This window comes from Pan paniscus, chromosome 17, assembly GCF_029289425.2.
Source record: "Pan paniscus chromosome 17, NHGRI_mPanPan1-v2.0_pri, whole genome shotgun sequence".
Taxonomy (NCBI): domain Eukaryota; kingdom Metazoa; phylum Chordata; class Mammalia; order Primates; family Hominidae; genus Pan; species Pan paniscus.
This window is the reverse complement of record NC_073266.2, coordinates 7,112,437-7,184,525: the sequence shown is the minus strand read 5'-3', so window position 1 is coordinate 7,184,525 and position 72,089 is coordinate 7,112,437.

Genomic DNA, 72,089 nt, shown 5'->3' with positions numbered 1-72,089 from the left:
ATATATTTACTGTACTTTTTGATATTTTATGTACTGTATATAATATCTATTTGGTGTACTTTTGATATTTTATGTAAATTATATAATATATATTTGGCGTAGTTTTTGATACTTTACATAGAGTGTGCAATATATATTTACTGTAATTTTAGATATTTTTTTTACAGTATATAGTATACATTTCGTGTAATTTTTGATATTTTATTTACAGTATATTAAATATAATTAGTGTATTTTTTATTGTTTATTTACAGTATATATAACACATGTTTGGTGTACTTTTTGGTATTTTATGTACATTATGTAATATATATTTACTGTGCTTTTGGACATTTTATTTACATTATATAAAATGTATTTGGTGTACTTTCAGTTAATATTATATGTACAATATATGAAATAGATTTACTGTGCATTTTGATATTTAATGTACAGTATATAATATATATTTGGTGTACTTTTGTTATTTTATGTAAATTATAAAATATATTTTTGGTGTAGTTTTTATATTTTAAATAGAATGTGTAATATATATTTACTGTAAGTTTTGATATTTTATTAACAGTATATAATATAAATTTTGAGTAATTTTTGATATTTTATGTACAGTATATTAAATATAATTACTGTAGTTTTTATAGTTTATTTACAGTATATATAACACATATTTGGTGTACTTTTTCACATTTTATGTACAGTATGTAATATATATTTACTGTACTATTGGATATTTTATTTACAGTATATAAAATATATTTGGTGTACTTTTAGTTAATATTATATGTACAATATATGAAATATATTTACTGTACTTTTTGATATTTCATGTACTGTATATAATATCTATTTGGTGTACTTTTGATATTTTATGTATATTATATAATATATATTTGGCGTAGTTTTTGATATTTTACATAGAGTGTGTAATATATATTTACTGTAATTTTAGATTTTTTTTTACGGTATGTAGTATACATTTAATGTAATTTTTGATATTTTATGTACAGTATATTAAATATAATTACTGTAGTTTTTGATTGTTTATTTACAGTATATATAACACACATTTGGTGTACTTTTTGATATTTTATGTACAGTATGTAATATATATTTACTGTATTATTGGATAATTTATTTACAGTATATAAAATGTATTTGGTGTACTTTTAGTTAATATTATATGTACAATATATGAAATATATATACTGTACTTTTTGATATTTTATGTACTGTATATAATATCTATTTGGTGTACTTTTGATATTTTATGTAAATTATATAATATATATTTGGCGTAGTTTTTGATATTTTACATAGAGTGTGCAATATATATTTACTGTAATTTTAGATATTTTTTTTACGGTATATAGTATACATGTCGTGTAATTTATGATATTTTATGTACAGTATATTAAATATAATTAGTGTATTTTTTGATTGTTTATTTACAGTATATATAACACATGTTTGGTGTACTTTTTGGTATTTTATGTACAGTATGTAATATATAATTACTGTGCTTTTGGACATTTTATTTACATTATATAAAATGTATTTGGTGTACTTTCAGTTAATATTATATGTACAATATATGAAATAGATTTACTGTGCATTTTGATATTTAATGTACAGTATATAATATATATTTGGTGTACTTTTGGTATATTATGTAAATTATAAAATATATTTTTGGTGTAGTTTTTGTATTTTAAATAGAATGTGTAATATATATTTACTGTAATTTTTGATATTTTATTAACAGTATATAATATACATTTTGAGTAATTTTTGATATTTTATGTACAGTATATTAAATATAATTACTGTAGTTTTTATAGTTTATTTACAGTATATATAACACATATTTGGTGTGCTTTTTGACATTTTATGTACAGTATGTAATATATATTTACTGTACTATTGGATACTTTATTTACAGTATATAAAATGTATTTGGTGTACTTTTAGTTAATATTATATGTACAATATATGAAATATATTTACTGTACTTTTTGATATTTTATGTACTGTATATAATATCTATTTGGTGTACTTTTGATATTTTATGTAAATTATATAATATATATTTGGCATAGTTTTTGATATTTTACATAGAGTGTGCAATATATATTTACTGTAATTTTAGATATTTTTTTTACTGTATATAGTATACATTTCGTGTAATTTTCGATATTTTATGTACAGTATATTAAATATAATTAGTGTATTTTTTGATTGTTTATTTACAGTATATATAACACATATTTGGTGTACTTTTTGTTATTTTATGTACAGTATGTAATATATATTTACTGTGCTTTTGGATATTTTATTTACATTATATAAAATGTATTTGGTATACTTTCAGTTAATATTATATGTACAATATATGAAATAGATTTACTGTGCATTTTGATATTTAATGTACAGTATATAATATATATTTGGTGTACTTTTGATATTTTATGTAAATTATAAAATATATTTTTGGTGTAGTTTTGATATTTTAAATAGAATGTGTAATATATATTTACTGTAATTTTTGATATTTTATTAACTGTATATAATATACATTTTGAGTAATTTTTGATATTTTATGTACAGTATATTAAATATAATTACTGTAGTTTTTATAGTTTATTTACAGTATATATAACACATATTTGGTGTACTTTTTCACATTTTATGTACAGTATGTAATATATATTTACTGTACTATTGGATATTTTATTTACAGTATATAAAATATATTTGGTGTACTTTTAGTTAATATTATATGTACAATATATGAAATATATTTACTGTACTTTTTGATATTTCATGTACTGTATATAATATCTATTTGGTGTACTTTTGATATTTTATGTAAATTATATAATATATATTTGGCGTAGTTTTTGATATTTTACATAGAGTGTGTAATATATATTTACTGTAATTTTAGATATTTTTTTACCGTATATAGTATACATTTCGTGTAATTTTTGATATTTTATGTACAGTATATTAAATATAATTACTGTAGTTTTTATAGTTTATTTACAGTATATATAACACATATTTGGTGTACTTTTTGATATTTTATGTACTGTATGTAATATATATTTACTGTACTATTGGATACTTTATTTACAGTATATAAAATGTATTTGGTGTACTTTTAGTTAATATTATATGTACAATATATGAAATATATTTACTGTACTTTTTGATATTTTATGTACTGTATATAATATCTATTTGGTGTACTTTTGATATTTTATGTAAATTATATAATATATATTTGGCGTAGTTTTTGATATTTTACATAGAGTGTGCAATATATATTTACTGAAATTTTAGATATATTTTTTATGGTATATAGTATACATTTCGTGTAATTTTTGATATTTTATGTACAGTATATAAAATATAATTACTGTAGTTTTTGATTGTTTATTTACAGTATATATAACACATATTTGGTGTACTTTTTGGTATTTTATGTACAGTATGTAATATATATTTACTGTGCTTTTGGACATTTTATTTACATTATATAAAATGTATTTGGTGTACTTTCAGTTAATATTATATGTACAATATATGAAATAGATTTACTGTGCATTTTGATATTTAATGTACAGTATATAATATATATTTGGTGTACTTTTGATATTTTATGTAAATTATATAACATATATTTGGTGTAGTTTTTGATATTTTACATAGAGTGTGTAATAAATATTTACTGTACTATTTGATATTTTATTTACTGTATATAATATTGATTTAGTGTAATTTTTGATATTTTATGTACAGTATATTAAATATAATTACTGTAGATTTTGATAGCTTATTTACAGTATATATAACACATATTTGGTGTACTTTTTGATATTTTATATACAGTATGTAATATATATTTACTGTACTTTTGGACATTTTATTTACAGTATATAAAATGCATTTGGTGTACTTTATTTAATATTATATGTACACTATATGAAATATATTTACTGTACATTTTCATATTTTATGTACAGTATAAAAAATATATTAAGTGTACTTTTGATATTTTATGTAAATTATAAAATATATTTTTGGTGTAGTTTTTGATATTTTAAATAGAATGTGCAATATATATTTACAGTAATTTTTGAGATTTTATTTACGGTATATAATATACATTTTGTGTAATATTTGGTATTTTATGTACAGTATATTAAATATAATTACTGTAGTTTTTATAGTTTATTTACAGTATATATAACACGTATTTGGTGTACTTTTTGATATTTTATGTACAGTATGTAATATATATTTACTGTACTTTTGGATATTTTACTTACAGTATATAAAATGTATTTGGTGTACTTTTAGTTAATATTATATGTACAATATTTGCAATATATTTGTTGTACTTTTTGACATTTAATGTACAGTATATAATATATATTTGGTGTACTTTTGATATTTTATGTAAATTACATAATATATATGGCGTAGTTTTTGATATTTTACATAGAGTGTTTAATATATATTTACTGTAATTTTAGATTTTTATTACAGTATATAGTATACATTTCGTGTAATTTTTGATATTTTATGTACAGTAAATAATATATATTTGGTGTACTTTTGATAGATTATGTAAATTATATAACATATATTTGGTGTAGTTTTTGATATTTAACATAGAGTGTGTAATAAATATTTACTGTACTATTTGATATTTTATTTACAGTATATAATATGCATTTAGTGTAATTTTTAATATTTTATGTACAGTATATTAAATATAATTACTGTAGTTTTTATAGTTTATTTACAGTATATATAACACATATTTGGTGTACTTTTTGATATTTTATGTACAGTATGTCATATATATTTACTGTACTATTGGATATTTTATTTACAGTATATAAAATGTATTTGGTGTACTTTTAGTTAATATTATATGTAGAATCTATGAAACATATTTACTGTACTTTTTGATATTTTATGTACAGTATATAATATCTATTTGGTGTACATTTGATATTTTATGTAAATTATATAATATATTTGGCGTAGTTTTTGATATTTTACATAGATTGTCTAATATATATTTACTGTAATTTCAGATTTTTTTTACGGTATATAGTATACATTTCGTGTAATTCTTGATATTTTTTGTACAGTATATGAAATATAATTACTGTAATTTTTGATTGTTTATTTACAGAATATATAACACATATTTGGTGTAGTTTTTGATATTTTACATAGAGTGTGTAATAAATATTTACTGTACTATTTGATATTTTATTTACAGTATATAATTTGCATTTAGTGTAATTTTTCATATATTATGTACAGTATATTAAATATAATTACAGTAGTTTTTATAGTTTATATACAGTATATATAACACATATTTGGTGTACTTTTTGATATTTTATGTACAGTATGTAATATATATTTAATGTACTATTGCATATTTTATTTACAGTATATAAAATGTATTTGGTGAAGTTTTAGTTAATATTACAGGTTCATTATATGAAATATATTTACTGTAGTTTTGATATTTTATGTACTGTATATAATATCTATTTGGTGTACTTTTGATATTTTATGTAAATTATATAATATATATTTTGCGTAGATTTGATATTTTACATAGAGTGTGCAATATATATTTTCCGTAATTTTAGATTTTTTTTTACGGTATATAGTATATATTTCGTGTAATTTTTGATATTTTATGTACAGTATATTAAATATAATTAGTGTATTTTTTGATTGTTTATTTACAGTATATATAACACATATTTGGTGTACTTTTTGGTATTTTATGTACAGTATGTAATATATATTTACTGTGCTTTTGGACATTTTATTTACATTATATAAAATGTATTTGGTGTACTTTCAGTTAATATTATATGTACAATATATGAAATAGATTTACTGTGCATTTTGATATTTAATGTAGAGTATATAATATATATTTGGTGTACTTTTGATATTTTATGTAAATTATAAAATATATTTTTGGTGTAGTTTTGATATTTTAAATAGAATGTGTAATATATATTTACTGTAATTTTTAATATTTTATTAACAGTATATAATATACATTTGGTGTAATTTTTGATATTTTATGTACAGTATATTAAATATAATTACTGTACTTTTTATAGTTTATTTAGAGTATATATATCACATATTTGGTGTACTATTTGACATTTTATGTACAGTATGTAATATATATTTACTGTACTTTTGGATATTTTATTTACAGTATATAAAATGTATTTGGTGTACTTTTAGTTAATATGATATGTACAATATATGAGATATATTTACTGTACTTGTTGATATTTTATGTACTGTATATAATATCTATTTGGTGTACTTTTGATATTTTATGTAAATTATATAATATATATTTGGCGTAGTTTTTGATATTTTACATAGAGTGTGCAATATATATTTACTGTAATTTTAGATATTTTTTTTACTGTATATAGTATACATTTCGTGTAATTTTCGATATTTTATGTACAGTATATTAAATATAATTAGTGTATTTTTTGATTGTTTATTTACAGTATATATAACACATATTTGGTGTACTTTTTGTTATTTTATGTACAGTATGTAATATATATTTACTGTGCTTTTGGATATTTTATTTACATTATATAAAATGTATTTGGTATACTTTCAGTTAATATTATATGTACAATATATGAAATAGATTTACTGTGCATTTTGATATTTAATGTACAGTATATAATATATATTTGGTGTACATTTGATATTTTATGTAAATTATAAAATATATTTTTGGTGTAGTTTTGATATTTTAAATAGAATGTGTAATATATATTTACTGTCATTTTTAATATTTTATTAACAGTATATAATATACATTTTGAGTAATTTTTGATATTTTATGTACAGTATATTAAATATAATTACTGTAGTTTTTATAGTTTATTTACAGTATATATAACACATATTTGGTGTACTTTTTCACATTTTATGTACAGTATGTAATATATATTTACTGTACTATTGGATATTTTATTTACAGTATATAAAATATATTTGGTGTACTTTTAGTTAATATTATATGTACAATATATGAAATATATTTACTGTACTTTTTGATATTTCATGTACTGTATATAATATCTATTTGGTGTACTTTTGATATTTTATGTAAATTATATAATATATATTTGGCGTAGTTTTTGATATTTTACATAGAGTGTGTAATATATATTTACTGTAATTTTAGATATTTTTTTTACCGTATATAGTATACATTTCGTGTAATTTTTGATATTTTATGTACAGTATATTAAATATAATTACTGTAGTTTTTATAGTTTATTTACAGTATATATAACACATATTTGGTGTACTTTTTGATATTTTATGTACTGTATGTAATATATATTTACTGTACTATTGGATACTTTATTTACAGTATATAAAATGTATTTGGTGTACTTTTAGTTAATATTATATGTACAATATATGAAATATATTTACTGTACTTTTTGATATTTTATGTACTGTATATAATATCTATTTGGTGTACTTTTGATATTTTATGTAAATTATATAATATATATTTGGCGTAGTTTTTGATATTTTACATAGAGTGTGCAATATATCTTTACTTAAATTTTAAATATATTTTTTATGGTATATAGTATACATTTCGTGTAATTTTTGATATTTTATGTACAGTATATAAAATATAATTACTGTAGTTTTTGATTGTTTATTTACAGTATATATAACACATATTTGGTGTACTTTTTGGTATTTTATGTACAGTATGTAATATATATTTACTGTGCTTTTGGACATTTTATTTACATTATATAAAATGTATTTGGTGTACTTTCAGTTAATATTATATGTAGCATATATGAAATAGATTTACTGTGCATTTTGATATTTAATGTACAGTATATAATATATATTTGGTGTACTTTTGATATTTTATGTAAATTAGAAAATATATTTTTGGTGTAGTTTTGATATTTTAAATAGAATGTGTAATATATATTTACTGTAATTTTTGATATTTTATTAACAGTATATAACATACATTTTGAGTAATTTTTGATATTTCATGTACAGTATATTAAATATAATTACTGTAGTTTTTATAGTTTATTTACAGTATATATAACACATATTTGGTGTACTTTTTGACATTTTATGTACAGTATGTAATATATATTTACTGTACTATTGGATATTTAATTTACAGTATATAAAATATATTTGGTGTACTTTTAGTTAATATTATATGTACAATATATGAAATATATTTACTGTACATTTTGATATTTCATGTACTGTATATAATATCTATTTGGTGTACTTTTGATATTTTATGTAAATTATATAATATTTATTTGGCGTAGATTTTGATATTATACATAGAGTGTGTAATATATATTTACTGTAATTTTAGATATTTTTTTACGGTATATAGTATACATTTCGTGTAATTTTTGATATTTTATGTACAGTATATTAAATATAATTACTGTAGTATTTGATTGTTTATTTACAGTATATATAACACACATTTGGTGTACTTTTTGGTATTTCATGTACAGTATGTAATATGTATTTACTGTACTTTTGGATATTTTATTTACAGTATATAAAATGTATTTGGTGTACTTTTAGTTAATATGATATGTACAATATATGAGATATATTTACTGTATTTTTTGATATTTTATATACTGTATATAATATCTATTTGGTGTACTTTGATATGTTATGTAAATTATATAATATATATTTGGTGTAGTTTTTGATATTTTAGAGTGTGCAATATATATTTACTGTAATTTTAGATTTTTTTTACGGTATATAGTATACATTTCGTGTAATTTTTGATATTTTATGTACAGTATATTAAATATAATTAGTGTATTTTTTGATTGTTTATTTACAGTATATATAACACATATTTGGTGTACTTTTTGGTATTTTATGTACAGTATGTATTATATATTTACTGTGCTTTTGGACATTTTATTTACATTATATAAAATGTATTTGGTGTACTTTCAGTTAATATTATATGTACAATATATGAAATAGATTTACTGTGCATTTTGATATTTAATGTACAGTATATAATATATATTTGGTGTACTTTTGATATTTTATGTAAATTATAAAATATATTTTTGGTGTAGTTTTGATATTTTAAATAGAATGTGTAATATATATTTACTGTAATTTTTGATATTTTATTAACAGTATATAATATACATTTTGAGTAATTTTTGATATTTTATGTACAGTATATTAAATATAATTACTGTACTTTTTACAGTTTATTTACAGTATATATAACACATATTTGGTGTACTTTTTGACATTTTATGTACAGTATGTAATATATATTTACTGTACAATTGGATATTTTATTTGCAGTATATAAAATGTATTTGGTGTACTTTTAGTTAATATTATATGTACAATATGTGAAATATATTTACTGTACTCTTTGATATTTTATGTTATGTATATAATATCTATTTGGTGTACTTTTGATACTTTATGTAAATTATGTAATATATATTTTGCGTAGATTTGATATTTTACATAGAGTGTGCAATATATATTTACTGTAATTTTAGATATTTTTTTACGGTATATAGTATACATTTCGTGTAATTTTTGATATTTTATGTACAGTATATTAAATATAATTAGTGTATTTTTTGATTGTTTATTTACACTATATATAACACATATTTGGTGTACTTTTTGGTATTTTATGTACAGTATGTAATATATATTTACTGTGCTTTTGGACATTTTATTTACATTATATAAAATGCATTTGGTGTACTTTCAGTTAATATTATATGTACAATAGATGAAATAGATTTACTGTGCATTTTGATATTTAATGTACAGTATATAATATATATTTGGTGTACTTTTGATATTTTATGTAAATTATAAAATATATTTTTGGTGTAGTTTTGATATTTTAAATAGAATGTGTAATATATATTTACTGTAATTTTTGATATTTAATTAACAGTATATAATATACATTTTGAGTAATTTTTGATATTTTATGTACAGTATATTAAATATAATTACTGTAGTTTTTATAGTTTATTTAGTGTATATATAACGCATATTTGGTGTACTTTTTCATATTTTATGTACAGTATGTAATATATATTTACTGTACTATTGGATATTTTATTTACAGTATATAAAATATATTTGGTGTACTTTTAGTTAATATTATATGTACAATATATGAAATATATTTACTGTACTTTTTGATATTTCATGTACTGTATATAATATCTATTTGGTGTACTTTTGATATTTTATGTAAATTATATAATATATATTTGGCATAGTTTTTGATATTTTACATAGAGTGTGTAATATATATTTACTGTAATTTTAGATTTTTTTTACGGTATATAGAATACATTTCGTGTAATTTTTGATCTTTTATGTACAGTATATTAAATATAATTACTGTAGTTTTTGATTGTTTATTTACAGTATATATAACACACATTTGGTGTACTTTTTGATATTTTATGTACAGTATGTAATATATATTTACTGTAATTTTGGATACCTTATTTACAGTATATAAAATGTATTTGGTGTACTTTTAGTTAATATTATACGTACAATATATGAAATATATTTACTGTACTTTATTATATTTTATGTACTGTATATAATATCTATTTGGTGTACTTTTGATATTTTATGAAAATTATATAATATATATTTGGCGTAGTTTTTGATATTTTACATAGAGTGTGCAATATATATTTACTGTAATTTTAGATATTTTTTTAGGGTATATAGTATACATTTCGTGTAATTTTTGATATTTTATGTACAGTATATTAAATATAATTAGTGTATTTTTTGATTGTTTATTTACAGTATATATAACACATATTTGGTGTACTTTTTGGTATTTTATGTACAGTACGTAATATATATTTACTGTGCTTTTGGACATTTTATTTACATTATATAAAATGTATTTGGTGTACTTTCAGTTAATATTATATGTACAATATATGAAATAGGTTTACTGTGCATTTTGATAGTTAATGTACAGTATATAATATATATTTGGTGTACTTTTGATATTTTATGTAAATTATAAAATATATTTTTGGTGTAGTTTTGGTATTTTAAATAGAATGTGTAATATATATTTACTGTAATTTTTGATATTTTATTAACTGTATATAATATACATTTTGAGTAATATTTGATATTTTATGTACAGTATATTAAATATAATTACTGTAGTTTTTATAGTTTATTTACAGTATATATAACACATATTTGGTGTACTTTTTGACATTTTATGTACAGTATGTAATATATATTTACTGTACTATTGGATATTTTATTTACAGTATATAAAATATATTTGGTGTACTGTTAGTTAATATTATATGTAAAATATATGAAATATATTTACTGTACTTTTTGATATTTCATGTACTGTATATAATATCTATTTGGTGTACTTTTGATATTTTATGTAAATTATATAATATATATTTGGCATAGTTTTTGATATTTTACATAGAGTGTGTAATATATATTTACTGTAATTTTAGATTTTTTTTACGGTATATAGAATACATTTCGTGTAATTTTTGATCTTTTATGTACAGTATATTAAATATAATTACTGTAGTTTTTGATTGTTTATTTACAGTATATATAACACACATTTGGTGTACTTTTTGATATTTTATGTACAGTATGTAATATATATTTACTGTAATTTTGGATACCTTATTTACAGTATATAAAATGTATTTGGTGTACTTTTAGTTAATATTATATGTACAATATATGAAATATATTTACTGTACTTTTTGATATTTTATGTACTGTATATAATATCTATTTGGTGTACTTTTGATATTTTATGTAAATTATATAATATATATTTGTTGTAGTTTTTGATATTTTACATAGAGTGTGCAATATATATTTACTGTAATTTTAGATTTTTTTTACGGTATATAGTATACATTTCGTGTAATTTTTGATATTTTATGTAAAGTATATTAAATATAATTAGTGTATTTTTTGATTGTTTATTTACAGTATATGTAACACATATTTGGTGTACTTTTTGGTATTTTATGTACAGTATGTAATATATATTTACTGTGCTTTTGGACATTTTATTTACATTATATAAAATGTATTTGGTGTACTTTCAGTTAATATTATATGTACAATATATGAAATAGATTTACTGTGCATTTTGATATTTAATGTACAGTATATAATATATATTTGGTGTACTTTTGATATTTTATGTAAATTATAAAATATATTTTTGGTGTAGTATTGATATTTTAAATAGAATGTGTAATATATATTTACTGTAATTTTTGATATTTTATTAACAGTATATAATATACATTTTGAGTAATTTTTGATATTTTATGTACAGTATATTAAATATAATTACTGTACTTTTTATAGTTTATTTAGAGTATATATATCACATATTTGGTGTACTTTTTGACATTTTATGTACAGTATGTAATATATATTTACTGTACTATTGGATATTTTATTTACAGTATATGAAATGTATTTGGTGTACTTTTAGTTAATATGATATGTACAATATATGAGATATATTTACTGTACTTGTTGATATTTTATGTACTGTATATAATATCTATTTGGTGTACTTTTGATATTTTATGTAAATTATATAATATATATTTGGTGTAGTTTTTGATATTTTACATAGAGTGTGCAATATATATTTACTGTAATTTTAGATAATTTTTTTACGGTATATAGTATATATTTCGTGTAATTTTTGATATTTTATGTACAGTATATTAAATATAATTAGTGTATTTTTTGATTGTTTATTTACAGTATATATAACACATATTTGGTGTACTTTTTGGTATTTTATGTACAGTATGTAATATATATTTACTGTGCTTTTGGACATTTTATTTACATTATATAAAATGTATTTGGTGTACTTTCAGTTAATATTATATGTACCATATATGAAATAGATTTACTGTGCATTTTGATATTTAATGTACAGTATATAATATATATTTGGTGTACTTTTGATATTTTATGTAAATTAGAAAATATATTTTTGGTGTAGTTTTGATATTTTAAATAGAATGTGTAATATATATTTACTGTAATTTTTGATATTTTATTAACAGTATATAACATACATTTTGAGTAATTTTTGATATTTCATGTACAGTATATTAAATATAATTACTGTACTTTTTATAGTTTATTTACAGTATATATAACACATATTTGGTGTACTTTTTGACATTTTATGTACAGTATGTAATATATATTTACTGTACTATTGGATATTTAATTTACAGTATATAAAATATATTTGGTGTACTTTTAGTTAATATTATATGTACAATATATGAAATATATTTACTGTACTTTTTGATATTTCATGTACTGTATATAATATCTATTTGGTGTACTTTTGATATTTTATGTAAATTATATAATATTTATTTGGCGTAGATTTTGATATTATACATAGAGTGTGTAATATATATTTACTGTAATTTTAGATATTTTTTTACGGTATATAGTATACATTTCGTGTAATTTTTGATATTTTATGTACAGTATATTAAATATAATTACTGTAGTATTTGATTGTTTATTTACAGTATATATAACACACATTTGGTGTACTTTTTGGTATTTCATGTACAGTATGTAATATGTATTTACTGTACTTTTGGATATTTTATTTACAGTATATAAAATGTATTTGGTGTACTTTTAGTTAATATGATATGTACAATATATGAGATATATTTACTGTATTTTTTGATATTTTATATACTGTATATAATATCTATTTGGTGTACTTTTGATATGTTATGTAAATTATATAATATATATTTGGTGTAGTTTTTGATATTTTAGAGTGTGCAATATATATTTACTGTAATTTTAGATTTTTTTTACGGTATATAGTATACATTTCGTGTAATTTTTGATATTTTATGTACAGTATATTAAATATAATTAGTGTATTTTTTGATTGTTTATTTACAGTATATATAACACATATTTGGTGTACTTTTTGGTATTTTATGTACAGTATGTATTATATATTTACTGTGCTTTTGGACATTTTATTTACATTATATAAAATGTATTTGGTGTACTTTCAGTTAATATTATATGTACAATATATGAAATAGATTTACTGTGCATTTTGATATTCAATGTACAGTATATAATATATATTTGGTGTACTTTTGATATTTTATGTAAATTATAAAATATATTTTTGGTGTAGTTTTGATATTTTAAATAGAATGTGTAATATATATTTACTGTAATTTTTGATATTTTATTAACAGTATATAATATACATTTTGAGTAATTTTTGATATTTTATGTACAGTATATTAAATATAATTACTGTACTTTTTATAGTTTATTTACAGTATATATAACACATATTTGGTGTACTTTTTGACATTTTATGTACAGTATGTAATATATATTTACTGTACTATTGGATATTTTATTTACAGTATATAAAATGTATTTGGTGTACTTTTAGTTAATATTATATGTACAATATATGAAATATATTTACTGTACTCTTTGATATTTTATGTTATGTATATAATATCTATTTGGTGTACTTTTGATACTTTATGTAAATTATATAATATATATTTTGCGTAGATTTGATATTTTACATAGAGTGTACAATATATATTTACTGTAATTTTAGATATTTTTTTACGGTATATAGTATACATTTCGTGTAATTTTTGATATTTTATGTACAGTATATTAAATATAATTAGTGTATTTTTTGATTGTTTATTTACACTATATATAACACATATTTGGTGTACTTTTTGGTATTTTATGTACAGTATGTAATATATATTTACTGTGCTTTTGGACATTTTATTTACATTATATAAAATGCATTTGGTGTACTTTCAGTTAATATTATATGTACAATAGATGAAATAGATTTACTGTGCATTTTGATATTTAATGTACAGTATATAATATATATTTGGTGTACTTTTGATATTTTATGTAAATTATAAAATATATTTTTGGTGTAGTTTTGATATTTTAAATAGAATGTGTAATATATATTTACTGTAATTTTTGATATTTAATTAACAGTATATAATATACATTTTGAGTAATTTTTGATATTTTATGTACAGTATATTAAATATAATTACTGTAGTTTTTATAGTTTATTTAGTGTATATATAACGCATATTTGGTGTACTTTTTCACATTTTATGTACAGTATGTAATATATATTTACTGTACTATTGGATATTTTATTTACAGTATATAAAATATATTTGGTGTACTTTTAGTTAATATTATATGTACAATATATGAAATATATTTACTGTACTTTTTGATATTTCATGTACTGTATATAATATCTATTTGGTGTACTTTTGATATTTTATGTAAATTATATAATATATATTTGGCGTAGTTTTTTATATTTTACATAGAGTGTGTAATATATATTTACTGTAATTTTAGATATTTTTTTTACGGTATATAGTATACATTTCGTGTAATTTTTGATATTTTATGTACAGTATATTAAATATAATTACTGTGGTTTCTGATTATTTACAGTATATATAACACACATTTGGTGTACTATTTGATATTTTATGTACAGTATGTAATATATATTTACTGTACTATTGGATACTTTATTTACAGTATATAAAATGTATTTGGTGTACTTTTAGTTAATATTATACGTACAATATATGAAATATATTTACTGTACTTTATTATATTTTATGTACTGTATATAATATCTATTTGGTGTACTTTTGATATTTTATGTAAATTATATAATATATATTTGGCGTAGTTTTTGATATTTTACATAGAGTGTGCAATATATATTTACTGTAATTTTAGATTTTTTTTACGGTATATAGTATACATTTCGTGTAATTTTTGATATTTTATGTACAGTATATTAAATATAATTAGTGTATTTTTTGATTGTTTATTTACAGTATATATAACACATATTTGGTGTACTTTTTGGTATTTTATGTACAGTATGTATTATATATTTACTGTGCTTTTGGACATTTTATTTACATTATATAAAATGTATTTGGTGTACTTTCAGTTAATATTATATGTACAATATATGAAATAGATTTACTGTGCATTTTGATATTCAATGTACAGTATATAATATATATTTGGTGTACTTTTGATATTTTATGTAAATTATAAAATATATTTTTGGTGTAGTTTTGATATTTTAAATAGAATGTGTAATATATATTTACTGTAATTTTTGATATTTTATTAACAGTATATAATATACATTTTGAGTAATTTTTGATATTTTATGTACAGTATATTAAATATAATTACTGTACTTTTTATAGTTTATTTACAGTATATATAACACATATTTGGTGTACTTTTTGACATTTTATGTACAGTATGTAATATATATTTACTGTACTATTGGATATTTTATTTACAGTATATAAAATGTATTTGGTGTACTTTTAGTTAATATTATATGTACAATATATGAAATATATTTACTGTACTCTTTGATATTTTATGTTATGTATATAATATCTATTTGGTGTACTTTTGATACTTTATGTAAATTATATAATATATATTTTGCGTAGATTTGATATTTTACATAGAGTGTACAATATATATTTACTGTAATTTTAGATATTTTTTTACGGTATATAGTATACATTTCGTGTAATTTTTGATATTTTATGTACAGTATATTAAATATAATTAGTGTATTTTTTGATTGTTTATTTACACTATATATAACACATATTTGGTGTACTTTTTGGTATTTTATGTACAGTATGTAATATATATTTACTGTGCTTTTGGACATTTTATTTACATTATATAAAATGCATTTGGTGTACTTTCAGTTAATATTATATGTACAATAGATGAAATAGATTTACTGTGCATTTTGATATTTAATGTACAGTATATAATATATATTTGGTGTACTTTTGATATTTTATGTAAATTATAAAATATATTTTTGGTGTAGTTTTGATATTTTAAATAGAATGTGTAATATATATTTACTGTAATTTTTGATATTTAATTAACAGTATATAATATACATTTTGAGTAATTTTTGATATTTTATGTACAGTATATTAAATATAATTACTGTAGTTTTTATAGTTTATTTAGTGTATATATAACGCATATTTGGTGTACTTTTTCACATTTTATGTACAGTATGTAATATATATTTACTGTACTATTGGATATTTTATTTACAGTATATAAAATATATTTGGTGTACTTTTAGTTAATATTATATGTACAATATATGAAATATATTTACTGTACTTTTTGATATTTCATGTACTGTATATAATATCTATTTGGTGTACTTTTGATATTTTATGTAAATTATATAATATATATTTGGCGTAGTTTTTTATATTTTACATAGAGTGTGTAATATATATTTACTGTAATTTTAGATATTTTTTTTACGGTATATAGTATACATTTCGTGTAATTTTTGATATTTTATGTACAGTATATTAAATATAATTACTGTGGTTTCTGATTATTTACAGTATATATAACACACATTTGGTGTACTATTTGATATTTTATGTACAGTATGTAATATATATTTACTGTACTATTGGATACTTTATTTACAGTATATAAAATGTATTTGGTGTACTTTTAGTTAATATTATACGTACAATATATGAAATATATTTACTGTACTTTATTATATTTTATGTACTGTATATAATATCTATTTGGTGTACTTTTGATATTTTATGTAAATTATATAATATATATTTGGCGTAGTTTTTGATATTTTACATAGAGTGTGCAATATATATTTACTGTAATTTTAGATATTTTTTTAGGGTATATAGTATACATTTCGTGTAATTTTTGATATTTTATGTACAGTATATTAAATATAATTAGTGTATTTTTTGATTGTTTATTTACAGTATATATAACACATATTTGGTGTACTTTTTGGTATTTTATGTACAGTACGTAATATATATTTACTGTGCTTTTGGACATTTTATTTACATTATATAAAATGTATTTGGTGTACTTTCAGTTAATATTATATGTACAATATATGAAATAGATTTACTGTGCATTTTGATAGTTAATGTACAGTATATAATATATATTTGGTGTACTTTTGATATTTTATGTAAATTATAAAATATATTTTTGGTGTAGTTTTGGTATTTTAAATAGAATGTGTAATATATATTTACTGTAATTTTTGATATTTTATTAACTGTATATAATATACATTTTGAGTAATATTTGATATTTTATGTACAGTATATTAAATATAATTACTGTAGTTTTTATAGTTTATTTACAGTATATATAACACATATTTGGTGTACTTTTTGACATTTTATGTACAGTATGTAATATATATTTACTGTACTATTGGATATTTTATTTACAGTATATAAAATATATTTGGTGTACTGTTAGTTAATATTATATGTAAAATATATGAAATATATTTACTGTACTTTTTGATATTTCATGTACTGTATATAATATCTATTTGGTGTACTTTTGATATTTTATGTAAATTATATAATATATATTTGGCATAGTTTTTGATATTTTACATAGAGTGTGTAATATATATTTACTGTAATTTTAGATTTTTTTTACGGTATATAGAATACATTTCGTGTAATTTTTGATCTTTTATGTACAGTATATTAAATATAATTACTGTAGTTTTTGATTGTTTATTTACAGTATATATAACACACATTTGGTGTACTTTTTGATATTTTATGTACAGTATGTAATATATATTTACTATAATTTTGGATACTTTATTTACAGTATATAAAATGTATTTGGTGTACTTTTAGTTAATATTATATGTACAATATATGAAATATATTTACTGTACTTTTTGATATTTTATGTACTGTATATAATATCTATTTGGTGTACTTTTGATATTTTATGTAAATTATATAATATATATTTGTTGTAGTTTTTGATATTTTACATAGAGTGTGCAATATATATTTACTGTAATTTTAGATATTTTTTTACGGTATATAGTATACATTTCGTGTAATTTTTGATATTTTATGTAAAGTATATTAAATATAATTAGTGTATTTTTTGATTGTTTATTTACAGTATATGTAACACATATTTGGTGTACTTTTTGGTATTTTATGTACAGTATGTAATATATATTTACTGTGCTTTTGGACATTTTATTTACATTATATAAAATGTATTTGGTGTACTTTCAGTTAATATTATATGTACAATATATGAAATAGATTTACTGTGCATTTTGATATTTAATGTACAGTATATAATATATATTTGGTGTACTTTTGATATTTTATGTAAATTATAAAATATATTTTTGGTGTAGTATTGATATTTTAAATAGAATGTGTAATATATATTTACTGTAATTTTTGATATTTTATTAACAGTATATAATATACATTTTGAGTAATTTTTGATATTTTATGTACAGTATATTAAATATAATTACTGTAGTTTTTAAAGTTTATTTAGTGTATATATAACACATATTTGGTGTACTTTTTGATATTTTATGTACAGTATGTAATATATATTTACTGTACTATTGCATATTTTATTTACAGTATATAAAATGTATTTGGTGTACTTTTAGTTAATATTATAGGTACATTATATGAGATATATTTACTGTAGTTTTGATATTTTATGTGCAGTATATAATATCTATTTGGTGTACTTTTGATATTTTATGTAAATTATATAATATATATTTGGCGTAGTTTTTGATATTATACATACAGTGTGTAATATATATTTAATGTAATTTTAGATACTTTTTGTACAGTATGTAGTATACATTTCGTGTAATATTTGATATTCTATGTACAGTATATTAAATATAATTACTGTAGTTTTTGATTGTTTATTTACAGTATATATGACCCATATTTGGTGTACTTTTTGATATTTAATGTACAGTATGTAATATATATTTACTGGGCTTTTGGATATTTTATTTACTGTATATAAAATGTATTTGGTGTACTTTTAGGAAATATAATATATACAATATTTGCAATATATTTACTGTACTTTTTAATACTTTATGTACAGTATATAATATATATTTGCTGTACTTTTGATATTTTATGTAAATTATAAAATATATATTTGGCGTAGTTTTTCATATTTTACATAGAGGGTGTAATATATATTTACTGTAATTTTAGATTTTTTTTACACTCTAGAGTATACATTTCGTGTAATTCTTGATATTTTATGTAAAGTATATTAAATATAATTAATGTATTTTTTCATTGTTTATTTACAGTATATATAACACATATTTGGTGTACTTTTTGATATTTTATGTACAGTATGTAATATATATTTACTGTGCTTTTGGATATTTTATTTACAGTATATAAATGTATTTGGTGTACTTTCAGTTAATATTATATGTACAATATATGAAATAGATTTACTGTGCATTTTGATATTAAATGTACAGTATATAATATATATTTGGTGTACTTTTGATATTTTATGTAAATTATATAACATATATTTGGTGTAGTTTTTGAGATTTTACATAGAGTGTGTAATAAATATTTTCTGTACTATTTGATATTTTATTTACAGTGTATAATATGCATTCAGTGTAATTTTAGATATTTTATGTACAGTATATTAAATATAATTACTGTAGGTTTTGATAGCTTATTTACAGAATATATAACACATATTTGGTGTACTTTTTGATATGTTATGTACAGTATGTAATATATATTTACTGTACTTTTGGATATTTTATTTACAGTATATAAAATGCATTTGGTGTACTTTATTTAATATTATATGTACACTATATGAAATATATTTACTGTACATTTTCATATTTTATGTACAGTATATAATATATTAAGTGTAATTTTGATATTTTATGTAAATTATAAAATATGTTTTTGGTGTAGTTTTTGATATTTTAAATAGAATGTGCAATATATATTTACAGTAATTTTTGAGATTTTATTTACAGTATATAATATACATTTTGTGTAATATTTGGTATTTTATGTACAGTATATTAAATATAATTACTGTAGTTTTTATAGTTTATTTACAGTATATATAACACGTATTTGGTGTACTTTTTGATATTTTATGTACAGTATGTAATATATATTTACTGTACTTTTGGATATTTTACTTACAGTATATAAAATGTATTTGGTGTACTTTTAGTTAATATTATATGTACAATATTTGCAATATATTTGTTGTACATTTTGACATTTAATGTACAGTATATAATATATATTTGGTGTACTTTTGATATTTTATGTAAATTACATAATATATATGGCGTAGTTTTTGATATTTTACATAGAGTGTGTAATATATATTTACTGTAATTTTAGATTTTTTTTACAGTATATAGTATACATTTCGTGTAATTTTTGATATTTTATGTACAGTAAATAATATATATTTGGTGTACTTTTGATAGCTTATGTAAATTATATAACATATATTTGGTGTAGTTTTTGATATTTAACATAGAGTGTGTAATAAATATTTACTGTACTATTTGATATTTTATTTACAGTATATAATATGCATTTAGTGTAATTTTTAATATTTTATGTACAGTATATTAAATATAATTACTTTAGTTTTTATAGTTTATTTACAGTATATATAACACATATTTGGTGTACTTTTTGATATTTTATGTACAGTATGTAATATATATTTACTGTACTATTGGATATTTTATTTACAGTATATAAAATGTATTTGGTGTACTTTTAGTTAATATTATATGTAGAATCTATGAAACATATTTACTGTACTTTTTGATATTTTATGTACAGTATATAATATCTATTTGGTGTACATTTGATATTTTATGTAAATTATATAATATATTTGGCATAGTTTTTGATATATTACATAGATTGTCTAATATATATTTACTGTAATTTCAGATTTTTTTTACGGTATATAGTATACATTTCGTGTAATTTTTGATATTTTTTGAACAGTATATGAAATATAATTACAGTAATTTTTGATTGTTTATTTACAGAATATATAACATATATTTGGTGTAGTTTTTGATATTTTACATAGAGTGTGTAATAAATATTTACTGTACTATTTGATAATTTATTTACAGTATATAATTTGCATTTAGTGTAATTTTTCATATATTATGTACAGTATATTAAATATAATTACAGTAGTTTTTATAGTTTATATACAGTATATATAACACATATTTGGTGTACTTTTTGATATTTTATGTACACTATGTAATATATATTTAATGTACTATTGCATATTTTATTTACAGTATATAAAATGTATTTGGTGTAATTTTAGTTAATATTATAGGTACATTATATAAAATATATTTACTGTACTTTTTGATATTTTATGTACTGTATATAATATCTATTTGGTGTACTTTTGATATTTTATGTAAATTTTATAATTTATATTTTACGTAGATTTGATATTTTACATAGAGTGTGCAATATATATTTTCCGTAATTTTAGATTTTTTTTTACGGTATATAGTATACATTTCGTGTAATTTTTGATATTTTATGTACAGTGTATTAAATATAATTAGTGTATTTTTTGATTGTTTATTTACAGTATATATAACACCTATTTGGTGTACTTTTTGGTATTTTATGTACAGTATGTAATATATATTTACTGTGCTTTTGGACATTTTATTTACATTATATAAAATGTATTTGGTGTACTTTCAGTTAATATTATATGTACAATATATGAAATAGATTTACTGTGCATTTTGATACTTAATGTAGAGTATATAATATATATTTGGTGTACTTTAGATATTTTATGTAAATTATAAAATATATTTTTGGTGTAGTTTTGATATTTTAAATAGAATGTGTAATATATATTTACTGTAATTTTTGATATTTTATTAACAGTATATAATATACATTTTGAGTAATTTTTGATATTTTATGTACAGTATATTAAATATAATTACTGTACTTTTTATAGTTTATTTAGAGTATATATATCACATATTTGGTGTAATTTTTGACATTTTATGTACAGTATGTAATATATATTTACTGTACTATTGGATATTTTATTTACAGTATATAAAATATATTTGGTGTACTTTTAGTTAATATTATATGTACAATATATGAAATATATTTACTGTACTTTTTGATATTTCATGTACTGTATATAATATCTATTTGGTGTACTTTTGATATTTTATGTAAATTATATAATATATATTTGGCATAGTTTTTGATATTTTACATAGAGTGTGTAATATATATTTACTGTAATTTTAGATTTTTTTTTACGGTATATAGTATACATTTCGTGTAATTTTTGATATTTTATGTACAGTATATTAAATATAATTACTGTAGTTTTTGATTGTTTATTTACAGTATATATAACACACATTTGGTGTACTTTTTGATATTTTATGTACAGTATGTAATATATATTTACTGTACTATTGGATATTTTATTTACAGTATATAAAATGTATTTGGTGTACTTTTAGTTAATATGATATGTACAATATATGAGATATATTTACTGTACTTGTTGATATTTTATGTACTGTATATAATATCTTTTTGGTGTACTTTTGATATTTTATGTAAATTATATAATATATATTTGGCGTAGTTTTTGATATTTTACATAGAGTGTGCAATATATATTTAGTGTAATTTTAGATAATTTTTTTACGGTATATAGTATACATTTCGTGTAATTTTTGATATTTTATGTACAGTATATTAAATATAATTAGTGTATTTTTTGATTGTTTATTTACAGTATATATAACACATATTTGGTGTACTTTTTGGTATTTTATGTACAGTATGTAATATATATTTACTGTGCTTTTGGACATTTTATTTACATTATATAAAATGTATTTGGTGTACTTTCAGTTAATATTATATGTACCATATATGAAATAGATTTACTGTGCATTTTGATATTTAATGTACAGTATATAATATATATTTGGTGTACTTTTGATATTTTATGTAAATTAGAAAATATATTTTTGGTGTAGTTTTGATATTTTAAATAGAATGTGTAATATATATTTACTGTAATTTTTGATATTTTATTAACAGTATATAACATACATTTTGAGTAATTTTTGATATTTCATGTACAGTATATTAAATATAATTACTGTAGTTTTTATAGTTTATTTACAGTATATATAACACATATTTGGTGTACTTTTTGACATTTTATGTACAGTATGTAATATATATTTACTGTACTATTGGATATTTAATTTACAGTATATAAAATATATTTGGTGTACTTTTAGTTAATATTATATGTACAATATATGAAATATATTTACTGTACTTTTTGATATTTCATGTACTGTATATAATATCTATTTGGTGTACTTTTGATATTTTATGTAAATTAGATAATATATATTTGGCATAGATTTTGATATTTTACATAGAGTGTGTAATATATATTTACTGTAATTTTAGATATTTTTTTACGGTATATAGTATACATTTCCTGTAATTTTTGATATTTTATGTACAGTATATTAAATATAATTACTATAGTTTTTGATTGTTTATTTACAGTATATATAACACACATTTGGTGTACTTTTTGGTATTTCATGTACGGTATGTAATATGTATTTACTGTACTATTGGATATTTTATTTACAGTATATAAAATGTATTTGGTGTACTTTTAGTTAATATGATATGTACAATATATGAGATATATTTTCTGTATTTCTTGATATTTTATGTACTGTATATAATATCTATTTGGTGTACTTTTGATATTTTATGTAAATTATATAATATATATTTGGCGTAGTTTTTGATATTTTAGAGTGTGCAATATATATTTACTGTAATTTTAGATTTTTTTTACGGTATATAGTATACATTTCGTGTAATTTTTGATATTTTATGTACAGTATATTAAATATAATTAGTGTATTTTTTGATTGTTTATTTACAGTATATATAACACATATTTGGTGTACTTTTTCGTATTTTATGTACAGTATGTATTATATATTTACTGTGCTTTTGGACATTTTATTTACATTATATAACATGTATTTGGTGTACTTTCAGTTAATATTATATGTACAATATATGAAATAGATTTACTGTGCATTTTGATATTTAATGTACAGTATATAATATATATTTGGTGTACTTTTGATATTTTATGTAAATTATAAAATATATTTTTGGTGTAGTTTTGATATTTTAAATAGAATGTGTAATACATATTTACTGTAATTTTTGATATTTTATTAACAGTATATAATATACATTTTGAGTAATTTTTGATATTTTATGTACAGTATATTAAATATAATTACTGTACTTTTTATAGTTTATTTACAGTATATATAACACATATTTGGTGTACTTTTTGACATTTTATGTACAGTATGTAATATATATTTACTGTACTATTGGATATTTTATTTACAGTATATAAAATGTATTTGGTGTACTTTTAGTTAATATTATATGTACAATATATGAAATATATTTACTGTACTTTTTGATATTTTATGTTCTGTATATAATATCTATTTGGTGTACTTTTGATATTTTATGTAAATTATATAATATATATTTTGCGTAGATTTCATATTTTACATAGAGTGTGCAATATATATTTACTGTAATTTTAGATATTTTTTTACGGTATATAGTATACATTTCGTGTAATTTTTGATATTTTATGTACAGTATATTAAATATAATTAGTGTATTTTTTGATTGTTTATTTACACTATATATAACACATATTTGGTGTACTTTTTGGTATTTTATGTACAGTATGTAATATATATTTTCTGTGCTTTTGGACATTTTATTTACATTATATAAAATGCATTTGGTGTACTTTCAGTTAATATTATATATACAATATATGAAATAGATTTACTGTGCATTTTGATATTTAATGTACAGTATATAATATATATTTGGTGTACTTTTGATATTTTAGGTAAATTATAAAATATATTTTTGGTGTAGTTTTGATATTTTAAATAGAATGTGTAATATATATTTACTGTAATTTTTGATACTTTATTAACAGTATATAATATACATTTTGAGTAATTTTTGATATTTTATGTACAGTATATTAAATATAATTACTGTAGTTTTTATAGTTTATTTACTATATATAACACATATTTGGTGTACTTTTTGACATTTTATGTACAGTATGTAATATATATTTACTGTACTCTTGGATATTTTATTTACAGTATATAAAATATATCTGGTGTACTTTTAGTTAATATTATATGTACAATATATGAAATATATTTACTGTACTTTTTGATATTTCATGTACTGTATATAATATCTATTTGGTGTACTTTTGATATTTTATGTAAATTATATAATATATATTTGGCGTAGTTTTTGATATTTTACATAGAGTGTGTAATATATATTTACTGTAATTTTGGATATTTTTTTTACGGTATATAGTATACATTTCGTGTAATTTTTGATATTTTATGTACAGTATATTAAATATAATTACTGTAGTTTTTGATTGTTTATTTACAGTATATATAACACATATTTGGTGTACTTTTTGATATTTTATGTACAGTATGTAATATATATTTACTGTAGTATTGGATATTTTACTTACAGTATATAAAATGTATTTGGTGTACTTTTAGTTAATATTATATGTACAATATATGAAATATATTTACTGTACTATTTGATATTTCATGTACTGTATATAATATCTATTTGGTGTACTTTTGATATTTTATGTAAATTATATAATATATATTGGCGTAGTTTTTGATATTTTACATAGAGTGTGTAATATATATTTACTGTAATTTTAGATATTTTTTTTACGGTATATAGTATACATTTCATGTAATTTTTGATATTTTATGTACAGTATATTAAATATAATTACTGTAGTTTTTGATTGTTAATTTACAGTATATATAACACATATTTGGTGTACTTTTTGATATTTTATATACAGTATGTAATATATATTTACTGTACTACTGGATATTTTATTTACAGTATATAAAATGTATTTGGTGTACTTTTAGTTAATATTATATGTACAATATATGAAATATATTTACTGTACTTTTTGATATTTTATGTACTCTATATAATATCTATTTGGTGTACTTTTGATATTTTATGTAAATTATATAATATGTATTTGGCGTAGTTTTTGATATTTTACATAGAGTGTGCAATATATATTTACTGTAATTTTAGATTTTTTTTATGGTATATAGTATACATTTCGTGTAATTTTTGATATTTTTTTACAGTATATTAAATATAATTAGTGTATTTTTTGATTGTTTATTTACAGTATATATAACACATATTTGGTGTACTTTTTGGTATTTTATGTACAGTATGTAATATATATTTACTGTGCCTTTGGACATTTTATTTACATTATACAAAATGTATTTGGTGTATTTTCAGTTAATATTATATGTACAATATATGAAATAGATTTACTGTGCATTTTGATATTTAATGTACAGTATATAATATATATTTGGTGTACTTTTGATATTTTATGTAAATTATAATATATATTTTTGGTGTAGTTTTGATATTTTAAATAGAATGTGTAATATATATTTACTGTAATTTTTGATATTTTATTAACAGTATATAGTATACATTTTGAGTAATTTTTGATATTTTATGTACAGTATAATAAATATAATTACTGTAGTTTTTATAGTTTATTTAAAGTATATATAACACATATTTGGTGTACTTTTTGACATTTTATGTACAGTATGTAATATATATTTACTGTACTATTGGATATTTTATTTACAGTATATAAAATATATTTGGTGTACTTTTAGTTAATATTATATGTACAATATATGAAATATATTTACTGTACTTTTTGATATTTCATGTACTGTATATAATATCTATTTGGTGTACTTTTGATATTTTATGTAAATTATATAATATATATTTGGCGTAGTTTTTGATATTTTACATAGAGTGTGTAATATATACTTACTGTAATTTGAGATTTTTTTTTACGGTATATAGTATACATTTCGTGTAATTTTTGATATTTTATGTACAGCATATTAAATATAATTACTGTAGTTTTTGATTGTTTATTTACAGTATATATAACGCATATTTGGTGTACTTTTTGGTATTTCATGTACGGTATGTAATATGTATTTACTGTACTATTGGATATTTTATTTACAGTATATAAAATGTATTTGGTGTACTTTTAGTTAATATGATATGTACAATATATGAGATATATTTTCTGTATTTCTTGATATTTTATGTACTGTATATAATATCTATTTGGTGTACTTTTGATATTTTATTTAAATTATATAATATATATTTGGCGTAGTTTTTGATATTTTAGAGTGTGCAATATATATTTACTGTAATTTTAGATTTTTTTTACGGTATATAGTATACATTTCGTGTAATTTTTGATATTTTATGTACAGTATATTAAATATAATTAGTGTATTTTTTGATTGTTTATTTACAGTATATATAACACATATTTGGTGTACTTTTTGGTATTTTATGTACAGTATGTAATATATATTTACTGTGCTTTTGGACATTTTATTTACATTATATAAAATGTATTTGGTGTACTTTCAGTTAATATTATATGTACCATATATGAAATAGATTTACTGTGCATTTTGATAATTAATGTACAGTATATAATATATATTTGGTGTGCTTTTGATATTTTATGTAAATTAGAAAATATATTTTTGGTGTAGTTTTGGTATTTTAAATAGAATGTGTAATATATATTTACTGTAATTTTTGATATTTTATTAACTGTATATAATATACATTTTGAGTAATATTTGATATTTTATGTACAGTATATTAAATATAATTACTGTAGTTTTTATAGTTTATTTACAGTATACATAACACATGTTTGGTGTACTTTTTGACATTTTATGTACAGTATGTAATATATATTTACTGTACTATTGGATATTTTATTTACAGTATATAAAATATATTTGGTGTACTGTTAGTTAATATTATATGTAAAATATATGAAATATATTTACTGTACTTTTTGATATTTCGTGTACTGTATATAATATCTATTTGGTGTACTTTTGATATTTTATGTAAATTATATAATATATATTTGGCATAGTTTTTGATATTTTACATAGAGTGTGTAATATATATTTACTGTAATTTTAGATTTTTTTTACGGTATATAGAATACATTTCGTGTAATTTTTGATCTTTTATGTACAGTATATTAAATATAATTACTGTAGTTTTTGATTGTTTATTTACAGTATATATAACACACATTTGGTGTACTTTTTGATATTTTATGTACAGTATGTAATATATATTTACTGTATTTTGGATACTTTATTTACAGTATATAAAATGTATTTGGTGTACATTTAGTTAATATTATATGTACAATATATGAAATGTATTTACTGTACTTTTTGATATTTTATGTACTGTATATAATATCTATTTGGTGTACTTTTGATATTTTATGTAAATTATATAATATATATTTGTCGTAGTTTTTGATATTTTACATAGAGTGTGCAATATATATTTACTGTAATTTTAGATATTTTTTTACGGTATATAGTATACATTTCGTGTAATTTTTGATATTTTATGTACAGTATATTAAATATAATTAGTGTATTTTTTGATTGTTTATTTACAGTATATGTAACACATATTTGGTGTACTTTTTGGTATTTTATGTACAGTATGTAATATATATTTACTGTGCTTTTGGACATTTTATTTACATTATATAAAATGTATTTGGTGTACTTTCAGTTAATATTATATGTACAATATATGAAATAGATTTACTGTGCATTTTGATATTTAATGTACAGTATATAATATATATTTGGTGTACTTTTGATATTTTATGTAAATTATAAAATATATTTTTGGTGTAGTATTGATATTTTAAATAGAATGTGTAATATATATTTACTGTAATTTTTGATATTTTATTAACAGTATATAATATACATTTTGAGTAATTTTTGATATTTTATGTACAGTATATTAAATATAATTACTGTAGTTTTTAAAGTTTATTTAGTGTATATATAACACATATTTGGTGTACTTTTTGATATTTTATGTACAGTATGTAATATATATTTACTGTACTATTGCATATTTTATTTGCAGTATATAAAATGTATTTGGTGTACTTTTAGTTAATATTATAGGTACATTATATGAAATATATTTACTGTAGTTTTGATATTTTATGTGCATTATATAATATCTATTTGGTGTACTTTTGATATTTTATGTAAATTATATAATATATATTTGGCGTAGTTTTTGATATTATACATACAGTGTGTAATATATATTTAATGTAATTTTAGATACTTTTTGTACAGTATGTAGTATACATTTCGTGTAATATTTGATATTCTATGTACAGTATATTAAATATACTTACTGTAGTTTTTGATTGTTTATTTACAGTATATATGACCCATATTTGGTGTACTTTTTGATATTTAATGTACAGTATGTAATATATATTTACTGGGCTTTTGGATATTTTATTTACTGTATATAAAATGTATTTGGTTATAATTAATGTATTTTTTGATTGTTTATTTACAGTATATATAACACATATTTGGTGTACTTTTTGATATTTTATGTACAGTATGTAATATATATTTACTGTGCTTTTGGATATTTTATTTACAGTATATAAATGTATTTGGTGTACTTTCAGTTAATATTATATGTACAATATATGAAATAGATTTACTATGCATTTTGATATTAAATGTACAGTATATAATATATATTTGGTGTACTTTTGATATTTTATGTAAATTATATAACATATATTTGGTGTAGTTTTTGAGATTTTACATAGAGTGTGTAATGAATATTTTCTGTACTATTTGATATTTTATTTACAGTGTATAATATGCATTTAGTGTAATTTTAGATATTTTATGTACAGTATATTAAATATAATTACTGTAGGTTTTGATAGCTTATTTACAGAATATATAACACATATTTGGTGTACTTTTTGATATTTTATGTACAGTATGTAATATATATTTACTGTACTTTTGGATATTTTATTTACAGTATATAAAATGCATTTGGTGTACTTTATTTAATATTATATGTACACTATATGAAATATATTTACTGTACATTTTCATATTTTATGTACAGTATATAATATATTAAGTGTACCTTTGATATTTTATGTAAATTATAAAATATATTTTTGGTGTAGTTTTTGATATTTTAAATAGAATGTGCAATATATATTTACAGTAATTTTTGAGATTTTATTTACAGTATATAATATACATTTTGTGTAATATTTGGTATTTTATGTACAGTATATTAAATATAATTACTGTAGTTTTTATAGTTTATTTACAGTATATATAACACGTATTTGGTGTACTTTTTGATATTTTATGTACAGTATGTAATATATATTTACTGTACTTTTGGATATGTTACTTACAGTATATAAAATGTATTTGGTGTACTTTTAGTTAATATTATATGTACAATATTTGCAATATATTTGTTGTACATTTTGACATTTAATGTACAGTATATAATATATATTTGGTGTACTTTTGATATTTTATGTAAATTACATAATATATATGGCGTAGTTTTTGATATTTTACATAGAGTGTGTAATATATATTTACTGTAATTTTAGATTTTTTTTACAGTATATAGTATACATTTCGTGTAATTTTTGATATTTTATGTACAGTAAATAATATATATTTGGTGTACTTTTGATAGCTTATGTAAATTATATAACATATATTTGGTGTAGTTTTTGATATTTAACATAGAGTGTGTAATAAATATTTACTGTACTATTTGATATTTTATTTACAGTATATAATATGCATTTAGTGTAATTTTTAATATTTTATATACAGTATATTAAATATAATTACTTTAGTTTTTATAGTTTATTTACAGTATATATAACACATATTTGGTGTACTTTTTGATATTTTATGTACAGTATGTAATATATATTTACTGTACTATTGGATATTTTATTTACAGTATATAAAATGTATTTGGTGTACTTTTAGTTAATATTATATGTAGAATCTATGAAACATATTTACTGTACTTTTTGATATATTATGTACAGTATATAATATCTATTTGGTGTACATTTGATATTTTCTGTAAATTATATAATATATTTGGCGTAGTTTTTGATATATTACATAGATTGTCTAATATATATTTACTGTAATTTCAGATTTTTTTTACGGTATATAGTATACATTTCGTGTAATTTTTGATATTTTTTGAACAGTATATGAAATATAATTACAGTAATATTTGATTGTTTATTTACAGAATATATAACACATATTTGGTGTAGTTTTTGATATTTTACATAGAGTGTGTAATAAATATTTACTGTACTATTTGATATTTTATTTACAGTATATAATTTGCATTTAGTGTAATTTTTCATATATTATGTACAGTATATTAAATATAATTACAGTAGTTTTTATAGTTTATATACAGTATATATAACACATATTTGGTGTACTTTTTGATATTTTATGTACACTATGTAATATATATTTAATGTACTATTGCATATTTTATTTACAGTATATAAAATGTATTTGGTGTAATTTTAGTTAATATTATAGGTACATTATATGAAATATATTTACTGTAGTTTTGATATTTTATGTACTGTATATAATATCTATTTGGTGTACTTTTGATATTTTATGTAAATTTTATAATTTATATTTTGCGTAGATTTGATATTTTACATAGAGTGTGCAATATATATTTTCCGTAATTTTAGATTTTTTTTTACGGTATATAGTATACATTTCGTGTAATTTTTGATATTTTATGTACAGTATATTACATATAATTAGTGTATTTTTTGATTGTTTATTTACAGTATATATAACACATATTTGGTGTACTTTTTGGTATTTTATGTACAGTATGTAATATATATTTACTGTGCTTTTGGACATTTTATTTACATTATATAAAATGTATTTGGTGTACTTTCAGTTAATATTATATGTACAATATATGAAATAGATTTACTGTGCATTTTGATATTTAATGTAGAGTATATAATATATATTTGGTGTACTTTTGATATTTTATGTAAATTATAAAATATATTTTTGGTATAGTTTTGATATTTTAAATAGCATGTGTAATATATATTTACTGTAATTTTTGATATTTTATTAACAGTATATAATATACATTTTGAGTAATTTTTGATATTTTATGTACAGTATATTAAATATAATTACTGTACTTTTTATAGTTTATTTAGAGTATATATATCACATATTTGGTGTACTTTTTGACATTTTATGTACAGTATGTAATATATATTTACTGTACTATTGGATATTTAATTTACAGTATATAAAATATATTTGGTGTACTTTTAGTTAATATTATATGTACAATATATGAAATATATTTACTGTACTTTTTGATATTTCATGTACTGTATATAATATCTATTTGGTGTACTTTTGATATTTTATGTAAATTAGATAATATATATTTGGCATAGATTTTGATATTTTACATAGAGTGTGTAATATATATTTACTGTAATTTTAGATATTTTTTTACGGTATATAGTATACATTTCCTGTAATTTTTGATATTTTATGTACAGTATATTAAATATAATTACTGTAGTTTTTGATTGTTTATTTACAGTATATATAACACACATTTGCTGTACTTTTTGATATTTTATGTACAGTATGTAATATATATTTACTGTACTATTGGATATTTTATTTACAGTATATAAAATGTATTTGGTGTACTTTTAGTTAATATGATATGTACAATATATGAGATATATTTACTGTACTTGTTGATATTTTATGTACTGTATATAATATCTTTTTGGTGTACTTTTGATATTTTATGTAAATTATATAATATATATTTGGCGTAGTTTTTGATATTTTACATAGAGTGTGCAATATATATTTAGTGTAATTTTAGATAATTTTTTTACGGTATATAGTATACATTTCGTGTAATTTTTGATATTTTATGTACAGTATATTAAATATAATTAGTGTATTTTTTGATTGTTTATTTACAGTATATATAACACATATTTGGTGTACTTTTTGGTATTTTATGTACAGTATGTAATATATATTTACTGTGCTTTTGGACATTTTATTTACATTATATAAAATGTATTTGGTGTACTTTCAGTTAATATTATCTTTACAATATATGAAATAGATTTACTGTGCATTTTGATATTTAATGTACAGTATATAATATATATTTGGTGTACTTTTGATATTTTATGTAAATTAGAAAATATATTTTTGGTGTAGTTTTGATATTTTAAATAGAATGTGTAATATATATTTACTGTAATTTTTGATATTTTATTAACAGTATATAACATACATTTTGAGTAATTTTTGATATTTCATGTACAGTATATTAAATATAATTACTGTAGTTTTTATAGTTTTTTTACAGTATATATAACACATATTTGGTGTACTTTTTGACATTTTATGTACAGTATGTAATATATATTTACTGTACTATTGGATATTTAATTTACAGTATATAAAATATATTTGGTGTACTTTTAGTTAATATTATATGTACAATATATGAAATATATTTACTGTACTTTTTGATATTTCATGTACTGTATATAATATCTATTTGGTGTACTTTTGATATTTTATGTAAATTAGATAATATATATTTGGCATAGATTTTGATATTTTACATAGAGTGTGTAATATATATTTACTGTAATTTTAGATATTTTTTTACGGTATATAGTATACATTTCCTGTAATTTTTGATATTTTATGTACAGTATATTAAATATAATTACTATAGTTTTTGATTGTTTATTTACAGTATATATAACACACATTTGGTGTACTTTTTGGTATTTCATGTACGGTATGTAATATGTATTTACTGTACTATTGGATATTTTATTTACAGTATATAAAATGTATTTGGTGTACTTTTAGTTAATATGATATGTATAATATATGAGATATATTTTCTGTATTTCTTGATATTTTATGTACTGTATATAATATCTATTTGGTGTACTTTTGATATTTTATGTAAATTATATAATATATATTTGGCGTAGTTTTTGATATTTTAGAGTGTGCAATATATATTTACTGTAATTTTAGATTTTTTTTACGGTATATAGTATACATTTCGTGTAATTTTTGATATTTTATGTACAGTATATTAAATATAATTAGTGTATTTTTTGATTGTTTATTTACAGTATATATAACACATATTTGGTGTACTTTTTCGTATTTTATGTACAGTATGTATTATATATTTACTGTGCTTTTGGACATTTTATTTACATTATATAACATGTATTTGGTGTACTTTCAGTTAATATTATATGTACAATATATGAAATAGATTTACTGTGCATTTTGATATTTAATGTACAGTATATAATATATATTTGGTGTACTTTTGATATTTTATGTGAATTATAAAATATATTTTTGGTGTAGTTTTGATATTTTAAATAGAATGTGTAATACATATTTACTGTAATTTTTGATATTTTATTAACAGTATATAATATACATTTTGAGTAATTTTTGATGTTTTATGTACAGTATATTAAATATAATTACTGTTGTTTTTATAGTTTATTTACAGTATATATAACACATATTTGGTGTACTTTTTGACATTTTATGTACAGTATGGTATATATATTTACTGTACTATTGGATATTTTATTTACAGTATATAAAATGTATTTGGTGTACTTTTAGTTAATATTATATGTACAATATATGAAATATATTTACTGTACTTTTTGATATTTTATGTTCTGTATATAATATCTATTTGGTGTACTTTTGATATTTTATGTAAATTATATAATATATATTTTGCGTAGATTTCATATTTTACATAGAGTGTGCAATATATATTTACTGTAATTTTAGATATTTTTTTACGGTATATAGTATACATTTCGTGTAATTTTTGATATTTTATGTACAGTATATTAAATATAATTAGTGTATTTTTTGATTGTTTATTTACACTATATATAACACATATTTGGTGTACTTTTTGGTATTTTATGTACAGTATGTAATATATATTTACTGTGCTTTTGGACATTTTATTTACATTATATAAAATGCATTTGGTGTACTTTCAGTTAATATTATATGTACGATATATGAAATAGATTTACTGTGCATTTTGATATTTAATTTACAGTATATAATATATATTTGGTGTACTTTTGATATTTTATGTAAATTATAAAATATATTTTTGGTGTAGTTTTGATATTTTAAATAGAATGTGTAATATATATTTACTGTAATTTTTGATATTTAATTAACAGTATATAATATACATTTTGAGTAATTTTTGATATTTTATGTACAGTATATTAAATATAATTACTGTAGTTTTTATAGTTTATTTACAGTATATATAACACATATTTGGTGTAATTTTTGACATTTTATGTACAGTATGTAATATATATTTACTGTACTATTGGATATTTTATTTACAGTATATAAAATATATTTGGTGTACTTTTAGTTAATATTATATGTACAATATATGAAATATATTTACTGTACTTTTTGATATTTCATGTACTGTATATAATATCTATTTGGTGTACTTTTGATATTTTATGTAAATTACATAATATATATTTGGCGTAGTTTTTGATATTTTACATAGAGTGTGTAATATATATTTACTGTAATTTTAGATATTTTTTTACTGTATATAGTATACATTTCGTGTAATTTTTGATATTTTATGTACAGTATATTAAATGTAATTACTCCCGTTTTTGATTGTTTATTTGCAGTATATATAACACATATTTGGTGTACTTTTTGATATTTTATGTACAGTATGTAATATATATTTACTGTACTATTGGATATTTTATTTACAGTATATAAAATGTATTTGGTGTACTTTTAGTTAATATTATATGTAGAATATATGAAATATATTTACTGTACTTTTTCATATTTTATGAACTGTATATAATATCTATTTGGTGTACTTTTGATATTTTATGTAAATTATATAATATATATTTGGCATAGTTTTTGATATTTTTCATAGAGTGTGCAATATATATTTACTGTAATTTTAGATTTTTTTTTACGGTATATAGTATACATTTCGTGTAATTTTTGATATTTTATGTACAGTATATTAAATATAATTAGTGTATTTTTTGATTGTTTATTTACAGTATATATAACACATATTTGGTGTACTTTTTGGTATTTTATGTACAGTATGTATTATATATTTACTGTGCTTTTGGACATTTTATTTACATTATATAAAATGTATTTGGTGTACTTTCAGTTAATATTATCTTTACAATATATGAAATAGATTTACTGTGCATTTTGATATTTAATGTACAGTATATAATATATATTTGGTGTACTTTTAATATTTTATGTAAATTATAAAATATATTTTTGGTGTAGTTTTGATATTTTAAATAGAATGTGTAATATATATTTACTGTAATTTTTGATATTTTATTAACAGTATATAATATATATTTTGAGTAATTTTTGATATTTTATGTACAGTATATTAAATATAATTACTGTTGTTTTTATAGTTTATTTACAGTATATATAACACATATTTGGTATACTTTTTGACATTTTATGTACAGTATGTAATATATATTTTCTGTTCTATTGGATATTTTATTTACAATATATAAAATGTATTTGGTGTACTTTTAGTTAATATTATATGTATAACATATGAAATATATTTACTGTACTTTTTGATATTTTATGTACTGTATATAATATCTATTTGGTGTACTTTTGATATTTTATGTAAATTATATAATATATATTTGGCGTAGATTTGATATTTTACCTAGAGTGTGCAATATATATTTACCGTAATTTTAGATATTTTTTTTACGGTATATAGTATACATTTCGTGTAATTTTTGATACTTTATGTACAGTATATTAAATATACTTAGTGTATTTTTTGATTGTTTATTTACAGTATATATAACCCATATTTGGTGTACTTTTTGGTATTTTACGTACAGTATGTAATATATATTTACTGTGCTTTTGGACATTTTATTGACATTATATAAAATGTATTTGGTGTACTTTCAGTTAATATTATATATACAATATATGAAATAGATTTACTGTGCATTTTGATATTTAATGTACAGTATATAATATATATTTGGTGTACTTTTGATATTTTATGTAAATTATAAAATATATTTTTGGTGTAGTTTTGATATTTTAAATAGAATGTGTAATATATATTTACTGTAATTTTTGATACTTTATTAACAGTATATAATATACATTTTGAGTAATTTTTGATATTTTATGTACAGTATATTAAATATAATTACTGTAGTTTTTATAGTTTATTTACAGTATATATAACACATATTTGGTGTACTTTTTGACATTTTATGTACAGTATGTAATATATATTTACTGTACTATTGGATATTTTATTTACAGTATATAAAATATATCTGGTGTACTTTTAGTTAATATTATATGTACAATATATGAAATATATTTACTGTACTTTTTGATATTTCATGTACTGTATATAATATCTATTTGGTGTACTTTTGATATTTTATGTAAATTATATAATATATATTTGGCGTAGTTTTTGATATTTTACATAGAGTGTGTAATATATATTTACTGTAATTTTGGATATTTTTTTTACGGTATATAGTATACATTTCGTGTAATTTTTGATATTTTATGTACAGTATATTAAATATAATTACTGTAGTTTTTGATTGTTTATTTACAGTATATATAACACATATTTGGTGTACTTTTTGATATTTTATGTACAGTATGTAATATATATTTACTGTACTATTGGATATTTTACTTACAGTATATAAAATGTATTTGGTGTACTTTTAGTTAATATTATATGTACAATATATGAAATATATTTACTGTACTTTTTGATATTTCATGTACTGTATATAATATCTATTTGGTGTACTTTTGATATTTTATGTAAATTATATAATATATATTTGGCGTAGTTTTTGATATTTTACATAGGGTGTGTAATATATATTTACTGTAATTTTGGATTTTTTTTTACGGTATATAGTATACATTTCGTGTAATTTTTGATATTTTATGTACAGTATATTAAATATAATTACTGTAGTTTTTGATTGTTTATTTACAGTATATATAACACATATTTGGTGTACTTTTTGATATTTTATGTACAGTATGTAATATATATTTATTGTACTATTGGATATTTTATTTACAGTATATAAAATGTATTTGGTGTACTTTTAGTTAATATTATATGTACAATATATGAAATATATTTACTGTACTTTTTGATATTTCATGTACTGTATATAATATCTATTTGGTGTACTTTTGATATTTTATGTAAATTATATAATGTATATTTGGCGTAGTTTTTGATATTTTACATAGAGTGTGTAATATATATTTACTGTAATTTTAGATATTGTTTTTACGGTATATAGTATACATTTCATGTAATTTTTGATATTTTATGTACAGTATATTAAATATAACTACTGTAGTTTTTGATTGTTTATTTACAGTATATATAACACATATTTGGTGTATTTTTTGATATTTTATGTACATTATGTAATATATATTTACTGTACTATTGGATATTTTATTTACAGTATATAAAATGTATTTGGTGTACTTTTAGTTAATATTATATGTACAATATATGAAATATATTTACTGTACTTTTTGATAATTTATGTACTCTATATAATATCTATTTGGTGTACTTTTGATATTTTATGTAAATTATATAATATATATTTGGCGTAGTTTTTGATATTTTACATAGAGTGTGCAATATATATTTACTGTAATTTTAGATATTTTTTATGGTATATAGTATACATTTCGTGTAATTTTTGATATTTTTTGTACAGTATATTAAATATAATTAGTGTATTTTTTGATTGTTTATTTACAGTATATATAACACATATTTGGTGTACTTTTTGGTATTTTATGTACAGTATTTTATATATATTTACTATGCTTTTGGACATTTTATTTACATTATACAAAATGTATTTGGTGTACTTTCAGTTAATATTATATGTACAATATATGAAATAGATTTACTGTGCAGTTTGATATTTAATGTACAGTATAAAATATATATTTGGTGTACTTTTGATATTTTATGTAAATTATAAAATATATTTTTGGTGTAGTTTTGATATTTTAAATAGAATGTGTAATATATATTTACTGTAATTTTTGATATTTTATTAACAGTATATAATATATATTTTGAGTAATTTTTGATATTTTATGTACAGTATATTAAATATAATTACTGTTGTTTTTATAGTTTATTTACAGTATATATAACACATATTTGGTATACTTTTTGACATTTTATGTACAGTATGTAATATATATTTTCTGTTCTATTGGATATTTTATTTACAATATATAAAATGTATTTGGTGTACTTTTAGTTAATATTATATGTATAACATATGAAATATATTTACTGTACTTTTTGATATTTTATGTACTGTATATAATATCTATTTGGTGTACTTTTGATATTTTATGTAAATTATATAATATATATTTGGCGTAGATTTGATATTTTACCTAGAGTGTGCAATATATATTTACCGTAATTTTAGATATTTTTTTTACGGTATATAGTATACATTTCGTGTAATTTTTGATACTTTATGTACAGTATATTAAATATACTTAGTGTATTTTTTGATTGTTTATTTACAGTATATATAACCCATATTTGGTGTACTTTTTGGTATTTTACGTACAGTATGTAATATATATTTACTGTGCTTTTGGACATTTTATTGACATTATATAAAATGTATTTGGTGTACTTTCAGTTAATATTATATATACAATATATGAAATAGATTTACTGTGCATTTTGATATTTAATGTACAGTATATAATATATATTTGGTGTACTTTTGATATTTTATGTAAATTATAAAATATATTTTTGGTGTAGTTTTGATATTTTAAATAGAATGTGTAATATATATTTACTGTAATTTTTGATACTTTATTAACAGTATATAATATACATTTTGAGAAATTTTTGATATTTTATGTACAGTATATTAAATATAATTACTGTAGTTTTTATAGTTTATTTACAGTATATATAACACATATTTGGTGTACTTTTTCACATTTTATGTACAGTATGTAATATATATTTACTGTACTATTGGATATTTTATTTACAGTATATAAAATATATCTGGTGTACTTTTAGTTAATATTATATGTACAATATATGAAATATATTTACTGTACTTTTTGATATTTCATGTACTGTATATAATATCTATTTGGTGTACTTTTGATATTTTATGTAAATTATATAATATATATTTGGCGTAGTTTTTGATATTTTACATAGAGTGTGTAATATATATTTACTGTAATTTTAGATTTTTTTTACGCTATATAGTATACATTTCGTGTAATTTTTGATATTTTATGTACAGTATATTAAATATAATTAGTGTATTTTTTGATTGTTTATTTACAGTATATATAACACATATTTGGTGTACTTTTTGACATTTTATGTACAGTATGTAATATATATTTACTGTACTATTGGATATTTTATTTACAGTATATAAAATGTATTTGGTGTACTTTTAGTTAATATTATATGTACAATATATGAAATATATTTACTGTACTTTTTGATAATTTATGTACTGTATATAATATCTATTTGGTGTACTTTTGATATTTTATGTAAATTATATAATATATATTTGGCGTAGTTTTAGATATTTTACATAGAGTGTGCAATATATATTTACTGTAATTTTAGATATTTTTTTACGGTATATAGTATACATTTCGTGTAATTTTTGATATTCTATGTACAGTATATTAAATATAATTACTGTAGTTTTTGATTGTTTATTTACAGTATATATAACACATATTTGGTGTACTTTTTGATATTTCATGTACAGTATGTAATATATATTTACTGTACTATTCGATATTTTATTTACAGTATATAAAATGTATTTGGTGTACTTTTAGTTAATATTATATGTACAATATATGAAATAGATTTAATGTGCATTTTGATATTTAATGTACAGTATATAATATCTATTTGGTGTACTTTTGATATTTTATGTAAATTATAAAATATATTTTTGGTGTAGTTTTGATATTTTAAATAGAATGTGTAATATATATTTACTGTAATTTTTGATATTTTATTAACAGTATACAATATACATTTTGAGTAATTTTTGATATTTTATGTACAGTATATTAAATATAATTACTGTAGGTTTTATAGTTTATTTACAGTATATATAACACATATTTGGTGTACTTTTTGACATTTTATGTACAGTATGTAATATATATTTTCTGTACTATTGGATTTTTTTTTACACTATATTAAATATATTTGGTGTACTTTTAGTTAATATTATATGTACAACATATGAAATATATTTACTGTACTTTTTGATATTTCATGTACTGTATATAATGTCTATTTTGTGTACTTTTGATATTTTATGTAAATTATATAATATACATTTGGCGTAGTTTTTGATATTTTACATAGAGTGTGTAATATATATTTACTGTAATTTTAGATATTTTTTTACGGTATATAGTAAACATTTCGTGTAATTTTTGATATTTTATGTACAGTATATTAAATATAATTACTGTAGTTTTTGATTGTTTATTTACAGTATATATAACACATATTTGGTGTACTTTTTGATATTTAATGTACAGTATGTAATATATATTTACTGTAATGTTGGATATTTTATTTACAGTATATAAAATGTATTTGGTGTACTTTTAGTTAATATTATATGTACAATATATGAAATATATTTACTGTACTTTTTGATATTTTATGTACTGTATATAATATCTATTTGGTGTACTTTTGATATTTTATGTAAATTATATAATATATATTTGGGGTAGTTTTTGATATTTTACATTGAGTGTGCAATATATATTTACTGTAATTTTAGATTTTTTTTTACGTTATATAGTATACATTTCGTGTAATTTTTGATATTTTATGTACAGTATATTAAATATAATTAGTGTATTTTTTGATTGTTTATTTACAGTATATATAACACATATTTGGTGTACTTTTTGACATTTTATGTACAGTATGTACTATATATTTACTGTACTAATGGATACTTTATTTACAGTATATAAAATGTTTTTGGTGTACTTTTAGTTAATATTATATGTACAATATATGAAATATATTTACTGTACATTTTGATATTTTATGTACTGTATATAATATCTATTTGGTGTACTTTTGATATTTTATGTAAATTATACTATATATATTTGGCGTAATTTTTGATATTTTACATAGAGTGTGCAATATATATTTACTGTAATTTTAGAGATTTTTTTTACGGTATATAGTATACATTTCGTGTAATTTTTGATATTTTATGTACAGTATATTAAATATAATTAGTGTATTTTTTGATTGTTTATTTAGAGTATATATAACACATATTTGGTGTACTTTTTGACATTTTATGTACAGTATGTAATATATATTTACTGTACCATTGGATATTTTATTTACAGTATATAAAATGTATTTGGTGTACTTTTAGATAATATTATATGTACAATATATGAAATATATTTACTGTACTTTTTGATATTTTATGTACTGTATATAATATGTATTTGGTGTACTTTTGATATTTTATGTAAATTATATAATATATATTTGGCGTAGTTTTTATATTTTACATAGAGTGTGCAATACATATTTACTGTAATTTTAGATATTTTTTTACGGTATATAGTATACATTTCGTGTAATTTTTGATATTTTATGTACAGTATATTAAATATAATTAGTGTATTTTTTGATTGTTTATTTACAGTATATATAACACATATTTGGTGTACTTTTTGATATTTTATGTACAGTATGTAATATATATTTACTGTACTATTGGATATTTTATTTACAGTATATAAAATGTATTTGGTGTACTTTTAGTTAATATTATATGTACAATATATGAAATATATTTACTGTAGTTTTTGATATTTTATGTACTGTATATAATATCTATTTGGTGTACTTTTGATATTTTATGTAAATTATATAATATATATTTGGCGTAGTTTTTGATATTTTACATAGAGTGTGCAATATATATTTACTGTAATTTTAGATTTTTTTACGGTATATAGTATACATTTCGTGTAATTTTTGATATTTTATGTACAGTATGTAATATACATTTACTGTACTATTGGATATTTTATTTACAGTATGTAAAATGTATTTGGTGTACTTTTAGTTAATATTATATGTACAATATATGAAATAGATTTACTGTGCATTTTGATATTTAATGTACACTATATAATATCTATTTGGTGTACTTTTGATATTTTATGTAAATTATAAAATATATTTTTGGTGTAGTTTTGATATTTTAAACAGAATATGTAATATATATTTACTGTAATTTTTGATATTTTATTAACAGTATATAATATACATTTTGAGTAATTTTTGATATTTTATGTACAGTATATTAAATATAATTACTGTAGTTTTTATAGTTTATTTACAGTATATATAACACATATTTGGTGTACTATTTGACATTTTATATACAGTATGTAATATATATTTTCTGTACTATTGGATTTTTTTTACAGTATATAAAATATATTTGGTGTACTTTTAGTTAATATATGTACAACATATGAAATATATTTACTGTACTTTTTGATATTTCATGTACTGTATATAATATCTATTTGGTGTACTTTTGATATTTTATGTAAATTATATAATATACATTTGGCGTAGTTTTTGATATTTTACATAGAGTGTCTAATATATATTTAGTGTAATTTTAGATTTGTTTTATGGTATATAGTATACATTTCCTGTAATTTTTGATATTTTATGTACAGTATATTAAATATAATTACTGTAGTTTTTGATTGTTTATTTACAGTATATATAACACATATTTGGTGTACTTTTTGACATTTTATGTACAGTATGTAATATATATTTACTGTACTATTGGATATTTTATTTACAGTATATAAAATGTATTTGGTGTATTTTAGTTAATATTATATGTACAATATATGAAATATATTTACTGTACTTTTTGATATTTTATGTACTGTATATAATATCTATTTGGTGTACTTTTGATATTTTATGTAAATTATATAATATATATTTGGCGTAGTTTTTGATATTTTACATAGAGTGTGCAATATATATTTACTGTAATTTTAGATATTTTTTTTACGGTATATAGTATACATTTCGTGTAATTTTTGATATTTTATGTACAGTATATTAAATATAATTAGTGTATTTTTTGATTGTTTATTTACAGTATATATAACACATATTTGGTGTACTTTTTGACATTTTATGTACAGTATGTAATATATATTTACTGTACTATTGGATATTTTATTTACAGTATATAAAATGTATTTGGTGTACTTTTAGTTAATATTATATGTACAATATATGAAATATATTTACTGTACTTTTTGGTATTTTATGAACTGTATATAATATCTATTTGGTGTACTTTTGATATTTTATGTAAATTATATAATATATATTTGGTGTAGTTTTTGATATTTTACATAGAGTGTGCAATATATATTTACTGTAAATTTAAATTTTTTTTACGGTATATAGTATACATTTCGTGTAATTTTTGATATTTTATGTACAGTATATTAAATATAATTACTGTAGTTTTGATTGTTTATTTACAGTATATATAACACATATTTGGTGTACTTTTTGATATTTTATGTACAGTATGTAATATATATTTACTGTACTATTGGATATATTATTTACAGTATATAAAATGTATTTGGTGTACTTTTAGTTAATATTATATGTACAATATATGAAATAGATTTACTGTGCATTTTGATATTTAATGTACAGCATATAATATCTATTTGGTGTACTTTTGATATTTTATGTAAATTGTAAAATATATTTTTGGTGTAATTTTGATATTTTAAATAGAATGTGTAATATATATTTAGTGTAATTTTTGATATTTTATTAACAGTATATAATATACATTTTGAGTAATTTTTGATATTTTATGTACAGTATATTAAATATAATTACTGTAGTTTTTATAGTTTATTTACAGTATATATAAAACATATTTGGTGTACTTTTTGACATTTTATGTACAGTATGTAATATATATTTTCTGTACTATTGGATATATTTTTTACAGTATATAAAATATATTTGGTGTACTTTTAGTTAATATTATATGTACAACATATGAAATATATTTACTGTACTTTTTGATATTTCATAAACTGTATATAATATCTATTTGGTGTTCTTTTGATATTTTATGAAAATTATATAATATACATTTGGCGTAGTTTTTGATATTTTACATAGAGTGTGTAATATATATTTACTGTAATTTTAGATATTTTTTTACGCTATATAGTATACATTTCGTGTGATTTTTGATATTTTATGTACAGTATATTAAATATAATTACTGTAGTTTTTGATTGTTTATTTACAGTATATATAACACATATTTGGTGTACTTTTTGACATTTTATGTACAGTATGTAATATATATTTACTGTACTATTGGATATTTTATTTACAGTATATAAAATGTATTTGGTGTACTTTTAGATAATATTATATGTACAATATATGAAATATATTTACTGTACTTTTTGATATTTTATGTACTGTATATAATATCTATTTGGTGTACTTTTGATATTTTATGTAAATTATATAATATATATTTGGCGGAAGTTTTTATATTTTACATAGAGTGTGCAATACATATTTACTGTAATTTTAGATATTTTTTTACGGTATATAGTATACATTTCGTGTAATTTTTGATATTTTATGTACAGTATATTAAATATAATTAGTGTATTTTTTGATTGTTTATTTACAGTATATATAACACATATTTGGTGTACTTTTTGATATTTTATGTACAGTATGTAATATATATTTACTGTACTATTGGATATTTTAATTACAGTATATAAAATGTATTTGGTGTACTTTTAGTTAATATTATATGTACAATATATGAAATATATTTACTGTAGTTTTTGATATTTTATGTACTGTATATAATACCAATTTGGTGTACTTTTGATATTTTATGTAATTATATAATATATATTTGGCGTAGTTTTTGATATTTTACATAGAGTGTGCAATATATATTTACTGTAATTTTAGATTTTTTTTACGGTATATAGTATACATTTCGTGTAATTTTTGATATTTTATGTACAGTAGGTAATATACTTTTACTGTACTATTGGATATTTTATTTACAGTATGTAAAATGTATTTGGTGTACTTTTAGTTAATATTATATGTACAATATATGAAATAGATTTACTGTGCATTTTGATATTTAATGTACAGTATATAATATCTATTTGGTGTACTTTTGATATTTTATGTAAATTTTAAAATATATTTTTGGTGTAGTTTTGTTATTTTAAACAGAATGTGTAATATATATTTACTGTAATTTTTGATATTTTATTGACAGTATATAATATACATTTTGAGTAATTTTTGATATTTTATGTACAGTATATTAAATACAATTACTGTAGTTTTTATAGTTTATTTACAGTATATACAACACATATTTGGTGTACTATTTGACATTTTATGTCCAGTATGTAATATATATTTTCTGTTCTATTGGATTTTTTTTTACAGTATATAAAATATATTTGGTGTACTTTTAGTTAATATATGTACAACATATGAAATATATTTACTGTACTTTTTGATATTTCATGTACTGTATATAATATCTATTTGGTGTACTTTTGATATTTTATGTAAATTATATAATATACATTTGGTGTAGTTTTTGATATTTTACATAGAGTGTCTAATATATATTTAGTGTAATTTTAGATTTGTTTTATGGTATATAGTATACATTTCCTGTAATTTTTGATATTTTATGTACAGTATATTAAATATAATTACTGTAGTTTTTGATTGTTTATTTACAGTATATATAACACATATTTGGTGTACTTTTTGACATTTTATGTACAGTATGTAATATATATTTACTGTACTATTGGATATTTTATTTACAGTATATAAAATGTATTTGGTGTATTTTAGTTAATATTATATGTACAATATATGAAATATATTTACTGTACTTTTTGATATTTTATGTACTGTATATAATATCTATTTGGTGTACTTTTGATATTTTATGTAAATTATACTATATATATTTGGCGTAGTTTTTGATATTTTACATAGAGTGTGCAATATATATTTACTGTAATTTTGGAGATTTTTTTTACGGTATATAGTATACATTTCGTGTAATTTTTGATATTTTATGTACAGTATATTAAATGTAATTAGTGTATTTTTTGATTGTTTATTTACAGTATATATAACACATATTTGGTGTACTTTTTCTCATTTTATGTACAGTATGTAATATATATTTACTGTACTATTGGATATTTTATTTACAGTATATAAAATGTATTTGGTGTACTTTTAGATAATATTATATGTACAATATATGAAATATATTTACTGTACTTTTTGATATTTTATGTACTGTATATAATATGTATTTGGTGTACTTTTGATATTTTATGTAAATTATATAATATACATTTGGCGTAGTTTTTATATTTTACATAGAGTGTGCAATACATATTTACTGTAATTTTAGATATTTTTTTACGGTATATAGTATACATTTCGTGTAATTTTTGATATTTTATGTACAGTATATTAAATATAATTAGTGTATTATTTGATTGTTTATTTACAGTATATATAACACATATTTGGTGTACTTTTTGACATTTTATGTAGAGTATGTAATATATATTTACTGTACTATTGGATATTTTATTTACAGTATATAAAATATATTTGGTGTACTTTTAGTTAATATTATATGTACAATATATGAAATATATTTACTGTAGTTTTTGATATTTCATGTACTGTATATAATATCTATCTGGTGTAATTTTGATATTTTATGTAAATTATATAATATATATTTGGCGTAGTTTTTGATATTTTACATAGAGTGTGCAATATATATTTACTGTAATTTTAGACTTTTTTACGGTATATAGTATACATTTCGTGTAATTTTTGATATTTTATGTACAGTATATTAAATATAATTACTGTAGTTTTTGATTGTTTATTTACAGTATATATAACACATATTTGGTGTACTTTTTGATATTTATGTACAGTATGTAATATATATTTACTGTAGTATTGGATATTTTATTTAAAGTATATAAAATGTATTTGGTGTAGTTTTAGTTAATATTATATGTACAATATATGAAATAGATTTACTGTGCATTTTGATATTTAATGTACAGTATATAATATCTATTTGGTGTACTTTTGATATTTTATGTAAATTATAAAATATATTTTTGGTGTAGTTTTGATATTTTAAATAGAACGTGTAATATATATTTACTGTAATTTTTGATATTTTATTAACAGTATATAATATACATTTTGAGTAATTTTTGATATTTTATGTACAGTATATTAAATATAATTACTGTACTTTTTATAGTTTATTTACAGTATATATAACACATATTTGGTGTACTTTTTGACATTTTATGTACAGTATGTAATATATATTTTCTGTACTATTGGATATATTTTTTACAGTATATAAAATATATTTGGTGTACTTTTAGTTAATATTATATGTACAACATATGAAATATATTTACTGTACTTTTTGATATTACATATACTGTATATAATATCTATTTGGTGTTCTTTTGATATTTTATGAAAATTATATAATATACATTTGGCGTAGTTTTTGATATTTTACATAGAGTGTGTAATATATATTTACTGTAATTTTAGATATTTTTTTACGCTATATAGTATACATTTCGTGTGATTTTTGATATTTTATGTACAGTATATTAAATATAATTACTGTAGTTTTTGATTGTTTATTTACAGTATATATAACGCATATTTGGTGTACTTTTTGATATTTTATGTACAGTATGTAATATATATTTACTGTACTATTGGATATTTTATTTACAGTATATAAAATGTATTTGGTGTACTTTTAGTTAATATTATATGTACAATATATGAAATATATTTACTGTACTTTTTGATATTTTATGTACTGTATATAATACCTATTTGGTGTACTTTTGATATTTTATGTAAATTATATAATATATATTTGGCGTAGTTTTTGATATTTTACATAGAGTGTGCAATATATATTTACTGTAATTTTAGATTTTTTTTACGGTATATAGTATACATTTCGTGTAATTTTTGATATTTTATGTACAGTAGGTAATATAGTTTTACTGTACTATTGGATATTTTATTTACCGTATGTAAAATGTATTTGGTGTACTTTTAGTTAATATTATATGTACAATATATGAAATAGATTTACTGTGCATTTTGATATTTAATGTACAGTATATAATATCTATTTGGTGTACTTTTGATATTTTATGTAAATTATAAAATATATTTTTGGTGTAGTTTTGTTATTTTAAACAGAATGTGTAATATATATTTACTGTAATTTTTGATATTTTATTAACAGTATATAATATACATTTTGAGTAATTTTTGATATTTTATGTACAGTATATTAAATATAATTACTGTAGTTTTTATAGTTTATTTACAGTATATATAACACATATTTGGTGTACTATTTGACATTTTATGTACAGTATGTAATATATATTTTCTGTACTATTGGATTTTTTTTACAGTATATAAAATATATTTGGTGTACTTTTAGTTAATATTATATGTACAACATATGAAATATATTTACTGTACTTTTTGATATTTCATGTACTGTATATAATATCTATTTGGTGTACTTTTGATATTTTATGTAAATTATATAATATACATTTGGCGTAGTTTTTGATATTTTATATAGAGTGTGTAATATATATTTACTGTAATTTTAGATATTTTTTTACGGTATATAGTATACATTTCGTTTAATTTTTGATAATTTATGTACAGTATATTAAATATAATTAGTGTATTATTTGATGGTTTATTTACAGTATATATAACACATATTTGGTGTACTTTTTGACATTTTATGTAGAGTATGTAATATATATTTACTGTACTATTGGATATTTTATTTACAGTATATAAAATATATTTGGTGTACTTTTAGTTAATATTATATGTACAATATATGAAATATATTTACTGTACTTTTTGATATTTCATGTACTGTATATAATATCTATCTGGTGTACTTTTGATATTTTATGTAAATTATATAATATATATTTGGCGTAGTTTTTGATATTTTACATAGAGTGTGCAATATATATTTACTGTAATTTTAGATATTTTTTTACGGTATATAGTATACATTTCGTGTAATTTTTGATATTTTATGTACAGTATATTAAATATAATTACTGTAGTTTTTGATTGTTTATTTACAGTATATATAACACATATTTGGTGTACTTTTTGATATTTTATGTACAGTATGTAATATATATTTACTGTACTATTGGATATTTTATTTACAGTATATAAAATACATTTGGTGTACTTTTAGTTAATATTATATGTACAATATATGAAATAGATTTACTGTGCATTTTGATATTTAATGTACAGTATATAATATCTATTTGGTGTACTTTTGATATTTTATGTAAATTATAAAATATATTTTTGGTGTAGTTTTGATATTTTAAATAGAATGTGTAATATATATTTACTGTAATTTTTGATATTTTATTAACAGTATATAATATACATTTTGAGTAATTTTTGATATTTTATGTACAGTATATTAAATATAATTACTGTAGTTTTTATAGTTTATTTACAGTATATATAACACATATTTGGTGTACTTTTTGACATTTTATGTACAGTATGTAACATATATTTTCTGTACTATTGGATATATTTTTTACAGTATATAAAATATATTTGGTGTACTTTTAGTTAATATTATATGTACAACATATGAAATATATTTACTGTACTTTTTGATATTTCATATACTGTATATAATATCTATTTGGTGTTCTTTTGATATTTTATGAAAATTATATAATATACATTTGGCGTAGTTTTTGATATTTTACATAGAGTGTGTAATATATATTTACTGTAATTTTAGATATTTTTTTACGCTATATAGTATACATTTCGTGTGATTTTTGATATTTTATGTACAGTATATTAAATATAATTACTGTAGTTTTTGATTGTTTATTTACAGTATATATAACACATATTTGGTGTACTTTTTGACATTTTATGTACCGTATGTAATATATATTTACTGTACTATTGGATATTTTATTTACAGTAGTTAAAATGTATTTGGTGTACATTTAGATAATATTATATGTACAATATATGAAATATATTTACTGTACTTTTTGATATTTTATGTACTGTATATAATATCTATTTGGTGTACTTTTGATATTTTATGTAAATTATATAATATATATTTGGCGTAGTTTTTATATTTTACATAGAGTGTGCAATAAATATTTACTGTAATTTTAGATATTTTTTTACGGTATATAGTATACATTTCGTGTAATTTTTGATATTTTATGTACAGTATATTAAATATAATTAGTGTATTTTTTGATTGTTTATTTACAGTATATATAACACATATTTGGTGTACTTTTTGATATTTTATGTACAGTATGTAATATATATTTACTGTACAATTGGATATTTTATTTACAGTATATAAAATGTATTTGGTGTACTTTTAGTTAATATTATATGTACAATATATGAAATATATTTACTGTAATTTTTGATATTTTATGTACTGTATATAATATCTATTTGGTGTACTTTTGATATTTTATGTAAATTATATAATATATATTTGGCGTAGTTTTTGATATTTTACATAGAGTGTGCAATATATATTTACTGTAATTTTAGATTTTTTTTACGGTATATAGTATACATTTCGTGTAATTTTTGATATTTTATGTACAGTAGGTAATATACATTTACTGTACTATTGGATATTTTATTTACAGTATGTAAAATGTATTTGGTGTACTTTTAGTTAATATTATATGTACAATATATGAAATAGATTTACTGTGCATTTTGATATTTAATGTACAGTATATAATATCTATTTGGTGTACTTTTGATATTTTATGTAAATTATAAAATATATTTTTGGTGTAGTTTTGTTATTTTAAACAGAATGTGTAATAAATATTTACTGTAATTTTTGATATTTTATTAACAGTATATAATATACATTTTGAGTAATTTTTGATATTTTATGTACAGTATATTAAATATAATTACTGTAGTTTTTATAGTTTATTTACAGTATATATAACACATATTTGGTGTACTATTTGACATTTTATGTCCAGTATGTAATATATATTTTCTGTACTATTGGATTTTTTTTTACAGTATATAAAATATATTTGGTGTACTTTTAGTTAATATATGTACAACATATGAAATATATTTACTGTACTTTTTGATATTTCATGTACTGTATATAATATCTATTTGGTGTACTTTTGATATTTTATGTAAATTATATAATATACATTTGGCGTAGTTTTTGATATTTTACATAGAGTGTCTAATATATATTTAGTGTAATTTTAGATTTGTTTTATGGTATATAGTATACATTTCCTGTAATTTTTGATATTTTATGTACAGTATATTAAATATAATTACTGTAGTTTTTGATTGTTTATTTACAGTATATATAACACATATTTGGTGTACTTTTTGACATTTTATGTACAGTATGTAATATATATTTACTGTACTATTGGATATTTTATTTACAGTATATAAAATGTATTTGGTGTATTTTAGTTAATATTATATGTACAATATATGAAATATATTTACTGTATTTTTGATATTTTATGTACTGTATATAATATCTATTTGGTGTACTTTTGATATTTTATGTAAATTATATAATATATATTTGGCGTATTTTTTGATATTTTACATAGAGTGTGCAATATATATTTACTGTAATTTTAGATATTTTTTTTACGGTATATAGTATACATTTCGTGTAATTTTTGATATTTTATGTACAGTATATTAAATATAATTAGTGTATTTTTTGATTGTTTATTTATAGTATATATAACACATATTTGGTGTACTTTTTGACATTTTATGTACAGTATGTAATATATATTTACTGTACTATTGGATATTTTATTTACAGTATATAAAATATATTTGGTGTACTTTTAGTTAATATTATATGTACCATATATGAAATATATTTACTGTACTTTTTGATATTTTATGTACTGTATATAATATCTATTTGGTGTACTTTTGATATTTTATGTAAATTATATAATATATATTTGGTGTAGTTTTTGATATTTTACATAGAGTGTGCAATATATATTTACTGTAATTTTAGATTTTTTTTACCGTATATAGTATACATTTCGTGTAATTTTTGATATTTTATGTACAGTATATTAAATATAATTACTGTAGTTTTTGATTGTTTATTTACAGTATATATAACACATATTTGGTGTACTTTTTGATATTTTATGTACAGTATGTAATATATATTTACTGTACTATTGGATATTTTATTTACAGTATATAAAATGTATTTGGTGTACTTTTAGTTAATATTATATGTACAATATATGAAATAGATTTACTGTGCATTTTGATATTTAATGTACAGCATATAATATCTATTTGGTGTACTTTTGATATTTTATGTAAATTATAAAATATATTTTTGGTGTAGTTTTGATATTTTAAATAGAATGTGTAATATATATTTACTGTAATTTTTGATATTTTATTAACAGTATATAATATACATTTTGAGTAATTTTTGATATTTTATGTACAGTATATTAAATATAATTACTGTAGTTTTTATAGTTTATTTACAGTATATATAACACATATTTGGTGTACTTTTTGACATTTTATGTACAGTATGTAATATATATTTTCTGTACTATTGGATATATTTTTTACAGTATATAAAATATATTTGGTGTACTTTTAGTTAATATTATATGTACAACATATGAAATATATTTACTGTACTTTTTGATATTTCATGTACTGTATATAATATCTATTTGGTGTTCTTTTGATATTTTATGAAAATTATATAATATACATTTGGCGTAGTTATTGATATTTTACATAGAGTGTGTAATATATATTTACTGTAATTTTAGATATTTTTTTACGCTATATAGTATACATTTCGTGTGATTTTTGATATTTTATGTACAGTATATTAAATATAATTACTGTAGTTTTTGATTGTTTATTTACAGTATATATAACACATATTTGGTGTACTTTTTGACATTTTATGTACAGTATGTAATATATATTTACTGTACTATTGGATATTTTATTTACAGTAGTTAAAATGTATTTGGTGTACATTTAGATAATATTATATGTACAATATATGAAATATATTTACTGTACTTTTTGATATTTTATGTACTGTATATAATATCTATTTGGTGTACTTTTGATATTTTATGTAAATTATATAATATATATTTGGCGTAGTTTTTATATTTTACATAGAGTGTGCAATAAATATTTACTGTAATTTTAGATATTTTTTTATGGTATATAGTATACATTTCGTGTAATTTTTGATATTTTATGTACAGTATATTAAATATAATTAGTGTATTTTTTGATTGTTTATTTACAGTATATATAACACATATTTGGTGTACTTTTTGATATTTTATGTACAGTATGTAATATATATTTACTGTACTATTGGATATTTTATTTACAGTATATAAAATGTATTTGGTGTACTTTTAGTTAATATTATATGTACAATATATGAAATATATTTACTGTACTTTTTGATATTTTATGTACTGTATATAATATCTATTTGGTGTACTTTTGATATTTTATGTAAATTATATAATATATATTTGGCGTAGTTTTTGATATTTTACATAGAGTGTGCAATATATATTTACTGTAATTTTAGATTTTTTTTACGGTATATAGTATACATTTCGTGTAATTTTTGATATTTTATGTACAGTATATTAAATATAATTACTGTAGTTTTGATTGTTTATTTACAGTATATATAACACATATTTGGTGCACTTTTTGATATTTATGTACAGTATGTAATATATATTTACTGTAGTAGTGGATATTTTATTTACAGTATATAAAATGTATTTGGTGTAGTTTTAGTTAATATTATATGTACAATATATGAAATAGATTTACTGTGCATTTTGATATTTAATGTACAGTATATAATATCTATTTGGTGTACTTTTGATATTTTATGTAAATTAGAAAATATATTTTTGGTGTAGTTTTGATATTTTAAATAGAATGTGTAATATATATTTACTGTAATTTTTGATATTTTATTAACAGTATATAATATACATTTTGAGTAATTTTTGATATTTTATATACAGTATATTAAATATAATTACTGTAGTATTTATAGTTTATTTACAGTATATATAACACATATTTGGTGTATTTTTTGACATTTTATGTACAGTATGTAATATATATTTTCTGTACTATTGGATATATTTTTTACAGTATATAAAATATATTTGGTGTACTTTTAGTTAATATTATATGTACAACATATGAAATATATTTACTGTAGTTTTTGATATTTCATATACTGTATATAATATCTATTTGGTGTTCTTTTGATATTTTATGAAAATTATATAATATACATTTGGCGTAGTTTTTGATATTTTACCTAGAGTGTGCAATATATATTTACTGTAATTTTAGATATTTTTTTTACGGTATATAGTATACATTTCGTGTAATTTTTGATATTTTATGTACAGTATATTAAATATAATTAGTGTATTTTTTGATTGTTTATTTACAGTATATATAACACATATTTGGTGTACTTTATGATATTTTATGTACAGTATGTAATATATATTTACTGTACTGTTGGATATTTTATTTACAGTATATAAAATGTATTTGGTGTACTTTTAGTTAATATTATATGTACAATATATGAAATATATTTACTGTACTTTTTGATATTTTATGTATTGTATATAATATCTATTTGGTGTACTTTTGATATTTTATGTAAATTATATAATATATATTTGGCGTAGTTTTTGATATTTTACATAGAGTGTGCCATATATATTTACTGTAATTTTAGATTTTTTTTTACGGTATATAGTATACATTTCGTGTAATTTTTGATATTTTATGTACAGTGTATTAAATATAATTACTGTAGTTTTTGATTGTTTATTTACAGTATATATAACACATATTTGGTGTACTTTTTGATATTTTATGTACAGTATGTAATATATATTTACTGTACTATTGGATATTTTATTTACAGTATATAAAATATATTTGGTGTACTTTTAGTTAATATTATATGTACAATATATGAAATATATTTACTGTACTTTTTGATATTTTATGTACTGTATATAATATCTATTTGGTGTACTTTTGATATTTTATGTAAATTATATAATATATATTTGGCGTAGTTTTTGATATTTTACATAGAGTGTGCAATATATATTTACTGTAATTTTAGATTTTTTTTTACGGTATATGGTATACATTTCGTGTAATTTTTTATATTTTATGTACAGTATATTAAATATAATTAGTGTATTTTTTGATTGTTTATTTACAGTATATATAACACATATTTGGTGTACTTTTTGACATTTTATGTACAGTATATAATATATATTTACTGTACTATTGGATATTTTATTTACAGTATATAAAATGTATTTGGTGTACTTTTAGTTAATATTGTATGTACAATATATGAAATATATTTACTGTACTTTTTGATATTTTATGTACTGTATATAATATCTATTTGGTGTACTTTTGATATTTTATGTAAATTATATAATATATATTTGGCGTAGTTTTTGATATTTTACATAGAGTGTGCAATATATATTTATTGTAATTTTAGATATTTTTTTTACGGTATATAGTATACATTTCGTGTAATTTTTGATATTTTATGTACAGTATATTAAATATAATTAGTTTATTTTTTGATTGTTTATTTACAGTATATATAACACATATTTGGTGTACTTTTTGATATTTTATGTACAGTATGTAATATATATTTACTGTACTATTGGATATTTTATTTACAGTATATAAAATGTATTTGGTGTACTTTTAGTTAATACTATATGTACAATATATGAAATATATTTACTGTACATTTTGATATTTTATGTACTGTATATAATATCTATTTGGTGTACTTTTGATATTTTATGTAAATTATATAATATACATTTGGCGTAGTTTTTGATATTTTACATAGAGTGTGTAATATATATTTACTGTAATTTTAGATATTTTTTTACGGTATATAGTATACATTTCGTGTAATTTTTGATATTTTATGTACAGTATATTAAATATAATTAGTGTATTTTTTGATTGTTTATTTACAGTATATATAACACATATTTGGTGTACTTTTTGACATTTTATGTACAGTATATAATATATATTTACTGTACTATTGGATATTTTATTTACAGTATATAAAATGTATTTGGTGTACTTTTAGTTAATATTATATGTACAATATATGAAATATATTTACTGTACTTTTCGATAATTTATGTAGTGTATATAATATCTCTTTGGTGTACTTTTGATATTTTATGTAAATTATATAATATTTATTTGGCGTAGTTTTTGATATTTTACATAGAGTGTGCAATATATATTTACTGTAATTTTAGATTTTTTTTACGGTATATAGTATACATTTCGTGTAATTTTTGATATTTTATGTACAGTATATTAAATATAATTAGTGTATTTTTTGATTGGTTATTTACAGTATATATAACACATATTTGGTGTACTTTTTGATATTTTATGTACAGTATGTAATATATATTTACTGTACAATTGGATATTTTATTTACAGTATATAAAATGTATTTGGTGTACTTTTAGTTAATATTATATGTACAATATATGAAATAGATTTACTGTACTTTTTGATATTTTATGTACTGTATATAATATCTATTTGGTGTACTTTTGATATTTTATGTAAATTATATAATATATATTTGGCGTAGTTTTTGACATTTTACATAGAGTGTGCAATATATATTTACTGTAATTTTAGATATTTTTTTTACGGAATATAGTATACATTTCGTGTAATTTTTGATATTTTATGTACAGTATATTAAATATAATTAGTGTATTTTTTGATTGTTTATTTACAGTATATATAACACATATTTGGTGTACTTTTTGACATTTTATGTACAGTATGTAATATATATTTACTGTACTATTGGATATTTTATTTACAGTATATAAAATGTATTTGGTGTACTTTTAGTTAATATTATATGTACAATATATGAAATATATTTACTGTACTTTTTGATATTTTATGTACTGTATATAATATCTATTTGGTGTACTTTTGATATTTTATGTAAATTATATAATATATATTTGGCGTAGTTTTTGATATTTTACATAGAGTGTGCAATATATATTTACTGTAATTTTAGATATATTTTTTCGGTATATAGTATACATTTCGTGTAATTTTTGATATTTTATGTACAGTATATTAAATATAATTAGTGTATTTTTTGATTGTTTATTTACAGTATATATAACACATATTTGGTGTACTTTTTGACATTTTATGTACAGTATGTAATATATATTTACTGCACTATTGGATATTTTATTTACAGTATATAAAATATATTTGGTGTAATTTTAGTTAATATTATATGTACAATATATGAAATATAATTACTGTAGTTTTTGATATTTTATGTACTGTATATAATATTTGGTGTACATTTGATATTTTATGTAAATTATATAATATATATTTGGCGTAGTTTTTGATATTTTACATAGAGTGTGCAATATATATTTACTGTAATTTTAGATTTTTTTTTACGGTATATAGTATACATTTCATGTAATTTTTGATATTTTATGTACAGTATATTAAATATAATTAGTGTATTTTTGATTGTTTATTTACAGTATATATAACACATATTTGGTGTACTTTTTGATATTTTATGTACAGTATGTAATATATATTTACTGTACTATTGGATATTTTATTTACAGTATATAAAATGTATTTGGTGTACTTTTAGTTAATATTATATGTACAATATATGAAATATATTTACTGTACATTTTGATATTTTATGTACTGTATATAATATCTATTTGGTGTACTTTTGATATTTTATGTAAATTATATAATATATATTTGGCGTAGTTTTTGATATTTTACATAGAGTGTGCAATATATATTTACTGTAATTTTAGATTTTTTTTACGGTATATAGTATACATTTCGTGTAATTTTTGATATTTTATGTACAGCATATTAAATGTAATTAGTGTATTTTTTGATTGTTTATTTACAGTATATATAACACATATTTGGTGTACTTTTTGACATTTTATGTACTGTATGTAATATATATTTACTGTACTATTGGATAATTTATTTACAGTATATAAAATGTATTTGGTGTACTTTTAGTTAATATTATATGTACAATATATGAAATATATTTATTGTACTTTTTGATATTTTATGTACTGTATATAATATCTATTTGGTGTACTTTTGATATTTTATGTAAATTATATAATATTTATTTGGCGTAGTTTTTGATATTTTACATAGAGTGTGCAATATATATTTACTGTAATTTTAGATTTTTTTTACGGTATATAGTATACATTTCGTGTAATTTTTGATATTTTATGTACAGTATATTAAATATAATTAGTGTATATTTGATTGTTTATTTACAGTATATATAACACAAATTTGGTGTACTTTTTGATATTTTATGTACAGTATGTAATATATATATACTGTACTATTGGATATTTTATTTACAGTATATAAAATGTATTTGGTGTACTTTTAGTTAATATTATATGTACAATATATGAAATATATTTACTGTACTTTTTGATATTTTATGTACTGTATATAATATCTATTTGGTGTACTTTTGATATTTTATGTAAATTATATAATATATATTTGGCGTAGTTTTTGATATTTTACAGAGAGTGTGCAATATATATTTACTGTAATTTTAGATATTTTTTTACGGTATATAGTATACATTTCGTGTAATTTTTGATATTTTATGTACAGTATATTAAATATAATTAGTGTATTTTTTGGTTGTTTATTTACAGTATATATAACACATATTTGGTGTACTTTTTGACATTTTATGTACAGTATGTAATATATATTTACTGTACTATTGGATATTTTATTTACAGTATATAAAATGTATTTGGTGTACTTTTAGTTAATATTATATGTACATTATATGAAATATATTTACTGTACTTTTTGATATTTTATGTACTGTATATAATATCTATTTCGTGTACTTTTGATATTTTATGTAAATTATATAATATATATTTGGCGTAGTTTTTGATATTTTACATAGAGTGTGCAATATATATTTACTGTAATTTTTGATATTTTTTTACGGTATATAGTATACATTTCGTGTAATTTTTGATATTTTATGTACAGTATATTAAGTATAATTAGTGTATTTTTTGATTGTTTATTTACAGTATATATAACACATATTTGGTGTACTTTTTGACATTTTATGTACAGTATGTAATATATATTTACTGTACTATTGGATATTTTATTTACAGTATATAAAATGTATTTGGTGTACTTTTAGTTAATATTATATGTACAATATATGAAATATATTTACTGTACATTTTGATATTTTATGTACTGTATATAATATCTATTTGGTGTACTTTTGATATTTTATGTAAATTATATAATATATATTTGGCGTAGTTTTTGATATTTTACATAGAGTGTGCAATATATATTTACTGTAATTTTAGATTTTTTTTACGGTATATAGTATACATTTCGTGTAATTTTTGATATTTTATGTACAGCATATTAAATATAATTACTGAGGATTTCGATAGTTTATTTACAGTATATATAACACATATTTGGTGTACTATTTGATGTTTTATGTACCGTAGATAATATATACTTACTGTAATTTTTTATATTTTATTTACAGTATGTAAAATGTATTTGGTGTACTTTTAGTTAATACTATATGTACAATATATGAAATATATTTACTGTACTTTTTGATATTTTATATACAGTATATAATATATATTTGGTGTACTTTTGATATTTTATGTAAATTATATAATATATATTTGGTGTAGTTTTTGATATTTTACATAGAGTGTAATATATATTTACTGTCCTTTTTGATATTTTATTTAGAGTGTATAATATACATTTGGTGTAAATTTTGATATTTTATGAGCAGTATATTGAATATAATTACTGAAGATTTTGATAGTTTATTTACAGTATATATAACACACATTTGGTGTACTTTTTGATGTTTTATGTACAGTAGATAATATATACTTACTGTAATTTTTGATATTTTATTTACAGTATGTAAAATGTGTTTGGTGTACTTTTAGTTAATATTATATGTACAATATATAAAATATATTTACTGTACTTTTTGATATTTTATGTACAGTATATAATATATATTTGGTGTACTTTTGATATTTTATCTAAATTATATAATATATATTTGGTGTAGTTTTTGATATTTTACATAGAGTGTAATATATATTTACTGTCCTTTTTGATATTTTATTTAGAGTGTATAATATACATTTGGTGTAATTTTTGATATTTTATGTAAAGTATATTAAATGTAATTACTGAAGATTTAGATAATTTATTTACAGTATATATAACACATATTTGGTGTACTTTTTGATGTTTTATGTACCGTAGATAATATATACTTACTGTAATTTGTTATATTTTATTTACAGTATGTAAAATGTATTTGGTGTACTTTTAGTTAATACTATATGTACAATATATGAAATATATTTACTGTACTTTTTGATATTTTATGTACAGTATATAATATATATTTGGTGTACTTTTGATATTTTATGTAAATTATATAATATATATTTGGTGTAGTTTTTGATATTTTACATGGAGTGTAACATATATTTACTGTCATTTTTGATATTTTATTTAGGGTGTATAATATACATTTGGTGTAATTATTGATATTTTATGTACAGTATATTAAATATAATTACTGAATATTTTGATAGTTTACTTACAGTATATATATCACATATTTGGTGTACTTTTTGACATTTTATGTACAGTAGATAATATATACTTACTGTAATTTTTGATATATTATTTACAGTATATAAAATGTATTTGGTGTACTTTTAGTTAATATTATATGTGGAATATATGAAATATATTTACTTTACTTTTTGATATTTTATGTACAGTATATAATATATATTTGGTGTACTTTTGATATTTTATGTAAATTATATAATATATATTTGGTGTAGTTTTTGATATTTTACATAGAGTCTAATATATATTTACTGTACTTTGATATTTTATTTAGAGTGTATAATATACATTTGGTGTAATTTTTGATATTTTATGTAAAGTATATTAAATATAATTACTGAAGATTTTGATAGTTTATTTAGAGTATATATAACACATATTTGGTGTACTTTTTGATATTTTATGTACAGTAGATAATATATACTTACTGTAATTTTTTATATTTTATTTACAGAATGTAAAACGTATTTGGTGTACTTTCAGTTAATATTATATGTTCAATATATGAAATATATTTACTGTACTATTTGATAATTTATGTACAGTAGATAATATATACTTACTGTAATTTTTTATATTTTATTTACAGTATGTAAAACGTATTTGGTGTACTTTTAGTTAATATTATATGTACAATATATGAAATATATTTACTGTACTTTTTGATAATTTATGTAAAGTATATAATATATATTTAGTGTACTTTTGATATTTTATGTAAATTATATAATATGTATTTGCTGTAGTTTTTGATATTTTACATAGAGTGTAATATATATTTACTGTCATTTTTGATATTTTATTTAGAGTGTATAATATACATTTGGTGTATTTTTTGATGTTTTATGAACAGTATATTAAATATAATTACTGAAGATTTTGATAGTTTATTTACAGTATATATAACACATATTTGGTGTACTTTTTGATATTTTATGTACAGTAGATAAAATATACCTACTGTAATTTTTTATATTTTATTTACAGTATGTAAAATGTATTTGGTGTACTTTTAGTTAATCTTATATGTACAATATATGAAATATATTTACTGTACTTTTTGATATTTTATGTACAGTAGATAATATGTACTTACTGTAATTTTTTACATTTTATTTACAGTATGTAAAATGTAGTTGGTGTACTTTTAGTTAATATTATGTGTACAATATATGAAATATATTTACTTTACTTTTTGATATTTTATATACAGTATATAATATATATTTGGTGTACTTTTGATATTTTATGTAAATTATATAATATATATTTGGTGTAGTTTTTGATATTTTACATAGAGTGTAATATATATTTACTGTCATTTTTGATATTTTATTTAGAGTGTATAGTATACATTTGGTGTAATATTTGATATTTTATGAACAGTATATTAATTATAATTACTGAAGATTTTGATAGTTTATTTACAGTATATATAACACATATTTGGTGTACTTTTTGATATTTTATGTACAGTAGATAATATATACTTACTGTAATTTTTGATATTTTATTTACAGTATGTAAAATGTATTTGGTGTATTTTAGTTGATATTATATGTACTATATATGAAATATATTTACTATACTTTTTGATATTTTATGTACAGTATATAATATATATTTGGTGTACTTTTGATATTTTATGTAAATTATATAATATATATTTGGTGTAGTTTTTGATATTTTACAAGGAGTGTAATATATATTTACTGTCCTTTTTGATATTTTATTTAGAGTGTATAATATACATTTGGTGTAATTTTTGATATTTTATGAACAGTATATTAAATATAATTAGTGAAGATTTTGATAGTTTATTTACAGTATATATAACAAATATTTGGTGTACTTTTTGATATTTTATGTACAGTAGATAATATATACTTACTGTAATTATTTGTATTTTATTTACAGTATGTAAAATGTATTTGGTGTACTTTCAGTTAATATTATATGTACAATATATGAAATATATTTACTGTACTATTTGATAATTTATGTACAGTAGATAATATATACTTACTGTAATTTTTTGTATTTTATTTTCAGTATGTAAAATGTATTTGGTGTACTTTTATTTAATATTATATGTACAATATATGAAATATATTTAATGTACTTTCTGATATTTTATGTACAGTATATAATATATATTTGGTGTACTTTTGATATTTTATATAAATTATATAATATATATTTGGTGTAGTTTTTGATATTTTACATAGAGTGTAATATATATTTACTGTCATTTTTGATATTTTATTTAGAGCGTATAATATACATTTGGTGTAATTTTTGATATTTTATGTACAGTATATAAAATATAATTACTGAAGTTTTTGATAGTTTATTTACAGTATATATAACACATATTTGGTGTACTTTTTGATATTTTATGTACAGTAGATAATATATACTTACTGTGATTTTTTATATTTTATTTAGTGTATGTAAAATTGATTTGGTGTACTTTTAGTTAATATTATATGTACAATATATGAAATATATTTACTGTACTTTTTGATATTTTATGTACAGTAGATAATATGTTCTTACTGTAATTTTTTATATTTTATTTACTGTATGTAAAATGTAGTTGGTGTACTTTTAGTTAATATTATATGTACAATATATGAAATATATTTACTGTACTTTTTGATATTTTATGTACAGTATATAATATATATTTGGTGTACTTTTGATATTTTATGTAAATTATATAATATATATTTGGTGTAGTTTTTGATATTTTACATAGAGTGTAATATATATTTACTGTCCTTTTTGATATTTTATTTAGAGTGTATAATATACATTTGGTGTAATTTTTGATATTTTATGTACAGTATATAAAATATAATTACTGAAGTTTTTGATAGTTTATTTACAGTATATATAACACATATTTGGTGTGCTTTTTGATATTTTATGTACAGTAGATAATATATACTTACTGTAATTTTTGATATTTTATTTACAGTATGTAAAATGTATTTGGTGTACTTTAATTAATATTATATGTACAATATATGAAATATATTTACTGTAGTTTTTGATATTTTATTTACAGTATATAATATATATTTGGTGTACTTTTGATATTTTATGTAAATTATATAATATATATTTGGTGTAGTTTTTGATATTTTACATAGAGTGTAATATATATTTACTGTCCTTTTTGATATTTTATTTAGAGTGTATAATATACATTTGGTGTAATTTTTGATATTTTATGTACAGTATATTAAATATAATTACTGAAGGTTTTGATAGTTTATTTACACTATTTATAACACATATTTGGTGTACTTTTTGATGTTTTATGTACAGTAGATAATATGTACTTACTGTAATTTTTTATATTTTATTTACAGTATGTAAAATGTATTTGGTGTACTTTTAGTTAATATTATATGTACAATATATGAAATATATTTACTGTACTTTTTGATATTTTATGTACAGTATATAATATATATTTGGTGTACTTTTGATATTTTATGTAAATTATATAATATATATTTGGTGTAGTTTTTGATATTTTACATAAAGTCTAATATATATTTACTGTACTTTGATATTTTATTTAGAGTGTATAATATACATTTGGTGTAATTTTTGATATTTTATGTAAAGTATATTAAATATAATTACTGAAGATTTTGATAGTTTATTTAGAGTATATATAACACATATTTGGTGTACTTTTTGATATTTTATGTACAGTAGATAATATATACTTACTGTAATTTTTTATATTTTATTTACAGAATGTAAAACGTATTTGGTGTACTTTCAGTTAATATTATATGTTCAATATATGAAATATATTTACTGTACTATTTGATAATTTATGTACAGTAGATAATATATACTTACTGTAATTTTTTATATTTTATTTACAGTATGTAAAACGTATTTGGTGTACTTTTAGTTAATATTATATGTACAATATATGAAATATATTTACTGTACTTTTTGATATTTTATGTACAGTATATAATATATATTTAGTGTACTTTTGATATTTTATGCAAATTATATAATATGTATTTGCTGTAGTTTTTGATATTTTACATAGAGTGTAATATATATTTACTGTCATTTTTGATATTTTATTTAGAGTGTATAATATACATTTGGTGTATTTTTTGATGTTTTATGAACAGTATATTAAATATAATTACTGAAGATTTTGATAGTTTATTTACAGTATATATAACACATATTTGGTGTACTTTTTGATATTTTATGTACAGTAGATAAAATATACCTACTGTAATTTTTTATATTTTATTTACAGTATGTAAAATGTATTTGGTGTACTTTTAGTTAATCTTATATGTACAATATATGAAATATATTTACTGTACTTTTTGATATTTTATGTACAGTAGATAATATGTACTTACTGTAATTTTTTACATTTTATTTACAGTATGTAAAATGTAGTTGGTGTACTTTTAGTTAATATTATGTGTACAATATATGAAATATATTTACTTTACTTTTTGATATTTTATATACAGTATATAATATATATTTGGTGTACTTTTGATATTTTATGTAAATTATATAATATATATTTGGTGTAGTTTTTGATATTTTACATAGAGTGTAATATATATTTACTGTCATTTTTGATATTTTATTTAGAGTGTATAGTATACATTTGGTGTAATATTTGATATTTTATGAACAGTATATTAATTATAATTACTGAAGATTTTGATAGTTTATTTACAGTATATATAACACATATTTGGTGTACTTTTTGATATTTTATGTACAGTAGATAATATATACTTACTGTAATTTTTGATATTTTATTTACAGTATGTAAAATGTATTTGGTGTATTTTAGTTGATATTATATGTACTATATATGAAATATATTTACTATACTTTTTGATATTTTATGTACAGTATATAATATATATTTGGTGTACTTTTGATATTTTATGTAAATTATATAATATATATTTGGTGTAGTTTTTGATACTTTACAAGGAGTGTAATATATATTTACTGTCCTTTTTGATATTTTATTTAGAGTGTATAATATACATTTGGTGTAATTTTTGATATTTTATGAACAGTATATTAAATATAATTAGTGAAGATTTTGATAGTTTATTTACAGTATATATAACAAATATTTGGTGTACTTTTTGATATTTTATGTACAGTAGATAATATATACTTACTGTAATTTTTTGTATTTTATTTACAGTATGTAAAATGTATTTGGTGTACTTTCAGTTAATATTATATGTACAATATATGAAATATATTTACTGTACTATTTGATAATTTATGTACAGTAGATAATATATACTTACTGTAATTTTTTGTATTTTATTTTCAGTATGTAAAATGTATTTGGTGTACTTTTATTTAATATTATATGTACAATATATGAAATATATTTAATGTACTTTCTGATATTTTATGTACAGTATATAATATATATTTGGTGTACTTTTGATATTTTATATAAATTATATAATATATATTTGGTGTAGTTTTTGATATTTTACATAGAGTGTAATATATATTTACTGTCATTTTTGATATTTTATTTAGAGCGTATAATATACATTTGGTGTAATTTTTGATATTTTATGTACAGTATATAAAATATAATTACTGAAGTTTTTGATAGTTTATTTACAGTATATATAACACATATTTGGTGTACTTTTTGATATTTTATGTACAGTAGATAATATATACTTACTGTGATTTTTTATATTTTATTTAGTGTATGTAAAATTGATTTGGTGTACTTTTAGTTAATATTATATGTACAATATATGAAATATATTTACTGTACTTTTTGATATTTTATGTACAGTATATAATATATATTTGGTGTACATTTGATATTTTATGTAAATTATATAATATATATTTGGTGTAGTTTTTGGTATATTACATAGAGTGTAATATATATTTACTGTCCTTTTTGATATTTTATTTAGAGTGTATAATATACATTTGGTGTTATTTTTGATATTTTATGTACAGTATATTAAATATAATTACTAAAGATTTTGATAGTTTATTTACAGTATATATAACACATATTTGGTGTACTTTTTGATGTTTATGTACAGTAGATAATATATACTTACTGTAATTTTTGATATTTTATTTACAGTATGTAAAATGTATTTGGCGTACTTTTAGTTAATATTATATGTACAATATATGAAATATATTTACTGTACTTTTTGATATTTTCTGTACAGTATATAATATATATTTGGTGTACTTTTGATATTTTATGTAAATTATATAATATATATTTGGTGTAGTTTTTGATATTTTACATAGAGTGTAATATATATTTACTGTCCTTTTTGATATTCTATTTAGAGTGTATAATATACATTTGGTGTAATTTTTGATATTTTATGTACAGTATATTAAATATAATTACTGAAGATTTTGATAGTTTATTTACAGTATATATAACACATATTTGGTGTACTTTTTGATATTTTATGTACAGTAGATAATATATACTTACTGTAATTTTTGGTAATTTATTTACAGTATGTAAAATGTATTTGGTGTACTTTTAGTTAATATTATATGTACAACATATGAAATATATTTACTGTACTGTTTGATATTTTATGTACAGTATATAATATATATTTGGTGTACTTTTGATATTTTATGTAAATTATATAATATATATTTGGTGTAGTTTTGATATTTTACATAGAGTGTAATATATATTTACTGTTCTTTTTGATATTCTATTTAGAGTGTATAATATACATTTGGTGTAATTTTTGATATTTTATGTACAGTATATTAAATATAATTACTGAAGATTTTGATAGTTTATTTACAGTATATATAACACATATTTGGTGTACTTTTTGATGTTTTATGTACAGTAGATAATATATACTTACTGTAATTTTTTATATTTTATTTACAGTATGTAAAATGTATTTGGTGTACTTTTAGTTAATATTACATGTACAATATATGAAATATATTTACTGTACTTTTTGATATTTTATGTACAGTATATAATATATATTTGGTGTATTTTTGATATTTTATGTAAATTATACAGTATATATTTGGTGTAGTTTTTGATATTTTACATAGAGTGTAATATATATTTACTGTCCTTTTTGATATTTTATTTAGACTGTATAATATACATTTGGTGTAATTTTTGATATTTTATGAGCAGTATATTAAATATAATTACTGAAGATTTTGATAGTTTATTTACAGTATATATAACACATATTTGGTGTACTTTTTGATATTTTATGTACAGTAGATAATATATACATACTGTAATTTTCTATATTTTATTTACAGTATGTAAAATGTATTTGGTGTACTTTTAGTTAATATTATATGTACAATATATGAATTATATTTACTGTACTTTTTGATATTTTATGTACAGTATATAATATATATTTGGTGTACTTTTGATATTTTATGTAAATTATATAATATATATTTGGTGTAGTTTTTCATATTTTACATAGAGTGTAATATATATTTACTGTCATTTTTAATATTTTATTTAGAGTGTATAATATACATTTGGTGTATTTTTTGATGTTTTATGAACAGTATATTAAGTATAATTACTGAAGATTTTGATAGTTTATTTACAGTATATATAACACATATTTGGTGTACTTTTTGATATTTTATGTACAGTAGATAATATATACTTACTGTAATTTTTTATATTTTATTTACTGTATGTAAAATGTATTTGGTGTACTTTTAGTTAATGTTATATGTACAATATATGAAATATATTTACTGTACTATTTGATATTTTATGTACAGTAGATAATATGTACTTACTGTAATTTTTTATATTTTATTTACAGTATGTAATATGTAGTTGGTGTACTTTTAGTTAATATTATGTGTACAATATATGAAATATATTTACTTTACTTTTTGTTATTTTATCTACAGTATATAATATATATTTGGTGTACTTTTGATATTTTATGTAAATTATATAATATATATTTGGTGTAGTTTTTGATATTTTACATAGAGTGTAATATATA